The following is a 72,089-nucleotide window of genomic DNA, read 5'->3' as shown; positions in this document are numbered from 1 at the left end:
TCCTTGCAATTTTTAAGAGGGGTCGCCAATCCAATTGGCGCCTCCTCCTAAATTTGGGGTATTTTGGGAATTTTCCTGAAAAGTGGAGTATTTTGGGAATTTTTTCGAAAATGTGGGTTATCTCGGTAAAAAAACCCACATTTACTTACCAATTTTTTTCATAGAAAATCACCTTAGATAATAAATATATTAGATTTATTAATTTTATTAATATATTAAAAAAATTATGAATATCTATAAAAAAAACGATAGATTAAATTTATTAATTTTATTAATATATTAAAAAAATTATGAATATCTATAAAAAAAACGATGGATAAAGTATTATTTATTTGTGTGGAACTGGAAAGTAGTGGTGAGTGAGTGGTGACTAGAGTATAACTTTTTCTCATTGTGCAAAAAAAAGTATAACACTTTCTCCACAAAGAAACACAAATTAGTGAGATGACTCACATGGATTAAGTAAGATAACCAACAAAACAAAAAGTAAGAAAAAAAAAACCTTTCACCAATTCATTTCCCACGCTTTAACATGCGTTGTTTAGCAAAGCTGTAGTAGTATTTTTCCCCTTAAAAGAAAAAAGCAATTCCGTAGTCAAATCATGGGTCTATGATCTGAGAGAAAAAGTAGAACCAGAAACACTATACTATACTATACTACCTCCCTTCTTCTCTTCTTCTCAGGAATCTCCTCTTTCTATAATTTCCAAGAAAACCCAAAATCACTTTATCTGATTAACAAACCGTTCCCAAAAGTCTCATCCTTTTCAACCCATCGCCATCCCCTTCTACGCCCACACAAATTCTTTCATTTCTTTCTCTTTCTCTTTTTCTCTCTCACACACAAACTCACTTTTCCTTTTTCTTTATCTTCTCCCAAAATCAAAATGCAATCATTCACTTCCATTCTCGCGTGCTTTCTTTTCTCCTCCTCACTACTACTTCTACTCCCACCCTTCTCTCTTGCCGGTTTATTATCCCAACCGGTAACCGACCCGAACCAGCCTCTTAAACCGGGAGAATACCCTCCATCAAACACCGTCCCCGCATTTCCGGTTCAAACCCAAGCTCAAATCTGCAAGCTCGACTTATCCAACGAACTCTTCGGCGGAGTCAAAGACGCATGCGGAAAAGACCTAGACCGGAGCCGATGCTGCCCCGTCCTCGCAGCCTGGCTCTTCGCCGCACACGCTCGTTCCGCCCTCGAAGTAACCGCCGACGCTCCAGCTCCGTCAAGCGGAGAACTTCCAATGATGCCGGACGACTCGCAGAAATGCGTCAACTCGTTGCAAGACTCGTTACTCACTCGTAACATCCGAATACCTCAACCTAACGCAACTTGCGACGCGATTCTTTGCTTCTGTGGAATTCGGCTCCATCAAATAAGCTCCTTATCATGCCCCGCTGCGTTTAACGTTTCTGGTTCGCAGAAAAACGCTACTCCGACCGCCGCTGTTCGTAACTTGGAAAATAACTGCCGTAACGCTTCTTATTCTGGTTGCACCAAATGCCTCTCTGCCCTACAAAAGGTTCTTCACTTTTATCTCATATTATCATTATCATCGTAGAAAAATACACTTTTATTAGTTTATTATGTTCATTCATTCTATATTTGTCAATTATTAGGAACTTTTTCATTTTTTAATGATTTAACATCTGATTATGAAATGAGTGTAAATTTTATATTTTAATTTACTTTAAATAGGTGAAGAGTTTCAAGAACGGGACGAAAGGAGGGAGTGAAAGGGTTAAGAAGATGTTTAACAGAGACTGTGAACTGATGGGTTTGACATGGCTACTTGCGAAGAACAAAACGACATACATACCTACCGTTTCAGCAGTTCTACGTGCCATGATGTACAGTGCTCATCCGCATGAATCAAAGTGTAGTCCTGATCAAGAAAACATGCCTTTAGCCGTTGATTCTCTTCAATTTGAAAGTGGTCATGCGCCATCTTGGCCGTCCAGATTATGGGTTACTGTTTTAACTTTAATCATGTTGTTTTGTTCTTTTGTTTAAAAGGTTGTAACTGTTTAGTTAATTTTTTTTTGCTTCTCAGTTCTCAGTGCCATCCTCTTCTCTCTTTTTTCTTGTCCTTTTTTCACGTCTATTGGCCTAATTCTTGGATGCTTTTGTCACGTGAAGAAGTTAAGCTAGTGGACAAAATCAACCTTGGAGGATGTTTTCTAAAGAGGTTTTATATTTTGACCTGTAAATTACAGATTCATGTCTCATATAACTAGTTGTTCAAAGATTAAAACAACTTGTATTAAAATTTAAATATTATGAGTGACTAACTGTGTTCAAAGTTTATTTATCTCATTTATAATCTAATTTCATCAATTTAAGAGAACTTAGAAAAAAATCAATTATATATATATATATATATTTTATAAACTTTGAGACACAATGTTCATCTTAAATGTTACTCTCTCTTGATAGATATTTGAGGTTTTTATATATTTTAAGAATGTGATTAATTGTGTTAATTTTAGTGATAAAATAAATATTATTTATTAAAATAATTTTATTAATAATAAATAGTAAAATAATTATATAAATTAAAATACAATAAATAAAAGTAAATTAATAATAGAAAGAAATAATAAATATAACATTGATATTTTGAAATAGATTTAATTGAAATACACTGACATTATAAAATGATTTTACACCGTCCGTTAATCTTAGACGTTGTATATTGAAATAAGTTTGACTTTTATTTTCAAAACCTATAAACTAATGCAAACGGGTGATGATGATGAATCCACCGTGTAAATTTTTTTATCTTGATAATTTATAGTAATTAATCTCTTTTAAAATTATAAATAATTTTAAATAAATAAAATCATGAAAGAGAATATCTATTTTGAGATGAAGGAAATATATTAACCAGATACAAATATGCAAATAGTTTTTTATCTTGACCAATGTTTTAAAATTCATACCGGAGGTGGAATTAACAAGACATTTGATTTAAAGTTAAATTGATTCCATCAATTAAATTTAGTTGAAACTTGAAATGCTTAAATAAAAATGTAAATAAGAGCAATGATACACACACAAAAAACATAGTAGAATGATAAATTTAATTTCAACCATAATCCAAAAACAATTAGAATACGCTAATGAATTGCAATAAAATAAACTTAAACAAAATATAGAAAAATATAATACATACAATAAACAATAAAATATCTTAAATAAAATTCAAACCATTCAAAATATGTGAACTAAATAAAGATATAATACAAAAAATAAATATAATATTATACTTAATTCAAGAATAATAAGTCAAACCATAATTAAACAAAAATGAATATTCTATAAAGAAAAACAAAAAATAAATATCTAAAATAAAGAAGAATATAATCTTAATAGACCAAGAAATGGGAATGTCATAACGACAACTAATATTGAATTAAACAACGATACTAAAATACTGTTGAACATGACAAATATATTGATGAGAACGATAATGATCTATAAAAATGGATGAAATGAGTAAGTTTGAAAGGGTAACACGATGATGGTGGAGTTTGGTGGAAAGAAAACAAAATATGTCGACGTTATAAATCAAGACTGTCCTAACATATATGAATGCCTGAGATAAATCTTTCGATAGTATTTTGAGTGAACATCCATATTTCTTAGTGACACTTTGTGTTCCACTATCTATATTCTTATATTTTCCGCATTTACCAAAATCAAATATTAATTTGTTGCTTTTCTATCTCTTAACTATTTCGGTATCTGAACGAGTGATGATAATATAAAATTTATTTCTAATTCCAACCTCTTTAATTAATCTTATCGCCTCTTCTTGTATATCGAATACTTGTATAGTTGAGAATGCATAAGAGGTATCTATACATATTGGATTTTTATCGCATATTTATAAAGGAATTTCCCCAACTTTAACATAAAATAAAATAAAAAGATTACCGAATAACTTACCATTAAGTATTTCGGTTACCAAAATATGGATCACCGAATATCTTAATAACAAGTTTTCTGGTACACAAATTCAACATTTAACTTTGCAATTGTTCTCCAATAAAAGATAAAATACAAAACAGATAACATAACTTCAAATTATTTGGTAAACAAAAAAACGTACCTGATGACATTTCTGATAGCTATCCGGTACACATTTGTGGGGGTGTAAACTCCTTCAAATTTTTGAAAAAGTTGAATGTATAGTAAAAAATAAAATAGTAAATTTGTTAAAATCATATAAGGGCAAAGTTGGAATATTTCTTAAAATATAGAGGTATGGAGATAAGTGCAAGGCTATGAGACAAAATTTTAAAAACTTAATAGTACAAATGTCCAACAGTTAGACTCAAACCAATGACCTTCTAAAGGCTAAAACTCACAATAACCGCTAAGCTACGTGCTAAATATTACTTATTTTCAAAAATAAAATTATATATTATCTATTTCATTAACACAAAATGGAGACCCCTAATTATTTAAGACACTGTGTTGTGGGTTTTCTTGCAGAAGAACAATTCAGATAAAACTTTAAAGTTTGTGTGGTTGTTAAAGAAACTATATATATATATATATATATATATATATATATATATATATATATATATATATATATATATATATATATATATATATATATATATATATATATATATATATATTTTAAATTTTGATGCTAACATATCAATTTAAAAAAAGACTTAATTCATTATGGGGTCCTTTAATATAATTTAAGGTTTTAATTTAGTCCCCTATTTAATAAATATTATTTTTAAGTCCCTTAAAAACATTTTCGTTAATCAATTTGATCAATTTCGTTAAATTTTAACTTTAAATATACTACGTGAGACAATATTGTTTAGTGTCCATTATATACTTTATTAATATTTTTAATCTTAACTATTTGATCATTTGAATAAATGTCACACCTATAGATCTTGATGGTCTATTCATTCAAACAATACAATGTTCGAACAAAATTGGTTGAAACCACAACCCTTAGATTTTGATGAAAACAAAGTATTTAAAGAATAGTTGAGTATTCTAACATCTATTTAAGTATGCCAGATTACATCATTAAGAGCAGATGAATAAATGCTTGAGTAATCTGATCTGAATCAAACTCTGCCTCTGAAGATCACTTATGAAAACTCTGCCTCTGGTGTAGATCCAGACTATGAAGAAGTCAAATTTAAAGAAAGTCAGTCTCTGGTAACCCAGACTCTGAAGCTTCAGAATCCAAGAAGTGGACTCTGATGTGATCAGCCTCTGAAGAGTGAAGTCTGAAGGAAGTCATCCTCTGAAATAGAAGTTCTTCACACAAGGAAACTCTGACAGACGCATAACCTATTTGATCACGTGAAGACTTAAGGAAATATCTCTCTCTTGGTTGTCTGAGCTTCGACGGATCATTCATCTTGTAGAAAGATGTTTGTTTGACGTGTCTAATCAAGTACAAAGGCTAACCAACCTTTTGGTGAAAGTGTTCCGCGTCTCTTTTCTCCCTCTCTATATAAGGAGCAGAAGGGCTAAAGAAGAAGACCACCAAGCTTTAATACAACACTTCTACAAACTCTACTCATTGACATTCAAAGAGAAGCTACTCTATCAATTTTACAAGACTTAGAACATCTTAACTTTGTGTATATTTTAGATGTTCTTAAGTCTTAAAGTCTTTCTAAGATGTATTCTGTCTACACCTCTGATTGCAGATCAAGTGTAGTTGTTGCCCAAATCTCTGAACAATTTATTATAGAGTTATAAGTCCCTTGTTTTAGTGTTTAAGCATTTGAAGTCTTTAGCTTGTGTGCTAGAGCAAGGAGGTCCCACACTTGTGTGTTTGAGCATGGAAGTCTTGAGCTTGCGTGCTTAAGTAAGGAAGTATCAAACTTGTGTGTTTGAGCAAGGAAGTTGTATACTTGTGTGTGTGTGTGTGTGTGTGTGTGTTAGCAAAGAAGTCTCTTGCTTGTGTGCTTAAGCATTTGTAATCAATTTGGTTATAATGGAAATCCCTTGGAAGTACAACGAGACTGAACTACTCATAAGTTGTGTAATAAACAAGGATAAATTGCGTATGTTCTTGCTTTACTTTACTTGCTTATGTATTTAAATACTCCACTGCTTCCAACTCTGATAATCCAAATCAGATTCTGGTCAGAATCTAATAAGGTCTTTTAGAAGTCATATTAGTTTTCTGAGTTAGACTCTGAACCATGTGTTTAGACTCTGGTAAAGAAACATCATAAGCAGTAGCTGGAAAAGCTTAAAGAAGAAAAATCTAACACAATTCAACTCCTTCTTGTATTTTTCTCACCTTCAGCTGGCATCAGAGGAAGGTAAGTGTAAACACTTAATAGTGGTGCAAAAAAGATCCCGAGAAAAATACATTTTCTTCATGGCTGATGAATATGAAATAATTAGTTCAAGTGGGAGTTCTCCTCTTGGTGATAATAGTCATGATCAAAGTACAATTAAATGGAACAACTATGTTGCTATACCTTCAACATTCAATGGAGACTCTATTGAATTTGAATGGTAGGAAAGGAATATGTATACCTACATCACAAGTCTTGATGATGGGTTATGGGACATCTTGGAAGATGGCATTAACATTCAAGTTAATGGTGTTGGAATGGTGTCTGATAGAAAGTCTCTCACTCATGCTTATAAAAAAATCTATAGAAAATATCATAGAGTAAGAGGCATCTTGGTTAATGATCTACCTCATTCTGAGTATATCAAAGTCAGTGATAAATTCACTAGTTATAGCATTTTAAAATCCCTATATGCTACTTATGAAGGGAATCAACAGGTTCCGGAAGCCAAGGCTAACCTTCTGGTTTAACAATATGAGCTGTTCAAGATTAAGGAAGATGAAGACATTGAAACCATGTTTTCTAGGTTTCAAATTTTTGTGTCTGGTCTTCAAGTGATGAACAAGAGCTATACTACCTATGACCATGTCAAGAAGATTCTTAGGAGCCTTCGTTTCAAATTCAGACCCAAGGTAACAACCATCTAGGAGGCTAAAGACTTAAACCTATTAAGTCTTGAAAGTCTTACCAGCAATCTCCAAAGTCATGAGATGGATCTCAATGGATATGAACCTATCAAGAAGTCACAATCCCTTGCCTTGAAATCTTCTACAATGTAAAGGCTCCCAAAATCTGGAAATCTAAAGAAGATTTTTAATCAGAAGTTTTTGAAGAAGACTCAAATAATGAGGAAATGCCCTTTATCATTGAAAGAATTCAATACTTGCCGATACGTCTCGTGACTGTATATAGAACATAGTCTATCGGGTACTTGACTGCAAGTGCACAGTCTAGTCGTTTTAGTTTTAAAAGATATCGAACCCACAAGGACCGATGGTCAAACTAATGCTACCGACGTTACTATGTTTAGCTAAGGGAATGAGTTTTTAGAAGTTTGGTTGAAGAAAATTAAATCTAAGGGAAGTTAAGTCTTAAGAAAATATTAATAGAAGGATATCAGTATGCAACACATTAATCGTCAGGGATTCGATAAGTCACCGGTGTATAATTTAAGTACCAAATATCTTTCAGTAGAAAATACTTATTTAAAAGGCTTTATCTCACACTCTCGTGATTGTTGATTTGGACTGTACCTTTAAGTCAGAATGTACGTTCTCACTGTCCCATTTGAAGTTAAAAATAGTTTTTGAAAATAAATAAGTTCTAATCGCTTTTAAAGTGCTCTCGTTGTTTTTAAAATCAATGCCTAGTTTTTACTATCCAGTTCGACCCTCACGCTCTCGCGATTGTCGGTTCTCACCTTAGTTAATTTTCCACTCTCGTGGCAAAATCGTATTAAATAGCTTCTCACTCTTGTGACAAAGTTAATTAATTTAAATTAAAAACCACAGCCAAAAAGATTGTTTGAGGAAAGAAGTTTTACACCGATTATTATTAAATCCCGTCTAATTAAATTGTTACATACCGATACCGGTAGTTTAGCCGGACATGTTAAACAATGCAAACACAGACGAATATAAACAGATCAACAATAAAGCAAACATGATTATAGTGATAATAAAGCAATAACAATTATAATTGAATAAAAACCTGGAAATTGGATTAATAGAATTTACCGAATCTTGAAGTACTTGAGCAGTCCTCCATAGGTCAGTAGGATTCTGCTTCTTCGAAGTAATTCCTTAGACTAAATTAAATAAATTGTAGTAGGTCCCCAGTGTAGGAAACTACTGCTTTGGCTAAATGAAAAGCGGAAAGGAAAAAGGGAAAATCAAAGCTCTGAACGGTAAAAGAAAATAATCTTGCTGAAGAAAAATAAAAGACAAAACAGAATTGTTGTGAAAAAAATGCAGAGAGAAAGAAAAAGGTCTTCAAAGCTGGCTTCCGAGAGAAAAATTAAGCGTCCCCGTAGGTTTCCAACTTCCATCCTTTTATATCCCCCATTAGGTCTTGACAGTTGAGAGAAATAAGGATGACTTGGTTGAGTGAGGAATCCACGGGAAAGTGGCTGAGGAACGAGAAGTAATGGCCTGGTGGATCACTTCTATTGACAGTTACAAAGTGTTGATTTTGGCTGCATGACGTTCGTGATGGGCTTGTGACGGTCGTGACAGGCCGGGCGTGACGGTCATGACAGGCTTTGTGACGATCGTCATATGCACATAATTTGTATTCTCTGTTTTTCTGTTGTTTTCTCTTCTGTTTCTTCTTGTTTTCTTTCCTTTTCTATACTTTGCTCATTTAAGCATGGGAATTAAAATACCTGCAAAAATAACTCGAACACTTGCGGAATAATCGGAATATAAATGAAAGTGGTATGATTTTTGAGTGTAAATCAAGGCAAATATACAACGTATTTTCACGTTATCACTTGCCCATAAAGAAGAAGAAATTCTCTGGTAGAAGTAGTGGCTTTAGAGGATCAAGTTCAAGAGATAATAAAGATGATCAGAAGGGTTGTTTCAAATGCAAGAAGTCTGATCACTTTATTGTTGAATGTCCAGAGCAACAAAAGGACAAGGAAAAGAAAAGAAGCTTCCAAAAGGACAACTTCATAAACAAATTCAAGAAGAGTTTCATGGCTACATGGGATGAACTTGGCAAAGAAGAATTTAAAGTTATGATGTTGTTTGTTGCAACAATCTGTAGCCTTCCTATCGAGGTTTACTTGCAGGACCGACTACAAAGTTCTAGACTGACGTGTGTTAAGTATATGGTGGTTTAGTTGGTAAAGTGTTTGGAAAACTAGAACGATGTGGCGGCTATTACAGGCTTATCGCCACTGGGCGAAACTTTTGACCCCATACTTCCGATAGAGACCACTTTTTCGTTCGGTCGTGCTAGCCTCCAAAACTACATTGAAGATCACCATAACAAGGATTCTATCGAAGTTTCTGACGAAGAGCATATTGCTTTTCTAGCATTACGGCTTTCATATTATGTTTTCTATCTTGGCTCTTTATAGGTAGCCAAAAGTTACATAAGTCTGGCAATCCAAATTCACGAAGGTCGAAAGGTCTCTCTAGGTAAGCTTTTCCTGGCATCTTTATACCACTCCCTGGGGCTCGCAACCCTGAAATTAAAATACCTTCATTTTACTACCAAGGCCCTGAACTTGTTAGGTCCTATGTGGCTTCTGCAACACTGGTTGAATGTCACTTTCGAATATCAGTTGGATTACCCAGTATCGGAGTGCATAATGCGTTTAAATGAGGATCGACCGATCAAAGTAGCAAGACTTGCCCTGATGACATGCCAAGAAACCCCCAACAAACATCTTTTCATGAAGTACCTAAACATGTTCATCGAGGCCGACAACTTTGCTCCAGGTATGGATCCATTCATGGACCGAAGCTTCAACCTGAAATGGTTTAAGAATCCTTTCCCAGGTGACTCCCCTCAAGCTACAGCGCAATCAAGTTCTGTATGGATGGCGTTTGACCCCTATGCTTCTATCCTTTAGGATCGAAGCGGGGTCGAAGGGATATGGCTTTATGAGTTACCAACCCAACTTGGTGGCTTGCCAATTCGGCCTTAGTCCAATGCTACCGAAACCTTTGGTGTCACATTCGACTGACATCGTATGGTCTGGTTGATCATTAAACATTGATGACCATAAATATTTCCTGCGTTTCCACAAGTCCCCTCAACACCTTGAACTACCCGTGTTCAAGTTCCAACAATATTTTTTGACAACCGCCGACTTCGACGAATAGTGGGCCGACTACCAACGTCAAGCTTTTTCTAGTGATCTTTTTATTTAACATATGATTGATTCCTTATCCACTCTCACTGGAGAAATTCCACCTCTACCACCGTCTACTGATGCTCCCGACGCAACAATCCAAATTACCAACATTGACGAAGTCCCAAAAAAGGTAACCATATTCTTTCACGTTTCCTTTCTTCATAGAGAGTAAAAAATAACCACTCATTTTATCTGTTGTTAGGGTCAAAAAGGGTTCCAATAATTGAACCAGCCTCTGGTAAACCTTCCAAAAGGCAAATGGCGCCATCAACTCCGAACCCGAAGGTGCTTAGTGTCAGCGTTTCACGAGGCTTTGTCTTTTAACAATTTCATCACCCTCTCACTTGTCTTATGATTCAGGTTCCTAAAGAGGTCCCTTTGGTCGATAATGAAGATTCTGATGGCAGTGTGCATTCGCACACCTTTCCAACATCGAAGGTGCCACCGGAGACCCCACCTACTCTGACACGAAAAAAGAAATTCCAAGCCAAGAAACCCCCTTCAAGGTTCGCTCCTTCGACACGAAGCCTGTAGTTCCAGATGATCTTAGTGAGGTCTTCGCCCATCATGGTCTAGAAAAAAGTCTTCCTATTTCTCCACCTCACATGGCTTCTCAGGTATTTGTCTCTCTTTGTTTTACCAACTCACGAACTTACTCTCCGACATGGGTTCTGACTTTTTGATCCTAGGAATAGGTGGTCGACTCGACTCCAACTGAGCCTGCAGTTGAAGCAAGGGTCGACAATCAAGCAGCTAAGGCTATCTTGAGCCCTCAAAGACAAGACGAGTTTCAAAGCATACCGCCTGAGGCTCAAAAATATCTCGCTAACTCAAGCCCCTTCAATTGTTGTTGGAAAAAGAGTCTCTATCACTATTTTGATTCCGGAAGAGGTCCTGGCTATGAAGCAACAGAATCCGGTAGAGGCCTTAAGGGAGCTGCAACAACTTCGTCAAATTTCGACTAAGGCCCAACCTTTTTCTTCAACTGTTGTACCTTCGCCCGACATGGATGTCGTCCCCACTCTCAAACTTCAACAGTTAAAAGACCAGTTGTTTGAGCACGAATTCTTAATTGTCCTTGAAGAAGAAGAAGGTCTGACACGCAACATCTTTGAGATTCTTGACGAACTTGCCCTTCATGAGCTTCCTGCCCCTGTCAAATACTTGATTGAGTTCGAGGCTTTCTTCACCAAACCGGTCAAGGATCTTGTCCTTCGTCGAAATGTTGATGTTCAGATCAAGACCAAGATCAATGAGATGAGGCTCGAGTGTGATTTTAGTGAAGCGTGTGAGAAGAAACTCAGTGACTTTGAGGCCAATAAACAAGAGCGTCTCAGCCAACAACAAGCCTTCAATCATCAAATTTTAGACTATTAAGCTCAAATAGCCGAACTTAATAAGAAGATTGCTGAAGTGGAAGCGCAAAAAGCTTCTTTAGATACAGTTGAACCGCTTCCTACTCAAGATGTCGTATGTAACACCCCGATAAAATATGATAATTATTTAAATTAAGTTAATAGTATATTTATTAATTTAATTAAATAATTGGATTATTATTGGAATATTATTGGAATTTTTATTATTATTGGAATAATATAAATTGGAATATAAGGTTGGAATCAGAAAAAAGTCTCATTTTGGAAAAGAAGGGTTTTCACGTGAAAACCAGAGGAGCGACAGAAAGTGAGAAAAGGGCAAAGAGGAAGAGCAGGAGAAGCAGGTTGAAGAAGGAAGAGCTTGAAGCTAAAGGATTGTCGGATTAACTCAGGTAAGGGGGGTTTATCGTCGTTTAATGGGTATTACGGGTTAACATGTAATGGGTAGTGATAAGCCATTGATTTGACCCTAATTGGGATGTTGAATGCTGAAAAGTTGAGATGAATAAGTTATGTTAAAGCTGTAATTGAATCTGTAATTGGATGAGTCTTGATTTTCCGAAAGTGTAGCTTTTTACGGAATTGGAATCGGAGGTCCGGAAGTCCTCCAACGGCGGAAAATGCGGAGAATTCTGCATTCTGCTTCGTGTTAGCGCAGGAACAGCTTTCTGTCTCGCGTTAACCGGTTAACCCAGGGTGTTAACCGGTTAACACTGTTATGAATTGTGAAATATTGCTGTCTGTCTTGCGTTAACCGGTTAACCCAGGGTGTTAACCGGTTAACACTGTTGTGAATTGCCAGGAAGCGTGTTCTGTGTTGCGTTAACCGGTTAACCCAGGGCGTTAACCGGTTAACACTGTGTGAAAAGTGAAAAATTTATATTTAAATATGGTGTGCACGTTTGATGTTTGGCCTATATTGGCGTATGATATAATAGGGATCATTTCCCGTTGTTTTGAGCGGTAGGGGAATTAGTAGAGCGTGCTAATACTGTGATTGATGATGTGGCATGATATGATTATGTGATAAATATGTGGATGATGTATGGTTGTATGCATAATGCTGTGGATGTATCTATTATGTATGCAATTGTGAATGGACTGTTTATGGCTTAGAGTGTGAGCATATGTCCATTGTGGATGATTGTTGATGTTGCATGACTAAGTGATTTAGCTTGCATACTGTGGCCTTTATGGTGGTAGCTAATTCCCATGGTGAGGAATTAGTGAGTGAATTATTGTGGATTGTTGTTGATGTTTGCATGCTAGGTGATTTAGCGTGCATAGCATAACCCTTGGGGTGGTAGCTAATTCCCATGGTGAGGAATTAGTGATGTGAGTCACTAGGTCTCAAATGAGTGGGACTAGTGAGCTTGGTAGCCGTATCTGGATTTGATCGGTGAGGTTGAACTATATGTTCACGAAGAGTCGGTACCGCATGCATGGAGTCTCATTGTATAATGTATGTATTGTGTATAATATGAATGGATGTGTTCCAATATTATATGTGTGTTTTGATGTTTATGTTGAGCATGATTATGAGTATGAGTTGATGTTGCCGTTACTGAATGTGTGATATGATTAGGGTGATGAGATGTGTTCATTTACTTAGCATTACATGATATTTTATAATGCTTATTATATCGATTGAGGAACTCACCCTTACAACTATGTTTTCAGGTAACGAGCAGTGATTGAGTCGAAGCTAGTGCTTGGAGTCTAGTGTAGTTCCTTAGTGGGTCATGCTCTGGTAGATGTAACATCGGGACGGGATGTTTTACCTTGTTTTATTGTGGTTGTTGAACAGTTTTACCTGTAATGTGATTACATGGTTTGCATGATTGATTTGACCTCTATCCGCTGCGTATTATGCAATGTTTTATTTTGATAAACAAATGAGTATGACCAGTTATTTGGAGAATGGTGTGAAGTGTCAAGTGTGACACCCTTAATTGCATATTTACTCTGATTTATGTTTGGTTGTTTTAATTATTTATTGGGGTATTTTACAAGGGTGTTACATTAGTGGTATCAGAGCATAGTCGGTCGAGTCGAGTCGTAATTATTCTGTTTCCCTGTACGTGATAGGTGTTGTGTAACCCTATCAGTACTTATTGTTTTAGCTTGTTGGGTTTTCAGAATAGAGATGGCTGGGAGAGGTAGAGATGATGATGCGATTGCTGAGGATCTGGGTATGCTAGCTGGAGTACTTGGAGGGAATCCAAATGTTGTGGGAATGGGAGCTGCTCGTCAACTGAGTGAGTTCCAGAAGAACAATCCTCCAATGTTCAAGGGAGCATACGATCCAGATGGTGCTCAGAAGTGGTTGAAGGAGATCGAAAGGATCTTCCGAGTGACTGAGTGTGCCGATAACCAGAAGGTCAGGTTCGGTACGCATATGCTGTCTGAGGAAGCAGATGATTGGTGGGTTGCTACCCGCACTGAATTGGAAGCTGCTGGGAATGCTGAGATCACTTGGGCAGTGTTCAGAGAGAGATTCCTGAGGAAGTACTTTCCAGAGGATGTCAGAGGAAAGAAAGAGATAGAGTTCCTAGAATTGAAGCAGGGCAACCGGTCTGTTACTGAGTATGCTGCTAAGTTCACAGAGCTGTCGAAGTATTACACTCCCTATGATGAGGCTACTGGGGAATTTTTAAAATATGTGAAGTTTGAGAACGGTTACGTCCCGAGATCAAGCAGGCTATTGGGTATCAGCGGATCAGAGTGTTTTCTGACTTGGTTGACTGTTGCAGGATCTTTGAACAGGATACCAAGGCCAGAACGAAGAGCTATCAGCAGAGGGTTGATAGGAAAGGCAAGAATCAGAATGATCGTGGGAAACCGTATGCAGCTGGCAAAGGTTTCCAGAGACAGAGTGGGATGAAGAGACCTAGTGGGGGAGACTCCAGTGCCCCTGCTAAGTGTTACAGATGTGGTCAGGCTGGACATCGTTTCCATGAGTGTACCAGTAATGAGAAGAAGTGTTTCAAGTGTGGCAAAGGTGGTCACTTGGCTGCAGAGTGCCGGTTGAAGACTATGACTTGTTTCAACTGTGGAGAGGTGGGTCATATTAGCCCACAGTGTCCTAAGCCAAAGAAAGAGAACCAGTCGGGAGGCAAGGTCTTTGCTTTATCGGGTTCTGAGACTTCTGCAGATGATCGTTTGATCCGAGGTACGTGTTATATTAATGGCTTTCCTCTTGTAGCTATAATTGACACAGGTGCGACTCATTCCTTTATATCTTTGGATTGTGCTGTGAAACTTAAATTAGAGATATCTGAGATGCATGGGGGTATGGTGATTGATACTCCTGCGAAGGGTTCAGTGACTACTACTTCAGTTTGTTTAGATTGTCCTTTGAGTATTTTTGGTAGAGACTTTGGGATGGACCTCGTGTGTCTTCCACTAGTGCAGATTGATGTCATCTTGGGTATGAACTGGTTGGTGTTTAACCGAGTTTATATCAACTGTTTTGATAAGACTGTAATCTTTCCTGAGATTGAGGAAGGAAAGAGTTTGTTTCTATCAGCAAGGCAGGTGAATGAGGCAGTAGCAGATGGGGCAGAGTTGTTTATGCTGTTAGCGACTTTGGAAGCTAAAGATAAACTGGTGATTTGCGATCTAGTTGTAGTGTGTGATTTTCCTGATGTGTTTCCTGAAGAAGTGAATGAATTACCGCCAGAGCGTGAAGTTGAGTTCTCGATTGATTTGGTACCTGGTACTAGGCCGATGTCGATGGCTCCGTACCGTATGTCTGCTGTTGAGTTAACTGAATTGAAGAGTCAGCTGGAAGATCTGTTGGATAAGAAATTTATTCGTCCGAGTGTGTCACCGTGGGGTGCACCAGTGTTATTGGTTAAGAAGAAAGAAGGTACTATGAGGTTGTGTGTGGACTACAGGCAGCTGAATAAAGTGACGATCAAGAATCGGTATCCTTTGCCGAGGATTGATGATTTGATGGATCAGTTGGTTGGTGTGAGTGTGTTCAGCAAAATAGATTTTAGATCGGGGTATCATCAGATACGTGTGAAAACTGAGGATATTCAGAAGACTGCTTTCAGAACAAGGTATGGACATTACGAGTATTCTGTAATGCCTTTTGGTGTGACTAATGCGCCTGGAGTATTTATGGAGTATATGAATAGGATTTTCCATCCGTACCTAGACAAGTTTGTTGTGGTGTTTATTGACGATATTTTGGTGTATTCGAAATCTGAAGAAGAGCATGCTGAACATTTGAGAGTGGTTTTAGGAGTTCTACGAGAAAAGAAGTTATTTGCTAAACTGTCTAAGTGTGAATTTTGGTTAGAAGAGGTTAGTTTTCTTGGTCATGTGGTTTCAAGAGGTGGTATTGCTGTTGATCCTTCTAAGGTAGAAGCGGTATCTAAGTGGGAAGCTCCGAAGTCAGTTTCTGAGATAAGGAGTTTTCTTGGACTTGCAGGTTATTATAGGAAATTCATTGAGGGATTTTCTAAGTTGGCGTTACCGTTGACGATGTTGACTAGAAAGGGGCAAGCGTTTGTTTGGGACTCAAAATGTGAAGAAGGTTTCCAAGAGTTAAAGAGAAGGTTAACTACTGCTCTTATTCTGATATTACCAAGTCCATCGGAACCATTTGAGGTTTACTGTGATGCTTCATGGTTGGGTTTGGGTGGTGTTTTGATGCAGAATAAGCAGGTTGTAGCTTATGCTTCGAGACAACTGAAGGTTCATGAGAGGAACTATCCGACACACGATTTAGAGTTGGCAGCTGTGGTATTTGTTCTGAAGTTATGGAGGCATTACTTGTACGGGTCAAGATTTGAGGTTTTCAGTGACCATAAAAGTTTAAAGTATTTGTTTGATCGGAAAGAGCTGAATATGAGACATAGGAGATGGTTAGAGTTTCTGAAGGATTATGACTTTGGTTTGAATTACCATCCGGGTAAAGCAAACGTAGTAGCTGATGCATTGAGTCGGAAATCATTGCATATGTCTATGTTAATGGTTAAGGAATTGGATTTAATTGAGCAGTTTAGAGACTTGAGTTTGGTGTGTGAGAGTACTCACAATAGTGTTAAATTGGGAATGTTGAAGTTAACGAGTGGTATTCTGGATGAGATTAGAGAGGGTCAGAAATCCGATGTGCTTTTGGTTGATAAGTTGACTCTAGTGAATCAAGGTCAAGGTGGTGAATTCAGAGTTGATGAGAACGGTGTTTTGAAATTTGGTAATCGAGTGTGTATTCCAGATGTTACCGAACTTAAGAAGGGTATTCTTGAGGAAGGACATCGTAGTGGCCTGAGTATTCATCCTGGAGCTACGAAGATGTATCATGACTTGAAAAAGTTATTTTGGTGGCCGGGAATGAAAAGAGAAATTGCGAGTTTTGTTTATTCTTGTTTGACTTGTCAGAAGTCAAAGATTGAGCATCAGAAGCCGTCTGGGCTAATGCAACCGTTGGCTATTCCAGAGTGGAAGTGGGATAGTATCAGTATGGATTTTGTTTCTGGTTTACCGAGGATAATTAAGAATTTTGAAGCTATTTGGGTGATTGTTGACAGATTAACAAAATCGGCTCATTTCATTCCGATCAGAATGGATTATCCGTTAGAGAGATTAGCTGAGTTGTATATTGAGAAAATTGTAAGTTTGCACGGTATTCCGTCGAGTATTGTTTCGGACAGAGATCCTAGATTTACATCGAAGTTCTGGGAAGGTTTGCAGAGGGCTTTGGGAACTAAGCTGAGATTGAGTTCTGCATATCATCCGCAGACTGATGGTCAGACTGAGAGGACAATTCAATCACTGGAGGATCTTTTGAGGGCTTGTGTTTTGGAAAAGGGAGGTTCTTGGGATTGTTATTTACCTTTGATTGAGTTTACCTACAACAATAGTTTTCATTCGAGCATTGGTATGGCACCGTTTGAAGCTTTGTATGGTAGGAGATGTCGGACACCTTTATATTGGTATGAGTCCGGTGAGAGTGCTGTAGTTGGACCGGAGATTGTTCAACAAACTACGGAAAAGATTAAGATGATTCAGGAGAAGATGAGGATTGCTCAGAGTCGTCAGAAGAGTTATCACGACAAGAGGAGGAAGTCACTTGAGTTTCAAGAGGGAGATCATGTGTTTCTTCGTGTTACTCCGATAACTGGGGTTGGTCGAGCCTTGAAGTCGAAGAAGTTGACACCTCGATTTATTGGTCCTTATCAGATTTTGGAGAGGATAGGGGAGGTAGCCTATCGTATCGCTTTACCGCCGTCACTTGCGAATTTGCATGAGGTTTTTCATGTGTCTCAGTTGAGGAGGTACATTCCTGATCCGTCGCATGTGGTCCAAGTAGATGATGTACAGGTGAGAGATAACCTGACTGTTGAAACATCACCTATGAGGATAGAGGATCGAGAGTTGAAGCAGTTGCGGGGTAAAGAGATTGCTTTGGTAAAGGTAGCTTGGGGAGGACCAGCAGGTGGCAATGTGACTTGGGAACTTGAGAGTCAGATGAAGGAGTCTTATCCGGAGTTATTCGCTTGAGGTATAATTTCGAGGACGAAAACTCTTTTAGTGGGGGAGAGTTGTAACACCCCGATAAAATATGATAATTATTTAAATTAAGTTAATAGTATATTTATTAATTTAATTAAATAATTGGATTATTATTGGAATATTATTGGAATTATTATTATTATTGGAATAATATAAATTGGAATATAAGGTTGGAATCAGAAAAGAGTCTCATTTTGGAAAAGAAGGGTTTTCACGTGAAAACCAGAGGAGCGACAGAAAGTGAGAAAAGGGCAAAGAGGAAGAGCAGGAGAAGCAGGTTGAAGAAGGAAGAGCTTGAAGCTAAAGGATTGTCGGATTAACTCAGGTAAGGGGGGTTTATCGTCGTTTAATGGGTATTATGGGTTAACATGTAATGGGTAGTGATAAGCCATTGATTTGACCCTAATTGGGATGTTGAATGCTGAAAAGTTGAGATGAATAAGTTATGTTAAAGCTGTAATTGAATCTGTAATTGGATGAGTCTTGATTTTCCGAAAGTGTAGCTTTTTACGGAATTGGAATCGGAGGTCCGGAAGTCCTCCAACGGCGAAAAATGCGGAGAATTCTGCATTCTGCTTCGTGTTAGCGCAGGAACAGCTTTCTGTCTCGCGTTAACCGGTTAACCCAGGGTGTTAACCGGTTAACACTGTTATGAATTGTGAAATATTGCTGTCTGTCTTGCGTTAACCGGTTAACCCAGGGTGTTAACCGGTTAACACTGTTGTGAATTGCCAGGAAGCGTGTTCTGTGTTGCGTTAACCGGTTAACCCAGGGCGTTAACCGGTTAACACTGTGTGAAAAGTGAAAAATTTATATTTAAATGTGGTGTGCATGTTTGATGTTTGGCCTATATTGGCGTATGATATAATAGGGATCATTTCCCGTTGTTTTGAGCGGTAGGGGTATTAGTAGAGCGTGCTAATACTGTGATTGATGATGTGGCATGATATGATTATGTGATAAATATGTGGATGATGTATGGTTGTATGCATAATGCTGTGGATGTATCTATTATGTATGCAATTGTGAATGGACTGTTTATGGCTTAGAGTGTGAGCATATGTCCATTGTGGATGATTGTTGATGTTGCATGACTAAGTGATTTAGCTTGCATACTGTGGCCTTTATGGTGGTAGCTAATTCCCATGGTGAGGAATTAGTGAGTGAATTATTGTGGATTGTTGTTGATGTTTGCATGCTAGGTGATTTAGCGTGCATAGCATAGCCCTTGGGGTGGTAGCTAATTCCCATGGTGAGGAATTAGTGATGTGAGTCACTAGGTCTCAAATGAGTGGGACTAGTGAGCTTGGTAGCCGTATCTGGATTTGATCGGTGAGGTTGAACTATATGTTCACGAAGAGTCGGTACCGCATGCATGGAGTCTCATTGCATAATGTATGTATTGTGTATAATATGAATGGATGTGTTCCAATATTATATGTGTGTTTTGATGTTTATGTTGAGCATGATTATGAGTATGAGTTGATGTTGCCGTTACTGAATGTGTGATATGATTAGGGTGATGAGATGTGTTCATTTACTTAGCATTACATGATATTTTATAATGCTTATTATATCGATTGAGGAACTCACCCTTACAACTATGTTTTCAGGTAACGAGCAGTGATTGAGTCGAAGCTAGTGCTTGGAGTCTAGTGTAGTTCCTTAGTGGGTCATGCTCTGGTAGATGTAACATCGGGACGGGATGTTTTACCTTGTTTTATTGTGGTTGTTGAACAGTTTTACCTGTAATGTGATTACATGGTTTGCATGATTGATTTGACCTCTATCCGCTGCGTATTATGCAATGTTTTATTTTGATAAACAAATGAGTATGACCAGTTATTTGGAGAATGGTGTGAAGTGTCAAGTGTGACACCCTTAATTGCATATTTACTCTGATTTATGTTTGGTTGTTTTAATTATTTATTGGGGTATTTTACAAGGGTGTTACATCGTCGACCATGAAGTTTTGAAAGGAGTTTCATATGGAGAAAAGGCCCTTAAGATCGAGTCCGGTATTAAGCCACTGCTGGGGAAGAAAAGCCTTATTGACAGCAAAATTAGTTATGAGACGACCTTTTTTGAGGACTTTAAATCTAGATTTCCTGATTGGCTTTCTTTTGTTGTGGCCCTTGTAGGGTCGGCGCACCACTTTGTAATCATCTTGGCATTTAACCAATTTATGAATATTTCACTATGTTTGGATTTGAATCTCTTGTAGCGTAGGTTTATATTTCTTTAAATATTTCCCATTTACCCTCAAGATCATTCGATCCATACCCAACTCCTAAATTTTGTAGGCATTGTTCGTAAACGTTCGAATTATTTGAAACGGTCCCTCCCATTTTGGTGACCATTTACCTAATGTTCGGTCTCTTTGATCCATATGTAGAATTACCTTCCAAACATACTCATTTACTACAAAGGTTTTTGTTTCAACCCTTTTGTTGTACAGTCTGTCCACACACACCTTTTGTCGTATCAATACGTCGATTGCGGCAAGTATTTCTTCGTCCAAATCAGTCAGTTCGTCGAACATCAATTTCCAATACTGTTCCGACTGGATATCATTCTGGCATTGCACCCTGACTAATTGCAAACAAATCTCTACTGGTAACACAACATCGTGCCTAAATTTCAAACAGAAAGGCGTCGAAATTGTTGTCTGTTTTGGGGATGTTCGATAAGCCCATAAAATCTGGTCTAGTGTTTTGTGCCAGTTCTTAGGTTTCTTAGCAACAAGTTTTTTGATTAAATTAATTATCACTTTGTTGGCTGCCTCGACTTGGACATTTTCTTAGGTTTAATAATGCGTGGAAGTAACCAAGTTGAATCCTGGTTCAACGATAAATTTCTGCATTTTTTGTCTCATAAAAACTGAACCTTGATCTGTGGTAATGGTTTCGGGAATCCCAGACCTATATACGATCTGTTTTTGAATGAATTCGACCACAACCTCTTGATCCACTTTTACCAAAGGGATAACTTCTATCCATTTTGTAAAGTAGTCTATTCTGACCAGGATAAACTTTTGTTTTGTTTCGATGAGGCCAGTCGAATTTCACCGATGACGTCTAACGCTCACCCCCGAAAAGGCCAAGGCTTGATAATTTCATGCAACTCACTTGCTGGTACATGTTGGACGCTGGCATGCATCTGACATTCTTGGAACCCTTTGGAGAACTCGATACAATCTTTTAACATACTTTACCACTAAACGCCTTGTCGGAATAGAAGCCATTTCATCTTATGGCCTGCTTGGTGTGCCCCACAGGCTAGACTGTGTACTTCAGATATGACCAAGTAAGCTTCTGTATTTCCAAGACACTCGAGAAATATTCTTTATGGAGTTTTCTTCAACAACTCATTTCCCAGGTGTACATAACTTAAAGCCCTGTACTTGATTTTCCTGTCAGTGTTCCCGATTGGATTTTCCAAGTACTCTATGATTGGTCTTCTCCAATCTGATTGCGACAAATTATCAATGGCAAAAACTTCATGTCTTGCAAAAACTTTGACATTTTTGAGACATTTGTCGCAGTTGAAGTTGCTGTCGGAGTCCCATGCCCCCCTAGTTTTTGGGATTGCCATATTAGGTGACGGCAAGACATTTGACACCATCTTTTCCTTTATCTCAATAAAAACCTTGAGTTTTTATTTCGATACCTTGTACCTAAAGGCGATTTGTGTTAACTTGTTGGCTTCTTAGTTTTCCATCCTTGGCACATGCATAATGCTTCTTGGATTCCTGGTTTTTCTTTCGATACCTTGTAGCATTCCAATAGTTGTGTCGCCATTGTGAAATACATGAAGGAGAAGGGCGATCCAAAAGGCAGCGGAATTTTAAAAAAAAATCTCCTTTAGTGATCCTTATGAATGGGCATGATCAGTGATAGAATCGTTACCTCTTGTGACGATTAAAACCTTTAATGAAGATCTACAGAACGATCACGAACGTTGAACGATGACAACGCCTCTACTCAGTCCACACGAACGGATTCCTTCAATCTCATTACTAGCTGATACGAATGAAGGTTTTGAGTGAGAGAGAGAGAAACAAAATTGCAACTACATAAATGCTTCTGCACAAGGGTTCTATTTATAGAACCACTTGTGTGGGCTGCAAGCTAAAAAGCCCACTTAAATGTATGTGGCCCATATCTTATAATATGCCAAAATCACTTAAACGCGTGGTACCTTGCCATATTTCGTATTCTACTTAAGTACACCGTACCTTACGATGTTCTACAATTCACTTAAGTGCACCGTACCTTACGATGTTCCTTAGTTACTCTATCTCTCATCAATCCGTCCTTTTGTGTGTGACCCTATAGGTTTTTGCGGCATTGGCAATTATATTAAATCACGTATTTAACATAATAAATAGTTAGCGATATCTAGCAACACATCACTGCTACCCAAGACACGAAAATGTCATGTTATCTGATAAATCCTTTTGTGATAATACTTATGTGTACAATTATCCTTTTGCCCTTATGTCTATATTGAACACAAGGCATAAACCGTGTCATTCTTGTCCAGTTCAAAATTGGGCCCATAGACATTTATCCTGTTACGTAGGATGGGCAAATTCCATCTAGGTCACTCATGTCCCTCAGCATGCTTCATGGAGTACCCATCAACTGTCTTTATGGTCATCCAGTTACGGACAATGTTTGATCAACAATAAGGCACTTGATTCTACATCTAGGGTCCATAGTGGTTTCAGGTTGAAGGGTGGTATACACCATTATCACCATGAGAATAACTTATGACACTTTGCATAACGTTCTATATAGTATTCTCATAGCGGGTCAATCTAGTATAAATATTACTCTTAATATTCATACCTATGTTTAAGACTTGATAACTCCTTATCCATGATCCATGAGATGTGATCATCAGTCTATATACATAATAGTCTTAATGCTTTAATGTTATCCCGCTTTACAATAAAGCTCAAGTACAGATACTTTAAGAATAGTGTCCTTCTGTTTAATGTGATCTCATGATTAAGTCACACTTGATACATTAAACGGACTAGCTATTATAAGGACTTTATTAAACAAACATAATAAAGAAAAAGCCTTTTATTATTAATAAATAATTCAATACATATACCAAAAGTATTGGCTTCTAGGGCTTACACCTACAATCTCCCACTAGCACTAGAGCCAATTAGGCATACCCCTAATTCCCATAGATCTAGTATGGTCATCATGCTTCTGCTGCGCAAAAGGCTTTGTCAGTGGGTCAACAATATTTTCAAGTGTAGGTACTCTGCATATTTTCACATCTCCTCTATCTATTATCTCTCAAATGAGGTGATAACGCCTAAGTATGTGTTTGGATCGTTGGTAAGATCTAGGCTCCTTAGCTTGTGCGATAGCACCATTGTTATCACAATAGAGACCAATGGGATCCAAAATGCTAGGAACTATGCCAAGTTCACTAATGAACTTTTTGATCCAAACAACTTCCTTTGCTGCACTTGAGGCAACAATATACTCGGCCTCGATTGTAGAATCAACATCTGTATCTTGCTTTGAACTTTTCCAACTCACAGCGCCACCGTTTAAGCAAAACACATAACCAAATTTCGATCTAAAGTCATCTTTATCTATCTGGAAGCTAGCATCGATGTATCCAATTACATCAAGCTCTTCCTGACCTCCATATATCAAGAATGAGTCCTTAGTCCTTCTCAAATACTTAAGGATATTCTTGACAGCTACCCAATGAGCATCACTGGGATCAGATTGGTACCTACTTGTTGCACTTAAAGCATACGAGACATCTGGTCGAGTACATAACATGGCATACATGATATATTCTATTGCAGATACATATGGAATCTTATTCATGCGATCCCTTTCTTCCTTAGTTGAAGGGGATTGTGTTTTTGATAGACACAAGCCATGTTGCATAGGTATGAATCCTTTCTTGGAATCATGCATATTAAAGTGTCTCAGCACTTTGTCTATGTATGTACTCTGACTTAGGCCAAGCAGTTTTTGTGATCTATCTCTATAGATTCTGATTCCTAATATTAAGGCTGCTCCACTCATAGAAAAGCATTTCCCTAACTAAGACTTTACTTGTTGCAGGGTAGGGACATCGTTTCCAATGAGTAATATGTCATCTACATATAATACCAGGAAAATGATTGTGCTCCCACTAACCTTCTTGTAGACACAAGGCCCATCTTCGTTCTTGATGAATCCATATTGTTTTACTTTGTCATCAAAATGAAGATTCCAGCTTCTGGAAGCTTGCTTCAATCCATAGATTGATCTTTGTAACTTACATATCTTTTGGGCTTCTTCTGGTATGTCAAATCCTTCAGGCTGTGTCATGTACACATCCTTAAGAAGATTCCCATTAAGGAAAGCAGTTTTTGCATCCATCTGCCATATTTCATAATCATGATATGCAGCGATAGCAAGTAAAATCTAAACAGATTTAAGCATTGCAACTGGTGAAAAGGTTTCATCATAGTCAACCCCATGAATTTGTTTATATCCTTTTGCAACCAGTCTTGCCTTATAGGTACGTACCTTACCATCCATGTCAGTCTTTTTTTGAAGACCCACTTGCATCCTATAGGGTTAACTCCTACAAGAGGCTCTACCAAGGTCCAAACTTGGTTTGTGTACATGGAATCCATTTCAGATTTCATGGCTTCTAGCAACTTCTTAGACTCGGGACCAGTTATGGCCTCTTGGTAGGTCACAGGCTCATCTTGATCCATGAGTAATACATCACCTTGGTCAGTTATGAGATATCCATATCTCTCAGGTAGGTGACGTATCCTGCTTGACCTATGCTGGTCTTGTTCTACTTGAGCAGGTTGCTCTTCCACAACTGCTTGTATGTCCTGCTCCAATTCCTCCATAGGTGTATCAGTGCTTTGTGATTCTTGAATTTCTTCAAGCTCTACTTTCCTCCCACCAATTCCTTTGGAAATAAAATCCTTTTCTAGGAAAACTCCAGTTCGCGTGACAAACACTTTTCCCTCAGAAGGATTGTATAAGTAATACCCTCTTGTTTCTTTAGGATACCCCACAAATAAACATTTGTCAGATTTGGGCTCAAGCTTAGTTGAAATTTGTCATTTCACATAAACTTCGCAACCCCAAATCTTTATATAAGACATATTTGGTTTCTTACCACTCCATTTCTCATATGGTGTCTTCTCAACCTTTTTGGATGGAACACGGTTAAGTGTGTAAGCTGCTGTCAATAGTGCATGTCCCCAAAAAGAGTTTGGAAGATCGGCGTGACTCATCATGGATCGAACCATGTCTAACAAAGTTCGATTTCTTCTCTCAGATACACCGTTCCATTGGGGTGTTCCAGGAGGAGTAAGTTGGGATAGGATCCCACACTCTTTCAGATGGTCATCAAACTCTAGGCTTAAATATTCACCACCTCGATCTGATCGAAGAGTTTTAATATTCTTACCTAGTTGGTTTTGTACTTCATTCTATTCCTTGAACTTTTCAAAGGACTCTGATTTGTGTTTCATTAAATGTGATGAAGTATTGAAAACCTCCTCTGGCTGGTATGTTCAGTGGTCCACATACATCAGTATGTATGGGGGCCAAAAGATCATTAGCTCTTTCACCTTTTCCTGTGAATGGAGACTTTGGCATCTTTCCAATTAAACAAGATTTGCATGTCTCATATGATTCATAATCAAAAGAGTCCAAGATTCCATCTTTATGGAGTTTGGAAATGTGTTTCTCATTTATGGGGCCTAATCGACAATGCCAAAGGTAAGTTGGATTTAACTCATTAGGTTTCATCCTGTTAGTATTAATGTTATAAATAGGCATTTCAAGATCAAGGACATATAGTCCATTATTCATTTGTGCAGTAGCATAGAATATATCATTCAAATAAATTGAGAAACAATTGTTCTTTATTATAAATGAAAAACCAAACTTGTCCAAACAAGAAACAGAAATAATATTCTTGCTAATTGCAGGTACATAATAACAGTTCTCTAACTAATTATTAAACCACTAGGTAAAGTCAATACATAAGTTCCTACGGCTAAAGCAACAACCTTTGCTCCATTGCCAACTCGTAGGTCAACTTCACCTTTTGCGAAATCTCTACTCCTTTTTAGCCCCTGCACATTGGTACAAATGTGAGAACCGCATCCAGTATCTAATACCCATGATGCAGAAGTAGATAAATTAATTTCAATAACAAAAATACCTGAAGTTGAAGTGTCTACTCCATTCTTATTATCTTCCAGGTACTTTAGGCAGTTTCTCTTCCAGTGTCCGGTCTGACCGTAATGGAAACAGGTGCCTTCCTTTGCTATGCCTCCACTAGGCTTCAAAGCAGCAATAATGGGTTTGGATTTGGCAACTTCCTTGCCTTTCCCTTTATCACCCTACTTGGTGGGTCTTTTGTTTTGTCTCTTTCCATTTCCGATCATCAGAATGGACTTCTCTTTTGACTTCATATTCTGCTCAGCAGTTCTTAACATGGCTAGCAGTTCAGGAAGAGATTTGTCCATATCATTCATATTGAAATTAAGGACAAATTTACTGAATCTATCTGGCAACGATTGCAAGATCAAATCAGTCACAAGTTCCTTTCCGAGGGGAAAACCCAACCTATCAAGGTTCTCCAGAAACATAATCATCTTGAGCACATGGGCCCCTACATGGGCTCCCTCAGCTAACTTGCCTTGAAAAAGGGCTTTTGAAACTTCAAACCTTTCGTGCCTTGCTTGCTCTTGATAGAGCATCTTCAGGTGTTCGATCATATCGAACACTGCTATGTTCTCATGTTGCTTTTGCAACTCTGAGTTCATGGTAGCTAGCATGAGACAAGCCGTTTCATTGGCATCATCGACATGCTTCTTATAAGCATCTCTTTTTGCCTTAGGTGCATAACTAGGAGGTTCCTCTTCAGAAACAGGTCTCTCTGAGACATATAACTTTCTATCATGTTTGAGGATAATCCTCAGATTTCGGTGCCAATCCAGAAAATTTGTCCCAGACAATTATTCCTTGTCAAGGATTGATCGTAAAATGTTGTTAGAGGTGTTTGTTGTCATGGCAATCTACATGAAAGTAATGAAAATATAAGTATCAATAACATATATAATTAAATATGCTCCCACTATTTTACTCAAAACAAATGACCCTCACCATTTGATTCGGAAAATCCCGTTGGAAGATTTTCTAGTGGGTCGAGATCCACATTTCACTTTGTTTTAAGTCCGCGTATGTGGATTACATAAAACTAGGTTATTTAGGTAGGAACTCATTCCAATTGTATCTAATACAACTCTCGAATATTTTAGTTGGGTGAATAACTCCTTATTCCAATCCATCACATGGATCATTTCCAACTCTTGCTTCTAAACATATATAATCTTATTATAATTTGTTTAGTTAAGTTTGACCCATTATTTTAGCAATTGGATATTACAATTATCCCATCGCACCTTACTAATATAGAACATGCACCTCGCGTAGGCGAAACCTACATTATCCGTAACTAGTCTTGATGAGTGCTAAAACTTGGAAAACATAAACTTTATTTTTAATTTGAGGGAATTTGCAATTATTCTGATCTCACCGGCTTATTTATCATATAAATCGTCTCTCACATGCATCAACATACATTCACATGCAACAACATACATAATGAAACAGTTATGGCCCCTAGCGCAATTGTTCTCCCAAGCCAATGAGAGAACCTAAGCTAACCTAATAACGATCTAAGCTTCTCCAAGCAAGATCTTCAAGGTTGTCCTCCTTTGATATTGTATTCTTCTCTTTCTTCATAACATTACATTACATAAAAGAAACTCATTTTACATACGAGGGAGTGGGATGAGAAAAGAAGTTACATTAAGAGATTAAAAGAGAGGCACGACACGCAGGTCGTATTTTAAAATTCCAAAACAAAAGAAAGGAAAACTAAGGCCATAACCGATCACCACAAGACAATAATAATAAACACATTATTATTATAAATTTAAATTCTGTTAATTAATTAAAGGAAAATTAAATTTCGGTGACCGATCACACTATGATGCGTGTTTTTCGCAAGTGTACGAACGTGTCAGAGTAATATAAAAGATTGTCGAATCCACAGAGACCAAGTGTCAATCTATCGTTATCTGTTGTTATGGTGTTTATCAAAGGCAATCAAAATAGGTGTTTTTAGAGTGTGCAATGGAAAGTAAAGTGTTGAATAAAGTTTAATTGATAAAGACAGGGTCGAATGTAATTCACGTAATCAATTAATAATCCACGTACTTGCTAATAGAACTACTTATGGGCAATGTTTCCTACTTTGAAAAGAACTAATTTAACAGGAACTGTCGCTTTCGCGTATTCAGAACCGAGTTGTACTCCTTAATCAAACCCTCTTATTGTCACTTATAAAAAGGCGCGCATTACGTTAGAGTAGTAAACCTATTTTTAAGAAATATAGTATCTTGACTAAGTTGAAAAGTATTATAACCTGGATTTCTTAACCAAAAGAGGTTCTCACGAACCAGACTCTAAACTTATAAACGCGTCCGAAAATAGTTTTAAAATCTCTTTTCTTCTTAAGTTAAAAACTCCTAATGAACTAAACAAAGCGCTTTCGCTGTTTTTGAAATAGTTAAAAACAATTAAGTTTAGATAGACGTTGGACGGCTTTCGATCTTACCCAAAGGAAATTAAGTGCGGGAAAACTTAAGTTGAAAGTTAAAATAGCCCTTAAGTGTTTCTACGAACAATTGTACGGATTATCGGTTCAATTACGATCCTTACATTCTAACCTTATAAATTTAGTTAGACATGGTAAAGTAAAAGTGCATTAATTTAAATAAAAGTAGTGCGAGTGCGGAAAGTAAATAAAGTAGTGTGAGTGCGAGAAAATAAATAAAAGTAAAGCGAGTGCGGGAAATAAATAAAAGTAAAGCGAGTGCGAGAAAATCAATAAAAGTAAAGCGAGTGCGAGAAAATCAATAAAGTAAAGTGAGTGCGAGAAAATAAATAAAGTAAAGCGAGTGCGGAAAATAAATAAAGTAAAGCGAGTGTGGGAAATAAATAAAGTAAAGGCAAAGTAATAAAAACCTGCTCCAATCGGAGGGTTGAGTAAATTGCAAAGCGGAAATGAAAATGGCGGCAGGATTAACTTCCTTCCAAAGTGCTCCAAACTCGATTACAGACTCGATCACAGACTCAATTACACAATTGTGGTAACACCCCAATGCGAAGCGATTACCACTTTAAAATACTGAATATATGCCTAAGTGAAACAAAGTTGCTCTGAGTTTGCCTCTGTTCTAAGTTTGGATCTTCCTCTGCTCTAAGTTTGGATGCCTAAACAAGTGATTTCGAGTTTCTATTTATAAGCAAGTAAAAAGATGGAAATGACAAGGATGCCCTTCAACTTGAAAATGGGAGGGAAAACGTTTCCTCTTGTGGCGCCCGCCACAAGGCCATGGCGCCCGCCACAAGGCCAATCTGAGGCGCCTTAGTGGAAGTAGCGGGGAACGTGGCAGTTGAGGGAAGTTGAGCTGGGACACGTCATGGCAGGGTCTATGGCGCCAGCCATGGTGGAAGCCACAAGTACAAAATGCTGAATTTTAGGGTTTTTAGCTCTTTTTTACCCCATTTCTCGATCGGGGCTCCAATTGAAGTAAAAACCTGAAAACAAAGAAAAACATAGTAATAACACAACAAAATGACAATAAAACTACTAAAATGCATGCGAAATCGGAGTCGAAAATACGGTGAATTTCAGTGTTATCAAACTCTCCCACACTTAAACCTTTGTTTGTCCTCAAGGAAAACATTAAAAAGCTCATAAAAGAAAAACTGGTGTAAACGAGTGCTTCAGGTTAAAAAAGTTCTAAGTTCAAGTCGGGATGCAGTGATAGGTACTAACTGAGTGAACTAAGGGTATCATGATGACACTAATCCGCAAATACGGACATAAGCTTCATTTCTATATTAATCAACCCATATTATCCTACAATACCTAGGCCTGCCTCTTCATCTCTTTTTGTGTCCTTTTCATTCAGGCGCAATCACATTAAGCCTGTTATCCGTACATGCTTCATAGTAGAGTGACCTGTTAGTGATTATGACCTAAACATGGGGTTTCTAGCATATAAATCTGTGTAAACCCTTTTATTTGACCCAACTGTAGTTGTGGGGGATCAGATCGTAATCCGCCTTACCGAGTTCAGTGCCAGTTACCTCTGAATCAACTAACAGCGGGTAAGTTTTTTTTCTTTTTCTTTTTCTAGCAAATTTTTACCATTCTTTGGTTTAAATGACTTTGTGAGGGTCACCTATACCGGAGTTTCCTTTTTGCTTTCTTTTATTTTTTTGTTTTGCTGGATCATTCACTTATTTGCATCGGTCCCCTATGTAGAGGATGCGTAGGCCGGAGCTGACTGCTGAGATAAACTACTGAGGACTTATATGAAAATGATGATTAAGGCCATGGTATATGGGGTTTCGGGAATGATTCCTACATTTACGAAGCTTATGGTGCTAAAACAGATACTGATGTTTCGCAAAGTTCTCCCAAGTCACCGCATCCTTACTAAAAACCTGTCTTTAAAACCTGAAAACTTTTGGAATAAGACTGTTTTCTTTTGCAAAAAAATTTCGGTGGGGCTAAAGGTATGGGGAGATTAGATTGTACTAAATATACACTATATTTGGTGACTCGTCAGACTCATGCATTATCTAAGACACTTAAACTAAAAAGCAAAATAAATAACTAAAAGGAAATAAAAATAAACAAACTATCTAAAAACAACAAAGAAAAAGACGAGAAAAGCAATAAAGAAAAGACGATAGAGTCTCCTCCCACACTTAAATCGAACATTGTCCCCAATGCTTCGAAGTAAGATAAGGGAAGAGTTACCTGACGACCTATTGCTGACCACTGGTGCCCTCGCCATCCTGAGGTGGACGACGGGATCGAGTACGACGACGGTCTCTCTGATCCATCCTCGCCTGCAAGGCATCCTGAGCGGTCCTCACCTCTCGAAGGTTACCCAAAATGGAACCTTGAGTGGCTTCGATGAGTGCCATGTGCTGACGGTGGTGGTGTTGCTGACGGGCTTGTGTATCTGTGATCGTTTGCAGGGACTATAAAACAGTGTCACAGGACCTGTCTGTCCTCCACTGCGGCTCTTGCATGAAGCTCATGTTATTTGCCAGTTGTTGTTGGATGGTAGAGAGTAGGTCGTCACGCCTTTGCTCTCTAGCCATGTGGTCACGCCACATCTCCTCTGTAATATAAAAGCCAGGAGTGGTACCTGCAGAAGAAGAAGATGGTGCGGTGTGTGGTGGTGAAGGGTGATGGGGGGACACATGGGGTACGAGAGATCGCTCTCTCCGATCATATTCATCATCAGTGTCATGTACCGCCTCATCAGGAATGTTAGGAGGAAGAGGACCCAAAACAGGTGGAGCATCTAAAGCGTAGGTCCAATTCCTTTCATCTCGTACATCTGTACGTCTAGTGCATGGTAAAACAACAGATGGAATGGCTACATCATGAACCATAAGCATATAGCCTCCTTCTCTCCTCAAACGACACAATTTCATGTCTCTTAGAAATTTTAGGTTAATTGTGCGAGGAGGTAAGGGGTCTAGGGTAGCCATCTCATTGTTCAGGTTAAGCGCCCAAGCAATAGACGTAATTAATCCACCAAAAGAAATCGGTCCCGCTTTATTTAAAGTTAAAGTCATATGAGCAAGCATGAATGAGACCGAATTAATTCGTCTATTTGTGAGGCTTCCTTGCAAAAATAGAAGCTCTCTAGCATTAACCTTATTTGGATTCTCCCGGCCAAAAATAGTACATGCCAACAGATATCTAAAAACTCTGATGGTCGGGTTATGGATAGTCGAGGCAAGAACTCCCTCAAAAGAATTTATGGAAGTGCTTGACAGTCTCTGCCAGAAGGAGAACACCTCAACTGACCAATCTGAATCCAAAGGTGCCTCACAAATAGCACCGTCCCCATGAGGGATTCCTAACAAGCTGGCTAGTTCGTCGGTACTGAATTCATATTCAACAGCAAACATTCTAAATCTGACAGTACCAACTGTGCTAGCAGTGTTAGGATTGACAATATAGATTAAAGAACTCAAGAATTCGATTGTCAATCGCTCATAGGTAGGTTCTCTGTTGGAAAAGAAATTATGCAAACCTAAGTTATCTAATAAATGAAATATGCTATGATAGATACCTAAAGTGTAGAGACAGTTTTTGTCAACATACCTTGTCGGGAGGATCTCCCGATTTTGCAACCGTTCGATGATTTATCTTTGTCTATCCCCCGGTTTCCCTCCTCGAAGAATGAATCCATTAAACTCCATTGTGTAGCTCTCGAAACGTGACGAAGAAGATGAAGTGGAATGTGAAAAGGTTGGATTTTTATGAAATCCGACGGATGAAAATGAAAATGGAAATCGGAAAAATGATTTGTACAGTGTGGGGATTAGAAAGGTGTGAGCTTTTTGTGGGTTCAAGGACGTTTTTGCAAGGTGAAAAAATGTGTTTGGAAGGTTGTAAGGTGTGAAACTGGTGAAGAACGGGGTTCTGCCCCGACCTTTTACAGATGCTGTGGCGGGCGCCATAGGGTTTATGGCGGGCGCCACAAGGCAAAATCTGGCTGGGCCGGATTTTGGTCCTTTGGCTTGGGCTTCTCTTGTCTTTTGGCTTTGAGGGGTCCGGATAGCAATTGTCTTGTGATTTCCTAGTATCATTGGCTTGCATAATTTTATAAAAGTAAAAAATAAAAATAAAAATAAAACAAAATTTAAATATTAGACTAATAAATAAATAAAAAAATGTAAATAAAACAAACATAAGACACATATATATATATATATATATATATATATATATATATATGTATATATATATATATATATATATATATATATATATATATATATATATATATATATATATATATATATATATATATATATATATATATATATAAAAGTAGAAATATCAATGTATAGACATAGTTTATATAATATTCCAAATGCGATGATATAAAATGAGTTATGTAAATACGAGAAATATAAAAAAAAGATAAAATAAGATGAAATGGTGAGATCATATAGTAGGGATATCGTCCTCCTGAGTGGATCCACGGAGCATGGCTACCTCCTGCCTGAGCTCTGCGATCTTCTGATATAAACAATTGGCTTTGGTAGCGTGGGTGAGATCAGATACTCCCATTTGTAAAGTGAGGTTAGCCACCTCCTGTCTAAGTCCTGCAATCTCTATACGACACTCTGCAATCTGGGTGCGGATGTCGGGGGTCTGCAATGAAAGATTATTAGAGAAAACAGTGATCCTGGGAGAAGGTGGTGTAGGCGTGTACTCAGCAATGGGTGGTGATCTCGGCTCCTCGACGGTCTCTCCCTGGCCCTCTAGAGCATAACTCCAATTTGCTGGGTCATGCACACTGGTCATCATAGGATCTGGCAGTGTGAAATAATGAATAGCCTCGCTATCGACTAGCAATCGGAACTGACATGGGTGGAAAGAGGCCCTCCTCATCAACCCTCTGGTCAAACAGAAGTTGATGTCCATGGTAGTGTACCCACAGTAAGTCCGGAGATGTAACAGCTTGCGAGACAGACCTAAAGCGACAGCAATCTGCGTGATGATCCCGCCCACATGGATGACTCCTTCGGTCGATCTGGAGACACCGCTGAGACCACATGACAAAAAGTTCCCACATGCTACTGGGCGAGACTGGGATGCACAAAATAGTAGGAAGATCTCCTCTTCACTTAGTAATGTCTCAGCATTCGGTCTTCCTAGAAAGGAATGTGCCAATATCATCTAGAAGTATCTAAAGGCGGGGTTATGTATAACCTGAGACAGCTGCGTAGACGGATCCTGGCTTCCACCACCTGATATATCACTCCAAAACTTCTCCACCTCCTTACCCAGAAAATATCCCATAGGTGTCTCCGGGATAGCATCAGGAGTGGTCTGGAAACCCAATAGGTTGCCGAACTCTTTCTGGCTGAAAGAGTACTCAACTCCAAAGATCCTGAAAGAAGCATACCCATCCGGTCCATAGTATGGGTCATAATCAAATGAACTTAGGAACTCCAATGTTAGGTTCATGTAGGTGTTACTTAAATCGTCAGCAAACTCGTCCCAGTGAAGCTGGTGGCTAAGGAATCGGATACTCGGCTCAATGCCCAGTGCCTCCATACAGTGCTGATCAGGATAACGTGTGGGTGCCATAGGGTGTTGATAAAGAGCAATGTAGCGCTCTCTCTGTGCGTCATCTCTATAGGCCACGTGCATATCATCGAAATCCTGCATCCTGAAGAAGTTAGGGAAGTGATCCTGAAAGTTTAAACCATTCAAATATTTAGTCTCGGTGAAAAATAAAAATAAAATAAAATAAAATAAAATAAATGCGAAAAAGTAAAATGAAAAACCATGGGTTGCCTCCCACGCAACGCTTGTTTAACGTCATTAGCTTGACGATTAGAATTTATACACCTGTAGTAGTAGGAATTGGTGGATCAATCAGAGTGTGGCTTGAGTAGTATGCTGGAATGTCTCCTCCTTCGTAGAGCTTCAGTCTTTGTCCATTTACAATGAATGGACTACAGGTTTCGTTCTTGATTTCTACGGCTCCGGATCTCAGAATCTTGGATACTTCGAAGGGGCCAGTCAATCTTGAGCGTAGCTTTCCAGGGAAGAGTCGTAACCTAGAGTTAAAAAGGAGAACATGATCGCCTACATTGAAGTTTTTCTTTACTATTCTTTTGTCGTGATAAGCTTTTTTCCTCTCTTTGTATATTTTTGCATTCTCGTAGGCTGATTGCCTAAGTTCTTCTAGTTTATGAATGTCTAGGGTACGCTTTTCTCCAGCGGCTAGGTAGTCTAAATTCAAAGTTTTAATGGCCCAATAGGCCTTATGCTCTAATTCGAACGGTAAGTGACAGGATTTTCCATAAACTAGTTGGTAAGGAGTAGTTCCTATAGGGGTTTTGAAAGCGGTTCTATAGGCCCATAATGCTTCTTGAAGCTTCTGAGACCAGTCTCTCCTAGAAATAGAAACAATTTTCTCTAGGATTTGTTTTATCTCCCTATTAGACACTTCTACTTGGCCACTAGTTTGTGGATGGTATGGTGTTGCTACTCTATGTCTAACTCCATATTTTCTTAAAAGTTTGTCAAATATCCTCGATATAAAGTGTGATTCTACATCCCTTATGACTAAACATGGTGTTCCAAATCTAGGGAATATGTAGTTTTTAAATAGTTTGATTACTACCCTAGTGTCGTTTGTGGGTGCAGCTATAACTTCAATCCACTTAGACACATAGTCTACAGCTACTAAGATATACCTGTTTCCTAAGGATGGTGGGAAAGGTCCCATGAAATCTATACCCCATACGTCAAAGAGTTCTACTTCCTGAATGTTTCTTAGAGGCATTTCATCGCGCCTTGAAATGTTTCCAGTGCGTTGGCATCTATCACATTTGACAATGCAAGCATAAACATCACGCCACATGGTAGGCCATAATAGGCCAGCTTGAAGAATTTTGGCGTATGTCTTAGAGGTGCTCGCATGTCCACCATAAGGTGCAGAATGACAATGCTTGATAATACTATTTACCTCTTCTTCCGGAACGCAACGGCGAAAAATTCCATCTTTACCCCTTTTGAAAAGGAGCAGTTCGTCCCAATAGAAGTTTCTCACATCGTGGAAGAATTTCTTCTTGCGGTGGTAGTCAAAATCAGAGGGTACTATATCAGCAACTAGGTAATTAACGAAGTCTGCATACCAGGGTACGTTACTTATTGCTAGGGAATTTTGGAAGTGCTCATGAGTGCTTAGGTTATCATCTTCAATGGTTTCTAGTTTAGCTATCAGTTTATCATAGGCGAAATCATCATTTATGGGTACTAGTTCAGGTTTTAGATGTTCTAGCCTAGAAAGGTGATCGGCTACTACATTTTCAGTGCCTTTTTTTATCTCTTATATCTAAATCAAACTCTTGTAGTAATAGAATCCATCGGAGTAACCTGGGCTTGACATCTTTTTTACTTAATAGGTAACGAACGACAGCATGATCGGTGTAAACTATAATTTTTGCTCCTACTAGATAAGATCTAAATTTGTCTATTGCGAAAACTACAGCGAGTAATTCTTTTTCAGTTGTTGCGTAGTTAAGTTGGGCAGCGTCTAGGGTTCCACTGGCATAATAAATGGCATGGAATTTTTTATCTTTCCTTTGTCCTAGAACGGCTCCAACTGCGTAATCACTAGCATCGCACATTATCTCAAAAGGTTCCGACCAATCAGGCGGTTTCATAATAGGTGCAAAGATTAATGCTTGCTTTAAAAGATTAAATGCGTCATTACATTTTTCATCAAAAATGAATTCAGCATCTTTCATTAAAAGTCCAGTTAAAGGTTTAGTTATTTTGGAGAAGTCCTTAATAAAACGCCGGTAGAATCCAGCGTCTCCAAGAAAGCTTCAGACTTCTCTGATAGTTTTAGGGGGTTTTAGGTTTTCTATAACTTCTATTTTAGCTCTATCTACCTCTATACCTTTTTCGGAAATTATATGTCCTAAAACTATTCCTTCGGTCACCATGAAATGACACTTTTCCTAGTTTAGCACGAGGTTCACCTCCACGCATCTCTCCAGGATTTTCTCAAGGTTAGCAAGGCAGTTGTGGAAATCAAATCCACAAACCGAGAAATCATCCATAAACACTTCCATGATACCATCTAGGTAATCTGCAAAGATTGACATCATGCAGCGTTGGAAAGTGGCTGGGGCATTACAGAGGCCGAATGGCATTCGTCTGTAGGCAAAAGTTCCATAAGGGCATGTAAAGGTAGTTTTTTCTTGATCTTCGAGGTGGATAGGTATTTGGAAGAATCCAGAGTATCCATCTAGATAGAAGAAGTAAGAGTGTCTGGCCAGACGCTCCAACATCTGGTCTATAAATGGTAAAGGGAAATGATCCTTCCTGGTTGCTTTATTTAATTTTCTATAGTCTATACACATCCGCCATCCTCCTTCTAAACGTTTTGCTACATGTTCGCCTTTATCGTTTTGCACGACTGTGATGCCTCCCTTTTTAGGTACTACATGCACAGGGCTCACCCACTTACTATCCGAGATCTGGTAGATTATACCTGCCTCAAGTAACTTAAGAAGTTCCTTTTTAACAACATCACTCATTATAGGGTTTATTCTTCTCTGATGTTCTCTGGAGGGTTTTGAATCTTCTTCGAGCAAAATCCGATGCATGCATATGGATGGGCTTATACCTTTCAGGTCAGAGATATTATATCCTAAGGCTGAGGGATATCTTCGTAAAACGTCTAAAAGTTGGTTCGTTTCCTCTTGGCTCAAGGTAGCACTGACTGTAACTGGACGGTTCATCTCTTCATCGAGGAACTCATATCTCAGGTTCTTAGGCAGTTCCTTAAGTTCTAAGGTTGGTTTCTTAGAGCATGGCATATGATCTGGGGTAAGGGATAAACATTCGTAAAGGTTATCATCGATGTAGGGTTTCTTAAAGTCATCATCTTCCATTATGAGGGTTGATGGTAACTTAATTGTTTTTATAATTTCTTCTTGTTATAATTCTCTAACACATTCATCAATGATATCTAAGGCATAACACACGTCTCCCATCACAGGTGCCATAAGAAATTTCGAAAGTATAAATTCTATTTTCTCATCACCTACCTCAAAGGTCAACTTTCCTCTCTTGACATCTATTATGGCTCCTGCAGTCGATAAGAAAGGTCTACCTAAAAGGATTGGTATATCATTGTCCTCTTTGATGTCCATGACAATAAAATCAGTAGGGATAAATAACTGACCTATCCTAACAGGGACATCTTCTAAAATGCCTATCGGATACTTAACAGATATATCGGCCAACTGAAGTGACATTTTAGTGGGCTGTAATTCTCCTAAGTTTAACCTCTCACAAACTGCTAAAGGCATTAGGCTCACACTAGCTCCTAAGTCTAGAAAAGCTTTTTCGATGACATGACTTCCCAAAAGACAAGGAATGGAGAAATTTCCAGGATCTTTATCTTTCTTTGCTAATTTGTCCTCGGAAATGGCATTACATTCCAAAGGCTTCGGATCGTCAAGTCTACGTTTGTTGGTAAGGATGTCTTTGAGAAACTTTGCGTAAGAAGGTATTTGGGTGATGGCTTCTATGAAAGGGATTTCTACATGAAGTTTTTCTATAACTTTAATAAATTTTTGATACTGTTTATTGATCTTGGTTTGTTTGAGTCTTTGCGGATATGGTATAGGTGGTTTATATGACGGGGGTGGTATGTAAGTTTTATCTTTAGGTTCTTCTCCTTTTTCTCGACCTTTCTGGTTTTCAGATTCCTCTGGTTCCTTTACTTCGTCCATGGGTTTGGTACATTCCTTAGAAGTTTTAGGTTCACTCAATCTTGGGTTTGGTGGCTCATTGTAAGTGTTCCCACTTCGTAGGGTAATGGCATTGGCTTTCCCTCTCAGATTTTGTTGAGGTTGTCCAGGGAACTGTCCTTCAGGTATGGTTTGAGGGGCTTGGTTTAAAGCTACCTGAGAGATCTGGGTTTCAAGCATCTTAGTATGAGTAACTATTTGGTCAACCTTGGTTCCTAACTGAGTAATCAATTCATTAACATGAATGTTTTGGTTCATGAACTCCTTGTTTTATTGGGTTTGAGCAGTGATAAAATTTTCCATAATTTTCTCAAGGCTTGGCTTTGGTGGCACAGGTTGCATAGGTTAATTTGATCTTGGGGCTTGATAACTAGGTCTCGGAGGTGCATTATTTTGGATTGGGTTATTATTTTTATAGGAGAAGTTCGGGTGATTCCTCCATCCAGGGTTATAGGTATTCGAGTATGGGTTCCCTTGGGTGTAGTTCACTTGCTCAGAGTGGGTTTCGTTTAATAGACTGCATTCTGCGGATTGGTGTCCTTTGGTTCCACATATCTCACAATCCGACGAGACTGCGGCTACAGTATTCGGGTTTATGCACATATGCTCGACCTTGAGGACTAATGCGTCCATTTTAGCTTGCATCATGTCTCTAGAGCTTAGTTCATGCACTCCTCCTTGGGCTTCCTTCTTCTCTACTGTCGCTCGTTCGACTCCCCATGATTGATGGTTTTGAGCCATATCTTCTATGAGGGCACTAGCTTCAGGATAAGGTTTGTTCATCAGAGCACCGTCTGCGGCAGCGTCGATGGTCGTCTTCGTGTTATAGTGAAGTCCATTATAGAAGGTTTGAATGATTAACCAATTATCTAAACCATGATGTGGGCATGCTCGTAACAACTCTTTATATCTCTCCCAAGCTTCGAACAACGATTCTCCTTGGTTTTGGGTAAATCTAGTTATATGATTTCGGAGAACGGCGGTCTTACTTGGGTGAAAATATCTAGCAAGGAATACTCTTCTAAGGTTATCCCAGGTCGTAATGGAATTGGGTGGAAGGGAATCTAACCATGATAGGGCTTTATCTCTGAGGGAAAAAGGGAATAATCTTAAACGTATTGCCTCAGGAGAAGCTCTATTGGTTTTAAAAGTGTCTGCTAATTGAAGAAATATTTTTAAATGTTGGTTTGGGTTCTCAGTAGCGAGACTTGCGAATTGTTTCTGTTGCACTAGTTGTAACAGGGACGGTTTAAGTTCAAAATTATTAGCTGGGATGGTTGGGTTTACTATACTAGAACTAGGTTCTTCGTTGGATGGTTGAGCGAAATCCTTAAGAGGTCTTTGGTTTTGATCTTCGGCCATAGCTCTCTTAATTCTATGCAAGAATAAACGTGCGCGAGCGTAACGTTCAGGTTCTGCTAGAGGGTATACTAAGCTTAAACTTCCGGTGCTGCGAGTTCTTTGCATTGACCGGCGGGAAAAACCTAAGTCTAAACGATACAACAACAGGGAAATGAAATTTGACGAAATTGGTCCCCGACAACGGCGCCAAAAACTTGATGCGTGTTTTTCGCAAGTGTACGAACGCGTCAGAGTAATATAAAAGATTGTCGAATCCACAGAGACCAAGTGTCAATCTATCGTTATCTGTTGTTATGGTGTTTATCAAAGGCAATCAAAATAGGTGTTTTTAGAGTGTGCAATGGAAAGTAAAGTGTTGAATAAAGTTTAATTAATAAAGACAGGGTCGAATGTAATTCACGTAATCAATTAATAATCCACGTACTTGCTAATAGAACTACTTATGGGAAATGTTTCCTACTTTGAAAAGAACTAATTTAACAGGAACTGTCGCTTTCGCATATTCAGAACCGAGTTGTACTCCCTAATCAAACCCTCTTATTGTCACTTATAAAAAGGCGCGCATTGCGTTAGAGTAGTAAACCTATTTTTAAGAAATATAGTATCTTGACTAAGTTGAAAAGTATTATAACCTAGATTTCTTAACCAAAAGAGGTTCTCACGAACCAGACTCTAAACTTATAAATGCGTCCGAAAATAGTTTTAAAATCTATTTTCTTCTTAAGTTAAAAACTCCTAATGAACTAAACAAAGCGCTTTCGCTGTTTTTGAAATAGTTAAAAACAATTAAGTTTAGATAGACGTTGGACGGCTTTCGATCTTACCCAACGGAAATTAAGTGCGGGAAAACTTAAGTTGAAAGTTAAAATAGCCCTTAAGTGTTTCTACGAACAATTGTACGGATTATCGGTTCAATTACGATCCTTACATTCTATCCTTATAAATTTAGTTAGACATGGTAAAGTAAAAGTGCATTAATTTAAATAAAAGTAGTGCGAGTGCGGAAAGTAATTAAAGGAGTGCGGGTGCGAGAAAATAAATAAAAGTAAAGCGAGTGCGGGAAATAAATAAAAGTAAAGCGAGTGCGAGAAGATAAATAAAAGTAAAGCGAGTGCGAGAAAATAAATAAAGTAAAGCGAGTGCAAGAAAATAAATAAAGTAAAGCGAGTGGGGAAAATAAATAAAGTAAAGCGAGTGCGGGAAATAAATAAAGTAAAGGCAAAATAATAAAAACCTGCTCCAATCGGAGGGTTGAGTAAATTGCAAAGCGAAAATGAAAATGGCGGTAGGATTAACTTCCTTCCAAAGTGCTCCAAACTCGATTACAGACTTGATCACAGACTCGATTACACAATTATGGTAACACCCTAATGCGAAGCGATTACCACGTTAAAATACTGAATATATGCCTAAGTGAAACAAAGTTGCTCTGAGTTTGCCTCTGTTCTAAGTTTGGATCTTCCTCTGCTCTAAGTTTGGATGCCTAAACAAGTGATTTCGAGTTTCTATTTATAAGTAAGTAAAAAGATGGAAATAACAAGGATGCCCTTCAACTTGAAAATGGGAGGGAAAACTTTTCCTTTTGTGGCGCCCGCCACAAGGCCATGGCGCCCGCCACAAGGCCAATCTGAGGCGCCTTAGTGGAAGTAGTGGGGAACGTGGCAGTTGAGGGAAGTTGAGTTGGGACACGTCATGGCAGGGTCTATGGCGCCAACCATGGTGGAAGCCACAAGTACAAAATGCAGAATTTTAGGGTTTTTAGCTCTTTTTCACTCCTTTTCTCGATCGGGGCTCCGATTGAAGTAAAAACCTGAAAACAAAGAAAAACATAGTAATAACACAACAAAATGACAATAAAACTACTAAAATGCATGCGAAATCAGAGTCGAAAATACGGTGAATTTCAGTGTTATCACACTACGCAGAGTTAGCCGGGGGTTCTGTTGCCCGTCAAACACACCTTGATTGTTAATTTAGTATGATTGATCAACACGTCATTGCTTCACCATACTAATGTCGGATCAAGAAGAAAATGACCATTATTCGCTCAAAGGAAAACAACCATTAAGTGTTTGAATGAACGAAACAGAAACAATATATCATATATATCGTATTTTGCATCAGGATTACTAATATCATATATATAACTTGATCGATCTCAATTGCATAACCTATGGACGATCAATGTATCGCTGCTTCACCATACTCACGTCAGATTCCGAAGAATAGTCAACATCAATCATCCAAATCGTACACACATGATGCCAAATCTAATTACTCGTTTATTATTTGATTCATTATGTCTTTTAATTGTATTAATACAGAAAATATAGAAAATAAACAGCTATCAGATGCATGGTTTTGTAAGTGGCTCTGATACCACTGATGGAGAAGGGTGATCCAAAACGCTTCGGAATTTTAAAAAAAATCTCCTTTAGTGATCCTTACGAATGGGCATGATCAGTGATAGAATCGTTACCTCTTGTGACGATTGAAACCTTTGATGCAGATCTACGGAGCGATCACGAACGTTGAACAATGACAACGCCTCTACCCAGTCCACACGAACGGATTCCTTCAATCTCAGTTCTAGCTGCTACGAATGAAGGCTTTGAGTGAGAGAGAGAGAGAGAGTGAAACGAAATTGAAACTGCACAAATGCTTCTGCACAAGGGTTCTATTTATAGAACCACTTATGTGAGCTGCAAGCTAAAAAGCCCACTTAAGTGTATGTGGCCCATATCTTATAATATGGCAAAATCACCTAAGCGCGTGGTACCTTACCATATTTCGTATTCTACTTAAGTACATTATATCTTACGATGTTCTACAATTCACTTAGGTGCACCGTACCTTACGATGTTCCTTAGTTATCTATCTCTCATCAATCTGTCCTTTTGTGTGTGACCCTGTAGGTTTTCGCAGCATTGGCAATTGATAACGCGAAAATGTATCATATATTTGCCTTGATTTACATTCAAAAATCGTACCGTTTTCATTTATATTCCGATTATTCCGCAAGTGTTCGAGTCATATTTGCAGGTATTTCAATTCCCATGCTTAAATGAGCAAAGTATAGAAAAGGAAGGAAAAGAAGAAGAAACAGAAGAGAAACAACAAAAAAAGCAGAATTTAAGAATTTTGTGCATGTGACGCTCGTCACATACTTCGTCACGCCTTGGTTGTGACGAACGCCACAAGCCCATCACGACCGTCACAAAGGAAAAGTCGTTAAATAGAAGTGATCCACGTCACCCCAGTTTTTGCTCCTCAAACAACTTTCCCGTGAATCTCTCACTCAACCAAGTCATCCTTATTTTTCTCAAGCATGAAGACCAAGGGGTACTATAAAAGAATGGAAGTTGGAAACCTGTAGGCTCTCTCTCAATTCTCCTGTCTCAAGCCATCTCTCCAGAATCCTATTTCTCTGCATTTATTTTTCCACTGCAATTTTGTTTTCCGTTATTTTTCTTCAACAAGCATTGTTTTCTTTTACTACAATTTGTTTACCGTTCCGTTCAGAGCTTTGATTTTTCCCTTCCCTTTCCGTTTTTAACTTAGCCAAAAGTAGTAGTTTCCTACATTAGGGAACTACTGCAACTTAGTTAATTTAGTTTAAGCATTTGTTTCGAAGAAGCAGCATCCTACCGGCCTGTGGAAGACTGCTCAAGTACTTCAAGATTCAGCATATTCAACTAATTAAAGTTCCAGGTTTTTATTCAATTTTTATTATTATTGCTTTATTATTAAATAATCATGTTTACTTTATTGTTAATTTGTTTCTATTCGTCTGTGTTTGCATTATTTAACATGTCCGGCTAAACTACCGATATCGGTATGTAAACAATTTAATTAGACGAGATTTAAGAATAATTGGTGTAGACTTCTTTTCTCAAATAATCTTTTTGGCTGTGGTTTTTAATTTTAATTTAATTAACTTTGTCACGAGAGTGAGAAGCTATTTAATACGGTTTTGCCACGAGAGTGGGAAATTAACTAAGGTTAGAACCGATAATCGCGAGAGCGTGAGGGTCAAACTGGATAGTAAAAACTAGGCATTGATTTTAAAAATAACGAGAGCACTTTAAAAGCAAATAGAACTTATTTATTTTCAAAAAGTATTTTTAACTTCAAATGGGACAGCGAGAGCGTACATTCTGACTTAAAAGTATAGTCCAAGTCAAGAACCACGAGAGTGTGAGATAAAGCCTTTGAAATAAGTATTTTCTACTAAAAGGTATTTGGTAATTAAAATATACACCGACGATTTATCGAATCCCTGACAATTAATGCGCTTCATACTGATATCCCTTCATTAACATTTTCTTAAAAACTTAATTTTCTTTAGATTTAATTTTTATTCAACCAAACCTCTAAGTATCATCGCCTTAGCTAAACATAGTAACATCGATAGCATTAGTTTGACCATCGGTCCATGTGGGTTCAATATATTTTAAAACTAAAACGACTAGACTGTACACTTGCAGTCAAGTATCTGATAGACTATATTTTATATACAGCCACGACTACGTATCAAGTTTTTGGCGCCGTTGCCGGGGACCTGATTTTGTCAAATAGTGCGATTCTTTCATTGCGCAGTATAGACTGAGGCAAAAAATAATTTCCTTTCCCTTATTTCTCGGTTGTATGCTAAGTACTCGCTCACAAGGAGAAAACTTAGTAGCATCAATCGCAGAATTAGAGCGTTTCTTATATTTAAGGCGTCGAATACTAGAGTACCAATGAAGGTACAATATTCCCGATATCTTCTTTCCTACTACTGAACCAGTTGAGAAACCAACCATGGCTGCAGTAGGACCACAGAATCGTCCTCTTAAGTTCTACGTTACCCCGTCCCAACAAGAACCTCACAACAATATTGCTGCCCTTTCTATCGATCGAAATGATTTTGAGTTGAAACCCTCATTGTTATCAGTTGTCCAACAACATCAATTTGCTGGAAATCCTACAGACGACCCTAATGAACATTTGACCAAGTTTGTGCAGTACTCAGACACTATGAAGGTGAATGGTGTATCTCAAGATGCGATAAGACTATGCCTTTTTCCTTTCTCTCTAAGAGACATAGCTTGGGCTTGGTTGCAATCATTGCCATCCAACTCAGTCACTACATGGGAAGAACTGAAGAACGTTTTCTTAGCCCGATATTTTCCGCCGAGCAAAACTGCTATGCTGAGAGCTCAAATCAACGGATTTCGACAAAAAGATGCAGAATCTCTCTACGACGCGTGTGAGAGATACAAAGACATGATGAGGATGTGTCCACATCACGGTCTCGAAGACTGGGTGATCATTCACACATTTCACAATGGACTTCTGTATAATACAAGACTGACAGTAGACGCTGCCGCGGGCGGTGCACTTATGGACAAGCCATACAACAAAGCCATACAACTCATTGAAAACATGGCCCAAAATCATTGCCAATGGGGAGGTGAAAGAACTCCATTAGAAAAGTCCCAAACAAAAGGTGGAATGTACGAAATCAGTAGCCTTGACCATGTCCATGCAAAGGTAGATTCCCTTGTTCAAAAGTTAGACAACTTGACCATACCACCCGCAACCACCGTGGCTGTCGTGACTCCTAACTGCGAGTTATATGGAATTCTTGGACACACTGCATCGGAATGTCATATATTAGCAGGAGTATCCATTGATCAAGTAAATTATGCACAAGGAAACCCTTATTCGAATACCTATAACCCAGGTTGGAAAAACCATCCTAACTTTTTGTACAAGAACAACAACGCCTTGTATGCACCTGGCCAAGCACCTATTGTTCCACCTAGATATCAAAAGCCAGCTACTAATGCTCCTAACATTCCTAGGAAGTCCAACCTTGAACTAATGGTGGAAAGTTTCATAGCTACCCAAGCTCAAACAAACAAAGACTTCTTGAACCAAAACATACACACTAGTGAGCAACTTAAACAATTAGGGAGCAAAGTAGACGCTTTAGCCACCCACAACGAAATGCTTGAAACATAGATTTCACATGTGGCTCAACAACAAGCATCTACTGCTGCTCCCGCTGGCACATTTTTTGGACAGCCACAACCTAATCCAAAAGGACATGCAAATTCTGTTAGACAGAGAAGTGGAAAAGAACTAGACGAACCCGTAGATTCAAGACTTCAAAATCCTGCCATGTACCAAAAACCTTACAAAACAACAACTGAGAAGGTAAGTGAACCGAAGGAGAAGGAAGATAATACCCAAGAGGCCGAAGAGAAAGAAAAACCTTATGTGCCTCCACTACCTTATAAACCACCCATTCCGTATCCTCAAAGACTCGCAAATTCTAAAACTGCAGGGCAATTTAAGAAATTTGTTGGACTTCTGAAGCAACTGAATATTACAATTCCCTTTACAGAAGCTATCACACAAATGCCCTCATATGCCAAGTTTCTTAAAGAGATCCTATCCAATAAGAAAAAGATCGAGGATAACGAAATAGTTACACTTACTGCTGAATGTAGCGCAATAATCCAAAACAACATGCCTCCCAAACTAAAAGACCCAGGTAATTTCTCCATACCCTGAGTCATTGGAAATTTCGTCAGACAAAGATCTATGCGACTTAGGAGCCATCATTAGTGTAATGCCCTTATCCATCTGTAAAATGCTCGACATGGGAGAACAAAGACCAACCAAGATGTTTGTTCAACTAGTTGACCGCTCAATTAAATATCCTGTTGCTATACTAGAGAATTTCCCAGTACGTGTAGGGCAATTCTACATTCCTACCGACTTCATAATCATGGACATCAAAGAAGATGCCACTACACCTATTATATTAGGAAGGCCATTCTTAGCTACCGCTGGAGCCATAATAGACGTGAAAAGAGGTAAGCTAAGATTCGAAGTTGGAGAAGAAAAAGTTGAATTCATCTTGACACAATTCTTACAAGCGCCAACTATAGACGATACTTGTTATCTACTTGATGTCATAAACGAGTGCGTAAGAGAGATGGAGATGCAAGAAACCACATATTCTGATATAATGAAAATCCAAATCCCTCTAATCTTTGAAGATGATAATTAGCGTGAACCATACCAAAATGACAGTCTAAGTGAATGTTTAGCACTTACACCTAATCACATGCCATGCCCGAAAAAACCAGACTTAGAATTAAAAACACTACCCAAGAACCTAAGATACGCATTCCTAGACACTGAACTCAAAAGACCAGTAATAGTCAATGCAGACTTAGGACAAATTGAACTGAAAAGTTACTAGATGTCTTAAGAAAATATCCAACTATGTTAGGCTACAACATCGCTGATCTAAAAGGAATAAGTCCTTCTATCTGTATGCATCGTATTATGCTAGAGGAAGATTGTAAAACCTCTAGAGAACACCAGAGAAGGATCAACCCAATCTTAAGTACTATAGTCAAGGATGAAGTAAATAAGTTATTAGATGCAAGAATCATATACCCGATCTCCGATAGTCAATGGGTTAGCCCCGTTCATGTAGTACCCAAGAAAGGGGGTGTTACATTTGTTAAGAACGAGAAGGGGGAATCTATAGCACAAAGAGTTATGACCGGAAGTAGAATGTGCATCGACTATAGGAAATTGAACAAAGCCACCCGAAAGGATCATTTCCTCTGCCTTTCATTGATCAAATGCTTGAACGATTGGTTAAGCATTCCCACTTCTGCTATCTAGACGGTTATTCAGGATTCTTTGAAATTCCTATCCATCCTGATGACCAAGAGAAAACAACCCTCACATGCCCTTATGGTACATTTGCTTATCGACGAATGCCATTTGGACTATGCAACGCTCCTGCAACATTCCAAAGATGCATGATGTCAATTTTCGCTGACTTTATAGACGACATTATGGAAGTCTTTATGGACGATTTTTATGTGTGTGAGCAGAGCTTCGAAGGATGTCTATCAAACCTTGAAATGGTACTTGAAATATGCGTAATGGTGAATCTCGTATTGAACTGGGAGAAATGCCATTTCATGGTCCAACAAGGAATCGTGCTAGGACACGTAGTATCTGATAAAGGAATTGAAGTAGACAAAGATAAGATCGAAATTATAGAAAATCTTGAACCCCCAAAAATCGTATGAGAAATACGAAGCTTTTTAGGACACGCCGGTTTCTACCGACACTTTATCAAAGATTTCTCGAAAATTACCAAACCACTGACTGGTCTGTTAATGAAAGACACTGACTTTATCTTTGATGTGAAATGTTTAACAGCGTTTGAACAATTAAAAACATCTTTAATCACCGCACCTATCATGCAACCACCTGACTGGAGGTTACCATTCGAAATCATGTGTGATGTGAGTGACTATGCCGTAGGCACAGTGCTAGGACAAAGGAAGGATAAAAAACTTCACGCGATCTACTACGCAAGTAGAACCTAAGATCCTGCCCAAATGAACTACGCCACTACTGAAAAGGAACTTCTAGCCATTGCGTTCGCTTTAGACAAATTCCGTTCTTACTTAGTAGGAGTGAAAATCATCATCTATACTGATCAAGCTGCTATTAGATACTTGCTAAGTAAGAAGGATGCCAAACCAAGACTCTTAAGATGGATCCTACTCTTACAAGAATTTGACTTAGAAATAAAAGATAAGAAGGGTACCGAGAACGTAGTAGCAGACCACTTATCATGAATCGAAGAGAATAAGCCTGAACAAGTTCCAATCAATGATGATTTTCCTTACGAACGACTTATAGCCCAAATGGAAAGCGACATGTCTGAGATAACCTTAAATAATACCAAAATAGAATAATCCGTGGAAGAAATTCATACGAATAAAACTATGCCATGATATGCTGACTTTGTCAACTACCTAGTTGCTGTAGCACTTCCACCGGACCTATCATACCAACAAAAGAAGAAATTCTTTCATGATCTAAAACAGTACTATTGGGATGAACCTCTGCATTTCAAGAGAGGTATCGACGGTATTTTCCGCCGATGTGTTCCTGAGGATGAAATAGACGATATAATCTCTCATTGACATTCCGCTTCCTATGGTGGGCACGCAAGCACTTCAAAAACTTGTGCTAAGATCTTACAATCTGGCCTCTTTTGGCATACTCTATGGAAAGATGTCCATAATGCGGTTATAAATTGTGACCGGTGCCAACGCACTGGTAACGTTTCAAGACACGATGAAATGCCACAAACAAGCATCTTAGAAGTGGAAGTCTTTGATGTGTGGGGGATTAACTTCATGGGACCATTCCCGTCTTCTTTTGGTAATAAGTACATACTCGTAGCTGTCGATTCGTTTCAAAATGGATCGAGGTTGTACCCTCTCCGACAAATGACACACGAGTAGTGATTAAGCTGTTAAAGAACATAATCTTTCCTATATTCGGTGTGCCAAAACTAGTAGTTAGTGACAGTGGCTCCCATTTCATATCAAATATCTTTGGAAAAATTCTTCTGAAGTATGGAGTCCGACACCGTGTAGCAACACCTTATCACCCACAAACCAGTGGGCAAATCGAAATTTAGAATAGAGAGATCAAACAAATTCTAGAAAAGACTATCAGAATATCTAGAAAATACTGGTCATCCAAACTAAATGAAGCTCTGTGGGCATATAGGACAGCCTACAAGACCTCAATAGGGACCACACCCTTTAAATTAGTCTATGGTAAATCATGTCATCTCCCTATAGAGTTAGAACATAAACCTTATTGGGCAATTAAGATCCTAAATCTAAATTATACTTCCGCAGGCGAGAAGCGAATTTTAGACATTCATGAATTGGAAGAACTTAGACTAGACGCCTATGAGAATGCCAAGATATACAAAGAACGAACTAAAAAACGACATGATAAACGTATATCTAGGAAAGAGTTTAATGTCGGCGACGTAGTGTTACTATTTAATTCTAGACTTAAGCTTTTTCCGAGAAAACTTAAATCTAGGTGGTCAGGTCCTTTCGAAATTACAAAAGTTTTTAAAAGCGGTGCGATAGAAATCAAGGGTAGAAATAGTGAACCGTTCATTGTAAATGGGCAACGATTAAAGCATTATCATAATATTGACAATAGAAACTATTCAAATAGTCTAAGACTTTTAGAGCTGCCCGCTCAACCCCAAAACTGATATATCGCGACGTTACTGTCGAACTTACGACATTAAACAAAGTGCTCGGTGGGAGACAACCTGCCTCTCTTAATTTGTTATTGATTTTGTTATTTTTATGTTTTTGCATTTTAAGTGTTTTCCTTCTTTGATTATTACTTTTATTTTGCTCCCTTTCCTCGATTCTATGCAGTAACGTACTTGTTGTTTTTCGTTACTAACTTAGCAATATTGGTTACTAATTAACAGACAAACTTAAAACTAGTTAGTAACTAATTTTCATCATGCAACAAGTAGATACAGTTTTCAGAGGCAGAGTTCATAGAAGGCGTTATGATTATTTAGCTCAGAAGGATATGGCTTTATCCATATATTATGATGGACTTACCATGGATAGGCTAGGTATCCACGATAGTATCTTGTTTATGTTTAACCAACTAGGTTGGGAGATGCTGCTATTAAGAGAAGGTTTGTCACATACCGTGAGCTTACTCTAGAATTCCTTAGCTCCCTAGTTTACAACCCCGATCATGGTTACAGACTCAACAAAGGGTTGATTTCCTTTAGGCTATTTGGTATTGATTTCACTTATAACCATAGAGACCTTGCTGACCTTCTAGGATTTCCTAGTGGCCCATTTGTATTCAGTACCCGCCAGGAGGAATTAATCAATGACGTTGACTTGGATTACTTTTGGGGTAGTTTAACTGGAGATCACCACCCTGACCCACACCAGATGCACTCTCAAGCAATACACAACCCTGCTATCCGCTACTTCCACAAAATACTAGCCCACACCCTATTTTGAAAAGAAGAGAACAACACCCTAGTGTCAAGGGATGAACTTTTCATCTTACTCTGTGTCGACCAAGGTCGACATGTCAATGCTGTAACATTTATGATGGAAAGATTTGTTTACCTTGCACAGAACAATCGTGCCCCAATCATAATAGGTGGCCTTGTAGCCATGATAGCTGATGCTATTGGACTTAGACGCCCACTTAACGAGCGTACACCTTTTGGACCCATCTGACCCATGGATATTGAATTTTTCTTCGACCGAAGAATTTTAGGAAAACTTGGACCGGACACTTTTGACTACCTAATTAATAATGAAGTTGTCTAGCTATTTACCTTACCAAACCATGAGAGAACAAGTGTTCATAACCGTAATAACTGGCTATATGATTTAGATGAACATCACATTGCTCCACCATCACCTCATGAGATACCACCTATTTATGAGTATTTAGATGACCCTATCTCTGTTGATGAATCTGACCCTGAAACCCCTCCAAACTACTATAATCTGAAGGAACAAGAAATTCCATCTTATGCCGGAAATCTGACCATAATTCTTACCCGTTTGGATGGTTTCCATACTGAAATTAATAATGTGAAATATGAACTAAAGAGCATGCACCTTGATGTCTTAGGCTTAACGGATGTCACCGTCGACTAGTTTGATCACTTGAACCAGGCTGTAGCTTCTTTGGGACAACACCGTGGCTAATTACATCGATCTTTGTATTTTCCTACTCACATTAAAGCAATGAGGACACTGCTTTGTTTTAGTGAGGGGAGGGAACACTTTACTTCTATTATTCTTTTAATGCTTAGTGTTACATTTAACTTTAGTCTTTACATTTAATCTAAATGACATTGTTATTTCTTTTGCTCCTGTGATCAATTTAATTTACCTCTGTCAGTTTAATTTTGTTACTTTTACTACTGTTACTGTCTTATTATTTTTGTACTACTGCTATTGTTTTGCTTCTATACTATTACTGTCTTTACTTTCTTCTAGTTACTATAATGTCTATTTTTGCTATGGTACTGACAGTATGATTTACTCATAACATGAAAACAGCTTAGAAATTAATCATAAAGCATGCAGTAAAATTTTCAATTTTCCGTTTCTGCAAAAATATAACCGTTGCATGTGACGCTCGTCACATGAACGTCACGACTGTTACGCGTGACGACCGTAACAGGTACGTGACACTCGTCACACATTCAGAATGTGTGTTCTGTTTTTATTAGAACAGGCGCGTTGCTCTCTTCTTCTTCCTCATCTACTCTTTGTGTCTCCTTAACCGTCTCACTCACACCCATTTATTTCTCCATTACCCCTTTCATCACTTCCTATTTAAGCAAGAAACAAGTGAGTTTCCTATAACTCACGAAACCCATTTCCTCTACACCAAAACCTCAATTTGCATACTCCATGGCCCGTAAAGAGAGACCTGCTCCCGACCTTTCAAATATCATATTCAGAGAGGGAGAAGCCGGCAAACGACAAAGAGACAACTACCTCGGGTTCTATCAACGTTCAGTTCAACTTACGAGGTACGTTGATAATGATTGTCTGAGGGAGTTAGGGCTTTCAGATGGCGTGGAATGGATGTTGAACACCTCTGGTTTAACACAGCTCTGCACCAACCCACAACCGACATATGAAGCTCTGACCCTAGAATTCTTGAGTTCGTTCTCCTACATAACACCTCCCGGTGCAACTCAGTTTCTCACCGGACTCGCCACATTCAGAGTGTTCAACACTGAGTATTCCTTGAACCAAACACAAATATCACAAATACTTGGTTTCCGACATGGAGATGGAGTTCACTGCCATATCCCTGACGGATGATCTGAAATAGCATTTGGAGTATGGCACAGTCTTACCAATGTTAACGTCACAAGCTGGGATGCACTCAACATAACGTACATTCACAACCTGGCCATCAGATATTTCCACCGAGTCTTAGGACACACGGTCTTCGGAAGAGTCAACCACCATAAGGTAAACTCTAAGAAGCTTTTCTTCCTTCACTGTGTGTTCACTCCGGTGGCATTCAATGCCACCCCGTTCTTGTTGGCCAACATCCAGGCTAACTGCGTGAGAGGCAACACGACATTCTGTTTTGGAGGAATCATCACTTCCATAGCATTGGGCCTGAATCTGGGGGATAGGCTTGCTAGCCTACCTTCCTTGCCGACCGAGTTCCTTAATATCGACTATTTTCGCTCCTCGCACCTCATCAAGATCAGAGACGATGGGAGATACCACCCTGTGGTTCGGAACAAGATAGTCTGATGCGTTATTATGCCTAACAGGAATCGTATAGATCCATAGAATATGGCAAATTGGATTTTTGATCTGAATGCTCCTGAGCCCAATGAAGAAGATCCTAATAATGGAGCTGATGAAATTGAAGAAGAGCTGGACCGACAGGTGCCACAACCACCTCTTGAGCATGCTGCAGAGACATCTTCCCGAAACCAACGAAGAAATGAGCGTCGACCCACCACCCTGGAAGACATCTATGTTGAGATGTTGTGACATAACTAAAGGATGGAAGAGCGCCAAACGGAAATGATGCAAGCGATCCAGCAAATATAAAGAGATCAGTATGAATATGCAAACTGGCATGGCCAAGGGATGGAGGAACTATCCAAAGAAATGCATGCCTTGACACATCGTGTTGATGCCGTCCAGGAATACACTTAGCATGTGGGGTTGGACCCTACCCAGCGTGGTAGAAGTGAACATGCACGAGTAAGAGTTATAGAATGTAGAGCCCAACGTCGTGGCGAAGAGTAGTGATCCTCCTCTTTCTCCCCTTTTCTCACTTTATTTTTTCACATTGAGGATAATGCTTTGTTTAAGTGTGGAAGGGAATCCTTATCGTTTAGTTTATTTGTTTCTATCTAATTAGCCATAACATTTTTGTTTTTGTTTTTATGTTAAAAGCATACCCTACGAGTATATAGGTTGTCTTACATAGGTTCTGTTAGGAAGCTGAGAAAAATCTAATAAGATTGATACCGTCCTAACCCCTTAGATCTCTCACTTTTGCGAGATCAGTTTGAATACCCATTATACTGATACCTTAAGTCTCCGTTCTAGATTAACCCCTAGTAGGTTATACTAGGAGTCAACACCGTCTTAAACACAAACCATGTGAAGAGCCGATGAATATAAGTGATTGATACCTATGAATTGTGAAGATCCTTTTGCTGTTGAGAAATTTAAAATGCACCATACAAACGGTTGCAAGTTATACAAAAGGAAAGAAAAACCTGTTGTCGGTTGGTTCAGAGGTACCTGGTACTGGACTTGGTAGGGCGAACTACTATTCAATCCCCCACAACCTTCAATTGGGATATATAGAGGGTTACCACACTCGTGTACGAGACCCCATGCTAAAAACGGATCAAAGCCACTAACCGGCTACTTCACTAAGTGCGTGTAAAGGCAAAGGGCTTAATGTGATTGCGTTGGAATGAAACTGGGTAAAATAGAAACAAGAAGCATTAGGTTGAGCTATAATAGCATGATTCGAACTGGTTTGTATAAAGGAGAGATTTATGTTAATGCTTGTTGCTTGTGTCGTCATTATATCTTTAGTGTTTTACTTGAGTATCTGTCATTCTAACGAAATACCTAACAACCACGTACGAATTGGAAATGTTTCATGTATTTGTGTTTAACTAGTGTTTCGAATTTTATACTGATTATTTGCTTGAGGACAAGCAAAGATTCAAGTATAGGGGAGTTTGATAACGCGAAAATGTATCATATATTTGCCTTGATTTACATTCAAAAGTCGTACTGTTTTCATTTATATTCTGATTATTTCGTAAGTGTTCGAGTCATTTTTGAAGGTATTTTAATTCCCATGCTTAAATGAGCAAAGTATAGAAAAGGAAGGAAAAGAAGAAGAAACATAAGAGAAACAACAGAAAAAGCAGAATTTAAGAATTTTGTGCATGTGACGCTCGTCACACATCCCGTCACGATCGTCACACCTTGGTTGTGACGAACGCCACAAGCCCATCACGACCGTCACAGAGACAAAAGTCTTCAAACATAACTGATCCACGTCGCCCCAGTTTTCGCTCCTCAAACCAATTTCCCGTGAATCTCTCACTCAACCAAGTCATCCTTATTTTTCTCAAGCATGAAGACCAAGGGGTACTCTAAAAGAATGGAAGTTGGAAACCTGCAGGCTCTCTCTCAATTCTCCTGTCTCAAGCCATCTCTCCAGAATCCTATTTCTCTGTATTTATTTTTCCACTGCAATTTTGTTTTCTGTTATTTTTCTTCAGCAAGCATTGTTTTCTTTTACGGTTTTGCCACGAGAGTGGAAAATTAACTAAGGTTAGAACCGACAATCGCGAGAGCGTGAGGGTCGAACTGGATAGTAAAAACTAGACATTGATTTTAAAAACAGCGAGAGCACTTTAAAAGCAATTAGAACTTATTTATTTTTAAAAAGTATTTTTAACTTCAAATGGGACAGCGAGAGCGTACATTCTGACTTAAAAGTATAGTCCGAGTCAAAAATCACGAGAGTATGAGATAAAGCCTTTTAAATAAGTATTTTCTAGTGAAAGGTATTTGGTAATTAAAATATACACCGGCGATTTATCGAATCTCTGACAATTAATGCGTTGCATGTAACACCCTTCTAAAATACCCCAAATATTTATTTAAAATAATAAAAATATCAATCAGAGTAATTATGCCCCGAAGGGTGTCACACAATCATTTCACAAACAATCATCAAATTATCCTGTCATGCTCATTTGTTAAATCAAAATAAGACACTTTTGCATAATTCGCAGCGGATACAAAATAACAACATTCAAATCATGTACTACATTACATGTAAAGTTGTTCAACAACCAAAAGAAAACATAGTAAAACATCCCATCCCGATGTTACATCTACCAGAGCATGACCCACTAAGGACTACACTAGACTCCCAGGACTAGCTTCTATTCAATCACTGCTCGTTACCTGAAAACATAGTTGTAAGGGTGAGTCCTTCGATCGATATAATAAGCATTATAAAATATCATGTAATGCTAAGTAATATAACACATATCATTACCCTAATCAGATTACACATATTCAGCAACGGCAATATCAACTCATAATCATCACCCTCATCATACTCAAACTCAAAACAACCATAAAACACACGTATAATATTGGAATACATCCATTCATATTATACGCAATACATACATATATTATGCAATGAGACTCCATGCATGCGGTACCGACTACTCGTGAACATATAGTTCAACCTCACCGACCAAATCCAGGTACGGCTACCAAGCTCACTAGTCCCACTCATTTGAGACCTAGTGACTCACATCACTAATTCCTCACCATGGGAATTAGCTACCACCCCAAGGGCTATGCTATGCACGCTAAATCACCTAGCATGCAAACATTAACAACAATCCACAATAACTCATCACTAATTCCTCACCATGGGAATTAGCTACCACCATAAAGGCCACAACATGCATGCTAATCACCTAGCAATGCTACATCATCAACAACAATTCAAGAATAGATATATGCTCACACTCTAAGCCATAAAACAGTCTATTCACCAATGCACACATAACTGATACATTCACAGCATCATGCATACTATCACACATCAGCAGTATTTTATCACATAAGCATATCATATCATGCCAAATAACAACCACAGTATTAGCACACTCTACTAATACCTATACTACTCAAAACAACGGGAAATGATCCCTAATATATCATTCATCATTTGAATTACGTTACTCAGCTGAACAGTTAAAAACTGCACAACAACAGCTCAGGAAAATCACAATCCTGCCCATACGCGTATTGCCTAACCCCATACGCGTATGGCCCATTTCTCAGCCAAAACCCATACGCGTAACACCATCTCATACGCGTATGCTACGCGTACCACTTTCCCATACGCGTACCAACAGAGACCAAACTACGTTCAAAACATCATCTTCCTCATCCATACGCGTATTGCCTAGTGCCATACGCGTACCATGCCATCTCATACGCGTATTGCCTAGTGCCATACGCGTATGACCAGAAACCAGAATTTCCAGATCTGCAATGGCTTTCTCTGCTACGAGATCTATCCAATTCAACCTTCTACAGTCCAATTTTACACAATAATCGTTCATATCCTCTAACACAATTCATACCCTATTCAATTTCACGAAATCTAACATTATTACATCTAATTCCTACGAATTCCTTTCAATCATAATCCAATTTCGTTCATCCAAGGAGTTCACAATTTCATCATAATCATCCAATTCAGAGATCAATCAATGGTTTATCACTACCCATGACATATTATCCCATAATACCCATTAAACGATGATAAACCCCCTTACCTGAGTCAATCCGGCAATCCTTCAGCTTCAAGCTCTCTTCCCTCTTCAACCCTTGTTCTCTGGCTCTCTTTGCCCTTTTCCCCTTTTCTGTCTCCTTTTTTCCTTTTCACGTGAAAAAATAAACCTTTTACTAAATGGGACCTTTTTCTAACTTCCAACTTTTATTCCAATAAAATCATAACCCAATAATAGTAATTCCAATAATATAAAAATTCCAATTATTTAATTAAATTAATAAATATATTATTAACTCAATTTAAATAATTATCTTATTTTATCGGGGTGTTACAACTCTCCCCCACTAAAAGAGTTTTCGTCCTCGAAAACATACCTCAAGTGAATAACTCAGGATAAGACTCCTTCATCTGACTCTCAAGTTCCCAAGTTACATTGCCACCTGCTGGTCCTCCCCAAGCTACCTTTACCAAAGCAATCTCTTTACCCCGCAACTGCTTCAACTCTCGATCCTCGATCCTCATAGGTGATGTTTCAACAGTTAGGTTATCTCTCACCTGTACATCATCTACTTGGACCACATGCGACGGATCATGAATGTACCTCCTCAACTGAGACACATGAAAAACCTCATGCAAATTCGCAAGCGACGGCGGTAAAGCGATACGATAGGCTACCTCTCCTATCCTTTCCAAAATCTGATAAGGACCAATAAATCGAGGTGTCAACTTCTTCGACTTCAAAGCTCGACCAACCCCAATTATCGGAGTAACACGAAGAAACACATGATCTCCCTCTTGGAACTCAAGTGACTTCCTCCTCTTGTCATGATAACTCTTCTGACGACTCTGAGCAATCCTCATCTTCTCCTGAATCATCTTAATCTTTTCCGTAGTTTGTTGAACAATCTCCGGTCCAACCACAACACTCTCACCGGATTCATACCAACATAAAGGTGTCCGACATCTCCTACCATACAAAGCTTCAAACGGTGCCATACCAATTCTCGAATGAAAACTATTGTTGTAGGTGAACTCAATCAAAGGTAAATAACAATCCCAAGCACCTCCTTTTTCCAAAACACAAGCTCTCAAAAGATCTTCCAATGACTGAATCGTCCTCTCAGTCTGACCATCAGTCTGCGGATGATATGCAGAACTCAATCTTAGCTTAGTTCCCAAAGCCCTCTGCAAACCTTCCCAGAACTTCGATGTAAATCTAGGATCTCTGTCCGAAACAATACTCGACGGAATACCATGCAAACTTACAATCTTCTCAATATACAGCTCGGCTAATCTCTCTAACGGATAATCCATTCTGATCGGAATGAAATGAGCCGATTTCGTCAATCTATCAACAATCACCCAAATAGCTTCAAAATTCCTACTTGTCCTCGGTAAACCAGAAACAAAATCCATACTGATACTATCCCACTTCCACTCTGGAATAGCCAACGGTTGCATTAGCCCAGACGGCTTCTGATGCTCAATCTTTGACTTCTGACAAGTCAAACAGGAATAAACAAAACTCGCAATTTCTCTTTTCATTCCCGGCCACCAAAATAACTTTTTCAAATCCTGATACATCTTCGTAGCTCCAGGATGAATACTTAAGCCACTACGATGTCCTTCCTCCAGGATACTCTTCTTAAGTTCGGTAACATCCGGAATACACACCCGATTACCAAATTTCAAAACACCATTCTCATCCACTCTGAATTCACCACCTTGACCTTGATTCACTAGAGTCAACTTATCAACCAAAAACACATCGGATTTCTGACCTTCTCTAATCTCATCCAGAATACTACTTGTTAACTTCAACATTCCCAATTTAACACTATGGTGAGTACTCTCACACACCAAACTCAAGTCTCTAAATTGCTCAATTAAATCCAATTCCTTAACCATTAACATAGACATATGCAATGATTTCTGACTCAATGCATCAGCCACTACGTTTGCTTTACCCGGATGGTAATTCAACCCAAAGTCATAATCCTTAAGAAACTCTAACCATCTCCTCTGTCTCATATTCAGCTCTTTCTGATCAAACAAATACTTTAAACTTTTATGATCACTGAAAACTTCAAATCTTGACCCGTATAAGTAATGCCTCCATAACTTCAGAACAAATACCACAGCTGCCAACTCTAAATCGTGTGTCGGATAGTTCCTCTCATGAACCCTCAGTTGTCTCGAAGCATAAGCTATAACCTGCTTATTCTGCATCAACACACCACCCAAACCCAACAATGAAGCATCACAGAAAACCTCAAATAGTTCTGACGGACTCGGTAATATCAAAATAGGAGCAGTAGTCAACCTTCTCTTTAACTCTTGGAAACCTTCTTCACATTTTGAGTCCCAAACAAACGCTTGCCCCTTTCTAGTCAACATCGTCAACGGTAACGCCAACTTAGAAAATCCCTCAATAAACTTCCTATAATAACCAGCCAAACCAAGGAAACTCCTTATCTCAGAAACTGACTTCGGAGCTTCCCACTTAGATACCGCTTCTATCTTAGAAGGATCAACAGCAACACCACCTCTTGAAATCACATGACCAAGAAAACTAACCTCTTCTAACCAAAATTCACACTTGGATAGTTTAGCAAATAACTTCTTTTCTCGTAGAACTCCTAAAACCACTCTCAAATGCTCAGCATGCTCTTCTTCAGATTTCGAATACACCAAAATATCATCAATAAACACCACAACAAACTTATCTAGGTACGGATGGAAAATCCTATTCATATACTCCATAAATACTCCAGGCGCATTAGTCATACCAAAAGGCATTACAGAATACTCATAATGTCCATATCTTGTTCTGAAAGCAGTCTTTTGAATATCCTCAGTCTTCACACGTATCTGATGATATCCCGACCTCAAATCTATCTTGCTGAACACACTCGCACCAACCAACTGATCCATCAAATCATCAATCCTCGGCAAAGGATACCGATTCTTGATCGTCACTTTATTCAGTTGCCTGTAGTCCACACACAACCTCATAGTACCTTCTTTCTTCTTAACCAATAACACTGGTGCACCCCACGGTGACACACTCGGACGAAAAAATTTCTTATCCAACAGATCTTCCAACTGACTCTTCAATTCAGTTAACTCAACAGCAGACATACGGTACAGAGCCATCGATATCGGCCTAGTACCAGGTACCAAATCAATCGAGAACTCAACTTCACGCTCTGGCGGCAATGCATTCACTTCTTCAGGAAACACATCAGGGAAATCACACACCACAGCTAGATCACAAATCACCAGTTTATCTTTAGCCTCCAAAGTCGCTAACAGCATAAACAACTCTGCCCCATCTGCTACTGCCTCATTCACCTGCCTTGCAGATAGAAACAAACTCTTTCCTTCCTCAATCTCAGGAAAGATCACAGTCTTATCAAAACAGTTGATATAGACTCGGTTAAACACTAACCAGTTCATACCCATGATAACATCAATCTGCACTAGTGGAAGACACACTAGGTCCATTCCAAAGTCTCTACCAAAAATACTCAAAGGGCAATTTAAACAAACTGAAGTAGTAGTCACTGAACCCTTCGCAGGAGTATCAATCACCATACTTCCAAGCATCTCAGATATCTCTAACTTAAGTTTCACAGCACAATCCAAAGATATAAAGGAATGAGTCGCACCTGTGTCAATAATAGCTACAAGAGGAAAGCCATTAATATAACACGTACCTCGGATCAACCGATCATCTGCAGCAGTCTCAGAACCCGATAAAGCAAAGACCTTGCCTCCCGATTGATTCTCTTTCTTCGGCTTAGGACACTGCGGACTGATATGACCCACCTCTCCACAGTTGAAACAAGTCATAGTCTTCAACCGGCACTCTGCAGCCAAGTGACCACCTTTGCCACACTTGAAACACTTCTTCTCAGCACTGATACACTCATGGAAACGATGTCCAGCCTGACCACATCTGTAACACTTAGCAGGGGCACTGGAGTCTCCCCCACTAGGCCTCTTCATCCCACTCTGTCTCTGGAAACCTTTGCCAGCTGCATACGGTTTCCCACGATCATTCTGACTCTTGCCTTTCCTATCAACCCTTTGCTGATAGCTCTTTGCTCTAGCCTTGGAATCCTGTTCAAAAATCCTGCAACAGTCAACCAAATCAGAAAACACTCTGATCCGCTGATACCCAATAGCCTGCTTGATCTCGGGACGCAACCCGTTCTCAAACTTCACACACTTTGAAAATTCCCCAGTAGCCTCGTTATAGGGAGTATAATACTTTGACAGCTCTGTGAACTTAGCAGCATACTCAGTAACAGACCTGTTACCCTGTTTCAATTCCAAGAATTCTATCTCTTTCTTTCCTCTGACATCCTCTGGAAAGTACTTCCTCAGAAATCGCTCTCTGAATACAGCCCAAGTGATCTCAGCATTCCCAGCAGATTCCAACTCAGTACGGGTAGCAACCCACCAATCATCTGCTTCTTCTGACAGCATATGCGTACCGAACCTGACCTTCTGGTTATCGGCACACTCAGTCACTCGGAAGATCCTCTCGATCTCCTTCAACCACTTCTGAGCACCATCTGGATCGTATGCTCCCTTGAACATTGGAGGATTGTTCTTCTGGAACTCACTCAGTTGACGAGCAGCTCCCATTCCCACAACATTCGGATTTCCCCCAAGTACTCCAGCTAGCATACCCAGAGCCTCAGCAATTGCAGCATCATCTCTACCTCTTCCAGCCATCTCTATTCTGAAAACCCAACAAACTAAAACAATAAGTACTGATAGGGTTACACAACACCTATCCCGTACAGGGAAACAGAATAATTACGACTCGACTCGACCGACTATGCTCTGATACCACTAATGTAACACCCTTCTAAAATACCCCAAATATTTATTTAAAATAATAAAAATATCAATCAGAGTAATTATGCCCCGAAGGGTGTCACACAATCATTTCACAAACAATCATCAAATTATCCTGTCATGCTCATTTGTTAAATCAAAATAAGACACTTTTGCATAATTCGCAGCGGATACAAAATAACAACATTCAAATCATGTACTACATTACATGTAAAGTTGTTCAACAACCAAAAGAAAACATAGTAAAACATCCCATCCCGATGTTACATCTACCAGAGCATGACCCACTAAGGACTACACTAGACTCCCAGGACTAGCTTCTATTCAATCACTGCTCGTTACCTGAAAACATAGTTGTAAGGGTGAGTCCTTCAATCGATATAATAAGCATTATAAAATATCATGTAATGCTAAGTAATATAACACATATCATTACCCTAATCAGATTACACATATTCAGCAACGGCAATATCAACTCATAATCATCACCCTCATCATACTCAAACTCAAAACAACCATAAAACACACGTATAATATTGGAATACATCCATTCATATTATACGCAATACATACATATATTATGCAATGAGACTCCATGCATGCGGTACCGACTACTCGTGAACATATAGTTCAACCTCACCGACCAAATCCAGGTACGGCTACCAAGCTCACTAGTCCCACTCATTTGAGACCTAGTGACTCACATCACTAATTCCTCACCATGGGAATTAGCTACCACCCCAAGGGCTACGCTATGCACGCTAAATCACCTAGCATGCAAACATTAACAACAATCCACAATAACTCATCACTAATTCCTCACCATGGGAATTAGCTACCACCATAAAGGCCACAACATGCATGCTAATCACCTAGCAATGCTACATCATCAACAACAATTCAAGAATAGATATATGCTCACACTCTAAGCCATAAAACAGTCTATTCACCAATGCACACATAACTGATACATTCACAGCATCATGCATACTATCACACATCAGCAGTATTTTATCACATAAGCATATCATATCATGCCAAATAACAACCACAGTATTAGCACACTCTACTAATACCTATACTACTCAAAACAACGGGAAATGATCCCTAATATATCATTCATCATCTGAATTACGTTACTCAGCTGAACAGTTAAAAACTGCACAACAACAGCTCAGGAAAATCACAATCCTGCCCATACGCGTATTGCCTAACCCCATACGCGTATGGCCCATTTCTCAGCCAAAACCCATACGCGTAACACTATCTCATACGCGTATGCTACGCGTACCACTTTCCCATACGCGTACCAACAGAGACCAAACTACGTTCAAAACATCATCTTCCTCATCCATATGCGTATTGCCTAGTGCCATACGCGTACCATGCCATCTCATACGCGTATTGCCTAGTGCCATACGCGTATGACCAGAAACCAGAATTTCCAGATCTGCAATGGCTTTCTCTGCTACGAGATCTATCCAATTCAACCTTCTACAGTCCAATTTTACACAATAATCGTTCATATCCTCTAACACAATTCATACCCTATTCAATTTCACGAAATCTAACATTATTACATCTAATTCCTACGAATTCCTTTCAATCATAATCCAATTTCGTTCATCCAAGGAGTTCACAATTTCATCATAATCATCCAATTCAGAGATCAATCAATGGTTTATCACTACCCATGACATATTATCCCATAATACCCATTAAACGATGATAAACCCCCCTTACCTGAGTCAATCCGGCAATCCTTCAGCTTCAAGCTCTTTCCCTCTTCAACCCTTGTTCTCTGGCTCTCTTTGCCCTTTTCCCCTTTTCTGTCTCCTTTTTTCCTTTTCACGTGAAAAAATAAACCTTTTTACTAAATGGGACCTTTTTCTAACTTCCAACTTTTATTCCAATAAAATCATAACCCAGTAATAGTAATTCCAATAATATAAAAATTCCAATTATTTAATTAAATTAATAAATATATTATTAACTCAATTTAAATAATTATCTTATTTTATCGGGGTGTTACATTGCATACTGATATCCCTTCATTAACATTTTCTTTAAAACTTAATTTTCTTTAGATTTAATTTTTATTCAACCAAACCTCTAAAAATCATCGCCTTAGCTAAACATAGTAACATCGATAGCATTAGTTTGACCATCGGTCCCTATGGGTTCGATATCTTTTAAAACTAAAACGAATAGACTGTGCACTTGCAGTCAAGTATCCGATATACTATATTTTATATACAGTCACGACTACGTATCAACAATTATATTAAATCACATATTTAACATAATAAACAGTGAGTGGTATCTAGCAACACATCACTGCTACCCAAGACACGAAATTGTCATGTGATATGACAAATCCTTTTGTGATAATACTTATGTGTACAATTACCCTTTTTCTCTTATGTCTATATTGAACACAAGGCATAGACCGTGTCATCCTTATCCAGTTCAATATTGGGCCCATAGACATTTATCCTGTTACGCAGGATGGGAAAATTCCATCTAGGTGACTCATGTCCCTCAGCATGCTTCGTGGAGTACCCATCAACTGTCTTTATGGTCATCCAGTTACGGATAATGGTTGATCATCAATAAGGCACTTGACTCTACATCTAGGGTCCATAGTGGTTTCAGGTCGAAGGGTGGTATACACCATTATCACCATGAGAATAACTTATGACCCTTTGCATAACATTCTATATAGTATTCTCATAACGGGTCAATCCATTATAAGTATTACTCTTAATATTCATACCTATGTTTAAGACTTGATAACTCCTTATCCATGATCCATGAGATGTGATCACCAGTCTATATACATAATAGTCTTAATGCTTTAATGTTATGCCACTTCACAATAAAGCTCGACTACAGATACTTTAAGAATAGTGTCCTTATGTTTAATGTGATCTCATGATTAAGTCACACTTGATACATTAAACGGATTAGCTATTCTAGGGACTTTATTAAACAAACATAATAAAGAAAAAGCCTTTTATTATTAATAAATAATTCGATACAAGTACCAATAGTATTGGCCTCTAGGGCTTACACCATCAATAGATCAACGGGTTTTCTTTAATTCACTTGTATTCTCGTGTGATTTGTCTAATCACCAATTCCGAGTTTCCCATAACCTCTACTTTCTTGGCCCCTAAATATCTTAGGACTTTGAGACCAGTTATTAGGGCTTCCTATTCTGCTTCGTTATTGGAACATTTTTCGTCGACTTTACATTTGAACTTCGTCGGAATATCTTATGGGGATAATATTAATACCCCAACTCATGTTTCATTCTTGTGGCTTGACCCTTCGAAAGGTAACCGCCAAGGGTTCGTGTCAACCATATTTAGTGAAGGTTCAACTATGGCATGATCCATAATAAAATTTGCCATTATCTGGCCCTTCATAGCCCTTAAAGGCTTATACGTTAAAGAATGTTTTGTTAATGCTAGCGCCCATTTCCCAATTCGACTATGCAGAATGGGTTTAGACAATATATGTTTAATAACATCACAATGAGACGAAACATAAACATCAACTGGGTTTATATATTGCTTTAGTTTCATACATGAGAAGTACATGCATAGGCACAAATTTTCAATCATATTATACCTAGTTTCAGCATCTATCAAAATTCGAATGAGGTAGTATATGGGTCTTTCGACACCACTGACATCCTCTTGAGCTAACATACTTCCTATGGCTGTATCCGAAGCAAGAATATACAAACTCATATTCTTATTCCTATTGGGAGGTAACAAAATGAGAGGATTTGTGAGGTATTCTTTGATGGCGTCAAAAGCCTCATGTTGCTCTTGTCCCTAGTGAAAATCACTTTCCTTCTTGATCTTGAGGAGTGGAGAAAAAGCCCTCGTCTTGCCACTTAGACTCGATATGAATCTTCTCAAGAATTTTATCTTCCCCAACAAAGACTGGAGTTGTTTCTTTGTCGACAGAGGCTTGAGATCCAAAACTGCTTTTTGTCTTGTTTTGGTTGATCTTGATGCCTTTCTTGTGTAGCACGAAACCTAAGAAGTCTCTTGCATGTACACCAAAAACACATTTTAATGGTTTCCTTTTTAATCCATATTTTCTCATTCTCTCAAATGAGCGTCGAAGGTGATCATTTTCAGATGAAGATTTTATCACAATATCACCAATGTATACCTGCATAATTTTTTCAATGAAATCATGGAATATGGCATTCATGGCTCTTTGATAGGTTGCTCCAACATTTTTTAAACCAAACGGCATTACAACCCATTCATATGTCCCCAAAGCTCCAGGACATCGAAATGCCATCTTGGGGACATCATCCTATTCTATGAGAATTTGATTATAGCCAAAATAGCCATCAAGCATACTCAAATATTCGAAGCATGCGGCAAAATCGACTAGCATCTCCATCATAGGCATCAAATACTCATCTTTTGGAGTAGCATTATTTAAATCGTTAAAATCTATACTCTCTAAGAGTTCCATTTTTCTTGATAACATGTACTATATTTGCTAGCCATTCGACATACCTTGCAGTTCTGATGAACCGACTTTTGAGAAGTCTTTTGATCTCCTACTTAGTCCTTATAGTGATCTTTGGAGCAAACCGTTGAGGATGTTGCTTTACTGGCCTTTTCCCAGGTTGAATAGGCAATCGGTGCTCCACCACACTTCGATTTAGACCAGGAATTTCGCCGTAGTTCCAGGCGAAACAGTCTTTATATTCTGTCAACACTTCGATCAGTTTAACCTTTATCTTTAATCCAACTTTAGTACTTATGTACGTTGGTCTTTTTGTGACTCCATCTCCTAGATCAATTTTTTCGAGTGGGTCTTGTACTTTCATTTTCTGCAACTCATTCAATGGGTTTTTCTCAAACCCCAAAGGCTCATTGCCATAGATGTAATCAAGCCTCGACTTTCTGAAGCTGTTGTTTGGTCCTGTCGGCCATCTTCCCCTATTTGGCCTCGAAAGCAAAACTATGAAGTCTCTCCCCTTCTAGGGCCGACTTTGTTTTATTCTCAGCCAAATAGGCTAAAATTCAAGCCAAACATTCTGACTCATCAGTCATCTCCATCGACTGCAGGCCATCCCATAGGTGCAATTACCATTTCCGGCTCCATTTCTTCATCAACATCCCATATGAATTCGTAGTCGGGATCGAGGTTCAACACGCGAATGGTGTTGACCAAAGTATAAGACCCTGATCCGTCATCACAAGGTGAAATGTTTCCCAAATGCTGGTTGAAAGATTTCTTCGAGCCCTTGGCCTCATCAACCCTGTAATAACTCTGGCCAGCTTCGATGTTTTCTATGATGTCGTCCTTTCTCCAGATTATGAGCCTTTGATGTATAGCTGAGGGTACTGCTCCTATTCCATGGATCCATTCTCGTCCTAGGAGTAGGTTAAAATTTTCTTTGAAATTTATTACCATAAAAAGCGTCGAGCACGTGCTCGTGCCAACGGCTAGATCGACTTGGATAACACCAAGTATATTACTGTTTTTTCCCTCGTAGTCGGATATAACCATATTGTGTTGTCCGAGATTATCTTCAAATTTCCCCATCTTCTTTAATAGAGTATAAGGAATTAAGTTTATGGTTGCACCCCCATCTACGAATACCTTGTTCACTGCTATCCCGTCGACTTTCGCCCTTATGAATAAAGGCTTCAAATGGTATATCATCCTGAGGATAGGTATTTCAAACATGGCCTTTTTCTCCTCGATCATGCCACTATTCATAACGTAATAACACAATGGTTTACCTCCAACATTTTCGTCTAGCATAAAGTCCTCCTCTGTTTTGGAAACTACTGACACCATACCGTATTCAGCAGGCAACACTGACACAATTCCGCAGTTCACGATGAAATCGTCACCATAAGTGTCATCATTAGTATCGTCATGCATTTCCTCGTCGAACTCTTCATCGGATTGGGGAGAGTATTCAGGTCCCCCCTCCTCCGACTGAGGGGAGAATTTAGGCTCCTCCTCATTCTATTTAAGCACGTCCTCTGGCTTTTTTTATTTCTCGACCTGAGGAAAAAATTTCATACCTTGGGAAGATATCACTCCTTTCTTACCTCTAGGATCAACAATCATGGCAATTATCTAATTAGCCACACTCTTTCCTTTTTCTACCCACACCGCTTTTTGGAATTGCCTCTTTTATCTAGAGGTTTCGACAGGCCTCAACTGCGAAATTGGAGCCTCTTTCCCAGCTTTTTTGTTCTGTTGGTGGCGCCTCCATTGTGTTCTGGTCATTGGGTTTTTTCCCTTGTAGTTGGGAGAAACTACATAACCCCTTGCTTCGACCTTCCTTTTAGGCGTCACTATTTCTTTCTCTAAATCTAGTACTCTCCACTTTGGCCTCTTTCCCCCTTCTGGTGTACCGATCCACCCACTTCTCCCGTGGGATATCTGATGGCGGAAGGAAAGTCTTTGGTCGAGGCTGCTGGAATTGCCTCTTGTATTCTTCGTTTTGACGTGGTGCTCCATGTTTATTGAACACGGATCTGTGGACGACAAACTTCTCTTCCTCCGATGCCTTCTTTTTGTCAACCTCCAATCTTTCAGCGGCTTTCTCGTCGAACACAACGCTACACTTCGGACATAGTATCGCTTTTGAGCCACTTAGTTTGCATTTCTCTTGGAAATCTGTTAGGTTTCCTCCTGCCTGGGGATAAGATGATTCCAGTCCATCTTCAACTCTTTTGTTGAAACCATCAATAGTTTCAACCATTAGTACTTCGAAAGACTCAGTTAGAGGCACACCATCTGAAGACTCCATGAGACCATCATTAGTCTCCACCAGAGTTATCAAAATCGGCCGCTCACGGCGCGATCCCGGGAGGTCCGGACGAAGCCACCCCCCCCATCTCCCCCCCGCATACTGTAGAGCCTCTCTGGCGCACCCTCTCTCCGGTCGTCGCTCCTCTGGCGCACTCTCTTCTATCCTCCTCCTCTATTTTTCAAAAATATATTAACTTTGTAATTTTTTTTGTATCATGTTATTTTTTATATTTTAAGTTATGTTTATATTTCTTATGTTTATTATATTTATGTTTTTGTTTATGCTCATATATTTCTTATGTTCATAACTTCATATGTTTATGTTTATATTTATGTTCATAACTTCATATAACTTCATATGTCTATTTATGTTTATAATTATATTTCTTATGTTTATGTTTATATTTATGTTTATGTTCATAACTTCATATATATTTTTGTTTTTATGTTCATATATCAAATTTATGTTTGTGTTTAGAAGAGATGTTGATGCAGTTAGATGCGGATGACACAAATGAAATTGAGGAAATAAGTCGAATTCGAAGTGAAAAGAGGCTTGATGAGATATCTTCAATGGCTATTAAGAGGACTAAAGGACCATTGGATTTAGTCTTTAAGAAGACTAAGGACACAAGCCTTAATGATGATTGTGATAAAGAAGCGAGGGCAAGAACCATACAATATACTACTCGCTTTGTTTATACATGTGGAATTACTTTTAACGTGGAAAATGCAAAAGCCTTTAAGTTGATGTTGGAAGCCGTTGAAAGCTATGGTCCTCATTTGAAACCGCCAAGTTTTCATGAACTTAGGGTTCCACTGCTTCAAAAGGAGTTGGAATATACAAAAGGTTTTTTGAAGAATCACAAGGTTCAAAAGAATAAATATGGATGTTCAATTATGTCAGATGGTTGGACGGATAGAAAAGGTAGAACCTTGATTAATTTATTGGCCAATTGTCCAGCGGGAACCATGTTTGTGAAAAGTGTCGATGCTTCTTACTATGCCAAGACAGGGATAAGCTAGCTGAGTTGTTGGACACTTTTGTTGAGGAAATGGGTGAAAAAAATGTTATTCAATTGATTATTGACAATGGGCGTAATCATGTAGCAGCGGATAAAGTATTAACTTCCAAAAGGCCAAACATGTTTTGGAATCCATGTGCAGCCCACTGTATAAACCTTATGTTAGAAGACATACGAAAAATTCCAAAGGTTGATAAGGTTATAAAAAATGGAGTTAAGGTTGTGGGTTACATTTATAACCACACATATGTTTTGAATCTAATGAGTAAGTTTATCGACAATGTTGAATTTGTTAAAAATGAAGTGACAAGGTTTGCTACATCTTTCCTTATTCTACAAAAAGGTTGCAAGAACTAAAAAGTAAGCTTAGAGAGATGTTCACTTGTGATGAATGGGTGAGTTCCAAGTGTGCCAAGGATGCTAAAGGAAAAAGGGCAACTAGTATTATACTTATGACATTATTTTGGAGTGATGTTATGTACACTCTTAAGGTCATGCCGCCTCTTGTAAATGTGCTAAGAATGGTTGATAATGAAAGAAAGCCCACAATGGGTTACATATATGTCGTAATGGGGGTAGCCAAAGAATAAATTGAAAAAGCTTTTAATTCAAATTCAAGCTAGTACAAAGCGGTATTTGACATCATTGATAAAAGATGGGAGTGTCAACTTTATCATCTGTTACATTCTGTAGGTTACTATTTCAATCCTGAATATTATTATGAGAAACCATAAATTGAGAATGATCCTAAATTGGTGAGATGCCTCTGTAAATGCATTGAGACACTTAGTGAAAGCAATGAAGTGGAAGACAAGATTTTAGTAGAATTGGCATAGTACAAGGGTGCTACAGGTCTCTTTGGTATAAGAGTGACAATTAGACAAAGGTTGACATTAGCTCCAGGTAAGATGGAAGTTAATTTTTTTTATAATTATTGGAATTTGACAATTAGCTCGAGGTCGACAATTATTGATTTTTTACTTGCAGCTGAATGATGGAAGTCTTATGGAGCTGAAACTCCTGATTTGCAATTGTTGGCTGTTAAAGTGTTGAGTTTGGGTTGCAGTGCTTCCAGATGTGAGCGCAACTGAAGCATATTTGAGCATGTAAGTATTAATTTTTTACTAGGATATTAAACTATCTTACATTCAAGTATTATTAAATTAATACTTCAAATTATTGTATTTTAGATTCATTCCAAGAAGCGAAATAAGTTGGAGCATCAAAGGTTGCAAGACTTGGTTTTCATCATGTATAACCAAACATTGATTGAAAGATTTGATATTCGGGACAAGACTGATCCTATGGAATTTGGTGAAGTTAATTATCACACTCAATGGTTGGTGGAATATATGGGAGAGATAGGATAAGATGGTGAACCTTTACAAGAAGACTTGGTTCATGAATATGATGATTTAACTTGGGCTCAAGTTATCGAAGCAAGTGGGGTTAATGAGCCTGTAATCTACACTAGGAGGTCAAGGCTACTTGAAGTTGTAAGTACATCTAGAGAACAACAATTGGTGGTAGAAGATATTGAAGAAGATGATGAAGATGAAGTATTGGAGGAATATTTTGATGATATATGAAGAATACATTTTGATGATGATCTTTTGAATTTTAAGTTTGAATTTTCATATAATAGTTCTAAGTTTGAATTTTAAGATGTGATGTTGTGAATCTTCTACTATATGTTAGAATTTTTAGATTTTAAGTTTGAATTTTCATTAAGTATATGACATATGTTTTATAAATTATTATATAATTATATGTACAAAAACTTATCCCGCTATCCGCTTTCCCGCTATCCCATTTTTTGGGTCGGCCGCTCTGCTCCACTATCCGCTATTAATAACTTTGGTCTCCACCATCATGCATTCAAGAGGTTCAAAATACAAGGCTTCTTCAACCTTATCAGAGTCCACATGCATCTTTGGCTTTTTGCCAAATTGAAGCCTTCCTTCTTTCAATGCTTTTTGCACCAACTCCCTGAATATAACACATTGATAAGTGTTATGACCAAGAAAATATGAAACTTACAAAATCCCCTTTTCTTTTTCTGTTCTAAAGGGGGATCCTTTAAACCCTGAGGAACAATGATTTGACCATCGTTAACCAATAGATCAAATAT

The 72,089-nt window shown here is 38.5% G+C and overlaps 2 protein-coding genes and 2 non-coding genes across 4 annotated transcripts; 3 read left to right on the top strand and 1 right to left on the bottom strand.

The window, feature by feature from the left end:
* Positions 1-464: 464 nt before the first annotated feature.
* Positions 465-2,294, top strand: LOC127100642 (uncharacterized GPI-anchored protein At4g28100). Its single transcript, XM_051037886.1, has 2 exons — positions 465-1,529; positions 1,706-2,294. The coding sequence occupies exons 1-2, from the start codon at positions 888-890 to the stop codon at positions 2,018-2,020; spliced, it is 957 nt and encodes a 318-aa protein (XP_050893843.1). The 5' UTR covers positions 465-887; the 3' UTR covers positions 2,021-2,294.
* Positions 2,295-39,492: 37,198 nt separating this feature from the next.
* On the top strand, positions 39,493-39,599 carry LOC127109788 (small nucleolar RNA R71). Its single transcript, XR_007797040.1, has one exon. It is a non-coding gene; the product is annotated as a small nucleolar RNA R71 (small nucleolar RNA).
* Positions 39,600-45,173: 5,574 nt separating this feature from the next.
* Positions 45,174-45,280, bottom strand: LOC127109354 (small nucleolar RNA R71). Its single transcript, XR_007796663.1, has one exon. It is a non-coding gene; the product is annotated as a small nucleolar RNA R71 (small nucleolar RNA).
* A 24,136-nt stretch (positions 45,281-69,416) lies between these two features.
* LOC127104069 (uncharacterized) lies at positions 69,417-71,328 on the top strand. Its single transcript, XM_051041284.1, has 4 exons — positions 69,417-69,861; positions 69,945-70,269; positions 70,302-70,533; positions 71,149-71,328. The coding sequence occupies exons 1-4, from the start codon at positions 69,417-69,419 to the stop codon at positions 71,326-71,328; spliced, it is 1,182 nt and encodes a 393-aa protein (XP_050897241.1).
* The last annotated feature ends 761 nt before the right edge of the window (positions 71,329-72,089 follow it).

The sequence above is a fragment of the Lathyrus oleraceus genome, chromosome 7 (genome assembly GCF_024323335.1).
Source record: "Lathyrus oleraceus cultivar Zhongwan6 chromosome 7, CAAS_Psat_ZW6_1.0, whole genome shotgun sequence".
NCBI lineage: Eukaryota > Viridiplantae > Streptophyta > Magnoliopsida > Fabales > Fabaceae > Lathyrus > Lathyrus oleraceus.
Note: the sequence above shows the minus strand (reverse complement) of the source record. Positions and strands in the feature narration are given on the sequence as shown.

Coding starts and splice junctions, on each gene's coding strand:
- LOC127100642 (XM_051037886.1), top strand. CDS start 888: ATGCAATCATTCACTTCCATTCTCGCGTGCTTTCTTTTCTCCTCCTCA. Junction 1,530..1,705: donor GCCTCTCTGCCCTACAAAAG/GTTCTTCACTTT, acceptor TACTTTAAATAG/GTGAAGAGTTTCAAGAACGG.
- LOC127104069 (XM_051041284.1), top strand. CDS start 69,417: ATGTTGATGCAGTTAGATGCGGATGACACAAATGAAATTGAGGAAATA. Junction 69,862..69,944: donor TGGTTGGACGGATAGAAAAG/GTAGAACCTTGA, acceptor TACTATGCCAAG/ACAGGGATAAGCTAGCTGAG. Junction 70,270..70,301: donor GTTAAAAATGAAGTGACAAG/GTTTGCTACATC, acceptor TTCTACAAAAAG/GTTGCAAGAACTAAAAAGTA.